The sequence below is a fragment of the Gossypium hirsutum genome, chromosome D02 (genome assembly GCF_007990345.1).
Source record: "Gossypium hirsutum isolate 1008001.06 chromosome D02, Gossypium_hirsutum_v2.1, whole genome shotgun sequence".
Taxonomy (NCBI): domain Eukaryota; kingdom Viridiplantae; phylum Streptophyta; class Magnoliopsida; order Malvales; family Malvaceae; genus Gossypium; species Gossypium hirsutum.
The window spans coordinates 360423-425197 of record NC_053438.1 but is presented as its reverse complement, the minus strand read 5'-3'; the positions used below and the strand labels follow the sequence as shown (position 1 = coordinate 425197).

Sequence of the window (64775 nt, the reverse complement as noted above, 5' to 3'; positions counted from 1 at the left end):
ATACAATGATGGGTTCATTGGTAGAGCTTTTCTAATGGACTATGGTGATGATACTAAGCAAATAGAACCAAGTTTTAGAGTTGCATTAAGCACTGAAGCTAACAAAGGGAAATATTCATGTTCTTTAGAGGTTTTTCTTGGTGATGTTAAGGTATGGAATTCTGGTCATTACTCCAAGTTTTATACCTCTGATGTATGCTTCCTTGAACTTACTGAAGATGGAGATTTACAGTTGAAGGGTCCTAAAAATCGGATCGGTTGGCGAACCGGTACTTCGGGACAAGGTGTAGAGGTAAAAGAACAAGTACTCGACTTTTCATTTTGAGTAAATTAGTAGTAGTCATTCAATTATTAGTATTTTTCTTTATTTTTTTAGTTGCAATAACAGCTTTTAAAATTTGTATAATAGCAATTTTAACCTTCAACGTTTATACATTGTATCAATTTAGGCTTGATTTTTTTTAAAAAGTTAACCCTCAACATTTACACATTATGTAATTTGATATATTTTTTTGTAGTTTTTCTTTCTCTTATGATATTGAGGGTTAATTTTAAAAGAATGAGAAAATATGAAATTTTTTGTCTTGGATTTTTGTGGTGTTTCCATTTCTTGTATACTTACAATTTAGTCGATAAATTTTTTTAAAAACTTTTTAGGTGAAATGGTCACAAGAAAAACTACAAAAAAAAAGAGACTAAATTACATAATGTGTAAATGTTGACGGTTGAATTTTTTATAATCAAGACTAAATTGACATAATGTATAAATGTTGAGGGTTAAAGTTGCTATTATGCCAATTTTAAAAGTTATCAGGTTATCTAGATGGTGACTAAAAAAGACAAAATTTACTAATAGTCGGGTGGTCAAAAAAGAAATTTACTAATAGTTTGGTGACTACTAGTACAATTTACCCTTTTATTTTTGTAAAAGTACATGTGTTGGACACATTAACTCTGTGTGTCTGTGTGTGTGTTGTATTGCAGAGATTACAAATATTGAGGACTGGTAATTTGGTACTTCTTGATGTTTTGAACCAGATAAAATGGCAAAGTTTCAATTTCCCAACTGATGTAATGTTATGGGGACAAAGATTAGATGTATCTACTTGGTTAACTTCTTTCCCAAGGAACACATCATCATTCTACACATTTGAAATCTTATACAACAAGGTAGCTCTTTTTTTAAATTCTGGTAGGTTGAAGTATTCTTATTGGGAATTTAAGCCTTCCAAGAATAGAAACATCACATTTGTTGAATTGGGTTCTAAAGGGTTAGAGTTATTCGATGATAAACATAAAAAAATGGCACAGATTATTGCTTCATGGAAGGTTCAGCCAGTGAGGTTTTTAGCACTGGGGAATAGAACTGGGAATTTAGGGATTTACTTTTATTCACCAACCACCAGAAAATTCGAGGCTTCATTTCAAGCCCTTAACACCACTTGTGACCTACCTTTAGCTTGTAAGCCTTATGGTATATGTACATTCTCCAATTCTTGTTCATGCATAGGCTTTTAACAAAGAAAAACCATGAGGTTTCCGATTGCAACCAAAGGGTTCCGAGCCGTTTCTGCGGCGGAGGAACAACTCAAGTCAAGATGCTTGAATTGAACGATGTTGTTACAGTACTCAAAGATGCTCCTAAAAGGATCAATGTTACCAAGACAACATGTGCGAATCTGTGCTTGAACGACTGCAAATGCGTTGCTGCGTTACATTCCTACGGAGATTACGGTGACCCAAGCTCCGAACAATGCTCGCTTTTCCAGCTTGTTGCAGGTATCAAACAAGTTGAAAAAGGGTTAGGGTTGAGTTACATTGTGAAGGTTCCAAAAGGGACAAGTTACCATCATAACAATCCTAGTGTTAAGAAATGGGTGTTGATTGTTGTGGGAGTGGTTGATGGCTTGATTATCATATTGGTCTTGGGTGGCCTTGTTTATTATTTGGTTCATAAAAGAAGAAACAACTTACAAGGTACTAACAATGATACTTGATGATTACCATGTGATTCATTTTTGTTCTTTATACGGATTCGTATGTGTCTGACACAGATATGAAAGTACTCGTGTTTTGAATCATTAATTTTTATTTTTTTTCGAATGATGTTGATATATAGAAAGTACAAGTTTACCATTATATTAACATGTAATTTCATAAAATTTTAAGGGGTTAAATGACAAATCTACCATTATTAGGGGCTAAGGGCACTGCTTGCCCTCTTGTCTTTGTTCCCAAGGGGTTGAAGATTCGGCATGAAGAGGAGATGGGTTCAAGAATTCATCCGATATACAAGAATATACTTACTAAAGAAATCTCATATTTACACATGTATTTGAATCCATACTTTATAGCATATAAGTTATTATTGGATAAATATACTAACACTTGAGCTCTCGACAAAATTAAGAGAAAAAACTCGAAATGAAGAGAATATGAACACATTGATGAATTTGATCAAATATTCCACATTGGCTTTAACAGTTAAACTTCACTCAACACTATAAACAGTTTACATTTATGTTTTAACCCAAAAAGAAAACAGCTTGAGACAATAGTATTGGGCTTTATGATTTTATCCATAGGAATAAGACACCCCTCCTTAATTCCACCAAAAGAAAAACACAACCCAAAAACATAAACTAAACTGGATCAAGATTGAGTTATATATATATATATATAGAAAAAACACAATATCTGCAACACCATTTTGATTCCTCGAAATATTACGATCTCTTACTTTCTATTTCTTATGCAGCAATTGATGTAGTAATCTTAATTCCAATAAACTACTATTAGCGCCTCCCCTTGCTAAAATCAATTCAGCCAAAATTTTATTATTTTTAAAGGTCTTTATAATTTTACTATTTTTAAAGAATTAAGCCGGTTCAAAACTCTTTTCTGGACCGATACTCTAACTGATACTATTCTATTGAAACAATATTGAGCTAAACCTCAAAAGTTTCCTATTTTGTGGGGGGATTTAAACATCAAAGTTCAAAAGTAATAATGATGATGCCTAGTAGGGGTAGTGTCCCTAGCTAGTGTGTATATATAAATTTCCAATTTCTGAGCCTCGTTCCCTATCATCAATTAGCTTGTTGTACATGTTTGGCTTCAACTTTTGAAGTCTTGATTTAGATGGAGGATCCCACATGTGAGGAGATAGGGACATGGGACAACATATGAGCTTCATAAACTATATATGTTTTTTTGGTTTGTGTTTCAATGCTAAGAACTAAATTGCCCCGTGAACCCTTAAATTTCATAAACAATATTTACCCGACGTCACACCACAGAAACATAGTTTGGCTTTGTCCGGGGACCCTTAATGTGACTTTAAAACATCACTTGTCATGCTTACAAGGAAAGACCCCATCGTCTTCACCATCATCAGACAAATTTGGAATTGAATTCGTTTTGCTCCATTATTAACTCATTTCATCATTTAGTCTAATCTGCTTGTCTATGGTAGGCAAGCTATCTTATTCTTCTTTCATATATATGCCCATTGTTGGTAAAAATACAATGAATGATCTTGTATTAAGAGCATATTGTATTTTGTCCCATATCTATCAAAAAATAAATTGACCCCTTCTATTAAAAACTGATATACATATACCTCATTATGATGTACATGGACCAATTTTTAACAAAAAGACGAGTTTACTCTTTAATATGAACATGATGATGCTTGTTTGGTTGATGATACGTTGACTCGATGGCAAGATTGAAATCTTAAAAATTTTGAGATCCCATGTTTGAGTTCCTTATTCCGAGCAAAATTAATTACTCAAATTCGATTTTAAGAAAAAAATAATGGGTGTTAGAGAGGGTATTTTGGGGTGTTTGAGTGCCGAAATTTGGCATTGTAAAATTCAATGTTGACAAATAGATATAGCTGTCAAGAGATATTGTGGAGCTTATTTTGTTTGCAAGCCATGGCTGCCTTTGTCTGTATTATATATAATACATATATATCTTACTTTACATAAATGTAAGAATTTGGCTTCTTCATTACAATAAAATCCCTTCGGATATGATCATCTTTGCATATACTATATTCATTTTGGGATTCGGGGAGAAAAAGAATTATGTATATATATATATGCATACATATATCAACGTGGTTAATCGGATATCAATACAGTTAAAAAAATATCACTTCAAAATCTTAACTTTACCATCTGAACCACCATTTTAAGAGTTTAATTAGAGTTATTTTAGTAATAAATTTTATGTTAAATACATTCATATCGTCAATTAAATATACCATATTATTAAAATGTTTTAAAATTAAAGATAGATAATTTCGTTTTTTATTAGGCAATCAACACAACTTGACCTAGTCCATCATGAATGACTATTTCGAGTTTGAATATATAGAGACACATTTAAATGTACTGATAAAATTTTAAAGTCATTTTTGAATTATACTCTCATGACACGGTTGGTAAAAGTATTATAGAGATTTTTATATTAGGAGTAGAATTGTATTTCGTCCTCTTTACTTTAGAAAAATAAGAAATTAGTCACTGTATGTTAGATCAAAGAGCAAACTAACTCTTCTGCTAAAAATTTCATCCATTTCGACTGTTAAAAACTAGTTCATGTATATCAGAATGAGGTACACATGGGTTATTCTGTCAGCCACTTCAATTTTTAACAGAAACGATGACTAAATACAATCTTTGATTTAAATATAATGACTAATTTATCCATTTTTTAATTAAATGAGACAAAATACAATCTAACTCGTAATATAAAAACCCCATCATATTTTTACAAACACGTTCTAGTATGTATGCACGAATAAAAGTTAATGAAGCAACATATTTCGATAATTAAATTTATACATTATCAATACACCAAACAATCCATTAATATTAATGGATTAATTTCCATAATATTTGAATTAAATGCATGCCCCTCATGGAATACTATTGTCTTGTTTCTATGTATTGGAATCTAATATGCTAGAAAACATACATATGTCTAGAAAAACAAAGGTTTTGTCACGAGACACTTTTCCAAATTTAGTACTATTTACATAATTATTCGAATTGTCTGATTGGACAATAAACCACACACAAAAATATATATATATATATGTTTTATAGTGTTACATTATTTAATTTATAAATGGTTTACAGATCATAATATTCTTCTTCACTCACATAGGGACATGCATGTTTATTCTCCAAAATACTGAAATTAGCATTCTTTAATAAGTCAAAACTATAATATATATAATTTAGATGTCAATTTTTGAATTTTTCATGTTTTATCTGGATTGATTTGAGCTAATTTAATTATAAAATAAAGCTGATTGAATATTAACTCGATTGATATAGGTATTGCTGTCAATATAAGAGGACAGGAGTTCGAATATGCTGAAACGTATTATCCTCTTATTTATGGGTTGGAGAGGGATTATAGGTAGTTCTAAGCATTGTGTCAAAAAAAGTAAGATATGATCAAAACTTATAATGAGATTGTTCAAAAATATATACATAAAATATAAACTATTTATGCAATATCTTTTAAAAAATAATTAACCTCAAGATATGTGGTTGGTATCTTTTTCCTGTTACATATGTTTACTACTCGTTAATTATAGTGTTTAGTGTAATGATAAAATATATTATACCCTTAAAGGGAAATTCGGGTTCAAACATTAAAGATGACACTCGTGGAAGAGGCAACTTGAAACCCCAAACACGGAAATGAAAGATTAAAAAAATATGGTAATTGATGAAATATTTTAATGGAAAATACTTGATAATAGAGTAATTAATATTTGATGCATTAACTACGTATAACTCTTAGTAAACTAGATGATGGTATATCATCCAAAAATTTTAAAATTAAATCCACTTAATTTCATTTTGGATGTGTCATCATCCGGTTCAGTGATAGTATATCAGTGCATCAAATATTAATTCAGTTAAAAGATGTTATTAGTCCATGTACTTTGACAAATTTTGAGATTTAGTTCTTATACTTTAAAATTAAAAATTTCAATCCTCTTATTTTTTTTCAATTTAAGAATCCCAGTCTAATCATTAATGCAGTTACTAGTTTCAGTTAAAAATTTCCAATTATATGCTACGTCATATGAGGATAGTCAAATCAACATGCCAAATTGATGAATTTTGACAGAAAATACTCGCAATTTTAATGACTGGACTGGAATTTTTAAATTAATAAAGTAAGACTTAATTTTTAACATTTAAAGTACAAGGACTAAATCTCAAATATTGTCAAAGTATAGGGACTAACAACATATTTTAACCTATTAATATTTTAATAAATGGTTAATATTTGGTGTACTGAAAGTGTATAATACTATATCTTGTGGTAAGAAATTTACTTTTTAAGTATATGACTTTAACTCAATGGCAAGATTAAAGTCTTGAGAACTTTGAGGTTTTAGGTTTGAGTACTACCATATATAAATGTGTAGATTCTCGTTTGGGTGACCACCATTTGAAAACCATTTAAATTGAATATTTTTAAATATGATTTAAATTTAATTATAAACATAATAAATATTATTATAATATTATTATTTTTTAAATATTTAATTTTTTTAAAAAATAAAAAGGGATATTTTGGTTGGTCGAGCTGGGCCTAAACTCGAGACTAGAAAATTATTTAGAATCAAATTGGGGCCAATCCCAATCGGATCCATAGAAGAACTTATTTTCTTTCTTTCTTTTAATTACCTTCCTCGCGTATGTATAAGATTAAACCCATTCGATTTTTAAAACAGATTATTGATTCTTAATTTTTCGAGCAATCCTTCATCAGTGGTTGTAAATATAAGCAATGATTTCAAAATTAAAATTTAATCATACTCTAACAACTTTACATAAAGCAAAATTAGGGGTTTTAGGGATGATAATGGAAAATTTGACAGATAACTAATCCTTATTGTCACTCTATAAAATTATACATGAGATTTTCACCTTCTTATTCAGCTCCTTATGTCCCTCCAAAAAAAAATTATAATTTTATACTTTTGTGATGTATTGACTTATAATTTTAAAGGTCAATCATTATTATTATTTTTTGACAATTTTATTATAGATTCTGATCATATTTGCTCTTTTTGATACAAAGTTTAGAACTACCTATAGCTCCTCCCTAACCCATAAATTGGAAGATAATACGCTTTAGCACACTCGAACCCACATTCTGTTACATTGATAACAATATTCATGTCAGTCGAACTAAGATTTAATCGACAAATTCAACCATTATTTATAATCTCGTACTATTTAATAAATGGCATCAATTGTAATGCATATATAGTTTATGATTCATATTGATAAGTACTAAGTCATCCTCATTATCTACCAAAAATTGTTGTCAAAATTTTCAAACATCAAAGCTGTGCAATTATGAACCACTTCATTCACTAGTGTTGTACTAAGTGATTGGAATTTGTTCAAAGCAAGACAAATCAAGTTACATCAACAACTCAGTACACAATCAGTCAAGAAAGAAGAATTCTTGTTTTTATTTATTATTTTAATTAATTTCCACATAATTCCATTGTATGATGCAAATTGATGGGACCCCATTTTTATTTTGTTTTGATTGCTTGTAAAAGTAGTAAAGGAAATATCCAAATTTTGGTTATTATTATGCCTTGGCTTTGTAGTTAATGATTAATTTAGGAAATGGAATGTTCAATAGAATAATGATTTAAGTGTTAATCTCAAGATTGTGATGGTAAAGTAAATAATAATCCACTTCAAGAAAAAAATTAATAATTCCATCCTATTTACCTCCCTAATCTAGAGGTGAAACTCGATTATAGGGATGGTGTGATAAAGTATATATTTTTTTAAAAGTTTTATGAATCTGTAAATGAAATATTTTATTTAAAATTGAACTGCAAATGAAAATAATAATTTTACTCTGTTAGAATATGATCTTATTTGATATAATTTTTATAATAGAGGTATTGACGTTTACTTTCACCAATATTTGAAAGAGAGTATCCAATAGGAACATGTTTTCGATATGGGTATATTCAATTTTTTTTAATTTCTTTTCAGGTTCGAGGATTATTTGTAGAAGTGTCTATGGGATTGAGTTTGAGCTGGTCTAAGTTATTACAGACCTGTCTTTGGAATATGTCAAATCATCTCATTTTTTAGAATACTTTCTCTTCATTTTTTGGGTTTAACCACAAATGCCTTTAACTATATTATAATTTGAGATTAATCTTGTTCAGATCAGGGTGATATTCAAGTAATCCCTTTTCAATATGGGTGACTCTAGAATTCAAACTCTATCTAAATGCTCAGGAAAGAAGTCCACCACTTATTCACGGGGATACGTTTCGTAATCAGCCCTTAATACTCTCAATCCCTAACTGATTATACTTGAATGAGGTGAGCATTGCATGCATAAGTACACTTAGACTTATAACCTCCAACAGTTTGTAAAAGCATCGATGTTGCCATATCAATTAATTTTCAATCAATTGATCATATTTCATATTTGTGCCTGAATATGTCTAGGATATAGATATTGTTTGAGTTGTGTGACTCGAATCTCAGCTTAAAAAGTTCGAGATGCAACTCACTTGTTAAAGAAATAAAATAGAAAGACAAAATTATGGACATTACCACACAAGTTGAATCGGTATAGGACTGTACTTCTTCTATTAGACGTTGATTATAAAATGAGTTTTTTAACCTTTAAAACGTGTGTAGCAGAGAATCTCTTGTATTGTTGTTTTTCAACATTAGTGAATTTTTTTTCCTTTGTCTGTGATTTTTTATAAGAGTTTTCCACGTAAAATCTATATGTTCTTATTTTTCTTTCTTATTGCTTTGTGATCATTTCTACTACCATTATCGACGTATAACAGATATATTCAATAAAAAAAATCAGGGTAAAATAACCTAACCCTAGAGAGAGCTAAATAAATGTAAGAATATGAATAGAAGGGATAGGGCAAGGGACAAAGGGTTGGGTATTAGCAAACATGCATGTGAGTTGGTGGTGGGTACGTTTTCGCTTTGTTTTTACATGTTTATATGTTCAAAAGCTTGCGTATAATGCAGACACGTTTTATCAAATTCTCCATGATTTTTGCTCATGTCCTTCAGTTTTGATTGCTATGGAGAAATTTTAGTGATTTTACTTGTAGTGGCTAATCCTTACTTGGAGTTTTATTATTTCTTTTAGTTGTTGTTGATATGAATGTTGTTGGAACTAAATTGATCAATTGAACAAATATCGACGATTTAACTAAAGACATATAATCACAAATAATTAGAAATCGAGAAATGAAAAAACCAATTAAAAACCGAAAAATAATTTTTTGTTAGAGACTCTTTACAACACTAGCTAGCAAAGTGAATTTCAATGCCTTGAAGGATGAAGTGAGAGATTTTGTAAAAGGAATCATCCAAGACATGAACGGTGAATATGTGAGGTTCATTATGCTTCAGAAATATTCGCTGACTAAAATTTATGACATGTTTCTGGATGAGAGTTTGTCATTGGACAAGAAAAGATGTGCGAATTGGGGCTTTAACTGAAGCCGATAATGGGGTTGGAGGAAAGGTAGTGACAAGTAGGATTGCTGGAAAGGTTGCACCTAAAAGACTTCCTATCATTTCATCCTATGACTCTTCATTTTCATCAATGGGTGATACATCTAAAGTTGAATCAAACTCTATTAACAAAGGATTGCTGGAAAGGTTATGCACAACATCCTTCACAATGGATGGGATTGTGCATTAAGGATGAAGAGAACCTTGAGATTTTATATTTATTTCGATTGAAGGTCATTTATATTTCGGTTATTAGCTCGATAATATTGTAATTGTTACATCCTTATTAGAGCACGGCATGTGGAAAGTTATTGGACAGTCCACGGACAACCCTTTGTACGGAACAATCCACAAACGACCCTTCACATGGGAAGATCTGTGGACTCCTCTCTATATACCTCGTCTGAGTGAATCTAGAGGTAATCCATTAGGCACCTCTTGCTGGGACTACCAAAGCATAACCACCTCGTACGATCTTAAGGATGAAAATGTCAGAATAGGATCATATAGAACATTCCATGGCGATAACTATTTTATAACAATATTACCACTTGAACAACTCACACAACCATACAAAACATTAGATTGTCAACTATAAAATACTACCAAATAAAGGATGACCCTGTATATAAACCTGTGTGCACGAAAAACCAAGGATCAACTCCTTCCCTTTCGCACCTATATACTCACCGAGGCATCTCCTTATCCTGCTCCTTCTTCCTCTATACCCCGGCTCTTCATCTTACGTATATGAACCAATACTTCTCTGTACTTCTCTCCACCATCCTCTCTTTCCAAATAATAACCCGTATCAACAATAATGATTACAAGAGCGTGTAGGCACAAGATCCTAGAGAAAGCAAAGTGCAGCTGAAAATAATAGAGAAAATTATTAGAAACGAGAGGAGAAAGACTGATGCACGTGCAAAAGAGTGTGGGGGCTATTGTGGGGGATGCTACGTACGCGTTTCATATAAAGGAATCCGCTCGTGATCGAAGGAACAAACAATAATTTATATATATACATCGAAAGCAGCGAAGGAAAAGGAAGAAGCGTCAAAGCCTTTGTTTTGTTTAGCTGTGAATCCCTCCAAATCCCTACCCTCACGGGGACCAATTATCATCCTCTCTCTCTTCCGCTCCATCATTTTATTCCTCTCTCATCCATATAGATATATGTCATTCACTCTCGAAACTCATCTGATGAGTCAAGTGATAAGAAGTTCGATAATTGTTATGAAAGAGTTTGGATAAAGAAAACAATAGTTAAAGAGTTTATCTATTATTTTAAGGATCTAATTTGACTCAACTCCAAATTCAGTCAAAAGTCATGTTGAATCAAGTGGTAAGAAATTGGATAACAATTATGAAAGGTTACGAGTAAAGAAAACAATGGAAGATCCTGTGTCCAATATTAAGGACCTGAGTTGACTTAACTTTAAAATTAATTAAGACCCAATGTGATTACTAGATATCAAATGATGTCATATTAAATATATGTCATTGATAAAAGTATCATGGAAGCCCATCTATTAGGATTTAGATTGCGTTCTACCTCCCCTATTGAAAAAATAAATAAATTAGTCATTATATGTTAGATTAAAGAGCAAATAGGTCCTTTACCTTTTCAGTCATGAATTTTTTTTAAACAATCTCATTATATGTTCTGGTTATATCTGCTCTTTTTGACATAATGTCTAGAACTACCCATAGCTCCTTCTCAACCCATATTAAATCCACGTCATCCTGCATTGACAACAATATCCATGTCAATTCAGCTAAGACTTAATCAAATTCACTCAAGATATATATATGTACAATTATTGATTGATTTTTTTTATTACCTAACACCAAAATATTGACGCGGTTTGAGAGATTATATTCATGTGAGTTATTATATTCACAAGAACTTTTGACATGGATTATGAAAAATATTAATCTATGCATGCATATAGTATAATATAATTCAATTTAATTAATTATGAACCTAATCTCTCTTTTATGTATATAATAATATAAGCAAAGAATTAAAGGATCACTAGATAGAATAATGAAGAAAAAAATATTAAGGGCAATCTATGTATTCTGTTTTTTTTAGTAATCTCATTATAGGTTCTGATTATATCAACACTTTTTTGATACAATGCCTAGAACTACCCATAGCTCCTTCCTAACCCATAAATAAGAGGATGATGCGCTTCAACGCACTTGGACCCACATTCTTCTATATTAACAATAATATCCATACCAATCGAGCTAAGACTCAACCGACAACTTATATATATAGTTGAAATAAGCTATATTAAGTTATAATTAACTAACAATTTTAGTAATTATTCAAATTAGTTTTTATTACCATAAAATATATGAAAGACAAATTTTGTTAGGATTTTCAAAAGGGGAGATGGCCTATCTTTTTTTCTTTTAATATTAAAATTTCATTCAATATTAGTATGTATGAATGTGTGTGTGTGAACAATGTGTTGAAGATAATATTGATGAATGGAATATTTTGAATGTGTTTATGTTTAAGCCTATAATTTAAAACAAATTGACTAATAGTTTATTAAAGGAGGTTGTAATTTGAAAAAAGTTAAAAAAAATTAGATTTATTATACTTGGGTTTTAGATAAAATCTTTTTATAATTTGATCCAAATTGACCCAATATAAATTACACTTTAAAGCCTAACAACAATGCAACCAGCATGACTTGAACCCAAGCCACACTTAAAGCAATGACCATCCTAACCATTAAGCCAGCACACAACCATGAAATACAATTTTGGGTTTCGGTCGAGACCATTCATAAATGAATTTAGACAATTTTTTTTTTTGAAAAACATACTAGTAAAAATTATAGATATTGGTAATGAAATTATTATTATTATTTTTATATAGTTAATAGGATTAATTAAATGGACTCAAAGTGGATGACTTAGATTTCCAAAAACCCTAAGTTAAGGAAACTTCTAATTGAAAATCCCCCCTCCCAAATTTAAAGCACCAATATCATACAAATTAAATTGATTGCAACATCTTCTAGAGATTAATTAAAATAATAATGGTACGTCATACAAGCTTGTGTTGTGCATATATATATATATATAGAATTATAATATTTATGGTTTAAAGGTCCTTTTTCTTGGAAATTTCTTTATATTATTTTTGTTAATATATGGATTTGCGATGCAAATTCATCATTCAATATATAGTGATATAAACTTGATTGTTTAATTGGTCGAATATTATCGTGAACCGATAAAAAATTAAAGATTAAAACGAAAAAATCGATAAGTAAATTGATTGAACTGATTTATGAATTTTTTGATTAAACTAATATAAATAATTTGACCAATTCAACTACGTGTCTTATTTTATATAATGACACACATCTTGCTCACTCAATTAGAGTGTTTATATTCATAGTCAATTGAATTGACAATTAACCTTAATTTCTATTTTATAAGCATTAATTCCACATAAATATGATTGCAAGCAAAGAAATTCACTAATTATATGGTAGATTAGGTGTATACTTAGAGAAGACAATACAATTATGGATCATTTGGCTAAATTGGGTTTAACATGGAAGTCAAGCTTACAGATCTTTGATGCTGTTCTTAATGAAGTTTCGGGGATGCTACAACAAAACAAAGTGAGGGACACTTTTGAACAATTAATTTAATATAATTTTGTTGTTTTATTTATCACCAAAAATATTATAATTTTGTTTTTTTTTATCCATTTATGTGTCTTCTAGAATATAAAATTTTTATGTTTTTTATTATAAAAAATTCGAAGGATCAAAATTGTTGTAAATTAGTCACTAATGGAGTAGCAAAATATTTGTATTCAAGTTTCCAGTTGACATCGGTTACGAATTTAATCTCAAAACAACCTTTACTCCTTTCCTTTATTTAAAAAAAATGTAAATTAATTATGCCAATTTCGTAAGTTTAGTATAAATGAGGGATAAAATAACATTTAATCATTAAATTTGATAATTTTTCTCAACTTAGTCCCTGACCTTTTTTGTTCCACATTAATTTAGAAACTTGATAATTTTTTTTCAATTTAGCCCCTGGATTTGGATTCCGTTAAGGTACAATTATGTGACACATACTCTCCCAGAGTATCACATGATCTAAATTTTTTTAAAAACATATAAAATCTAAAAATTAAAGAAAAAAAGTATTTTTTTTAATTTTTAGGTGATGATATCATCAAACTTTTATGTAATTCAAATTTAAGGATCAAATTGAAGAAAGCTGTCAAATTTCGAAACTAATGTAGAGAAGAAAAATTTTAAAAATCGAAAAAATTATTGAGTTTAAGTACTTGATTTATCCCAACCATAAATGAATAATAATTTCAAGTGGGGAAGAAAAGAGGCCCTCTCATGCAGGAAACAAACAACAATAATATATGTAGGTGGTATTATAGAAAAAGATGAAATGAAAAAGAAAGCTGCTTCTTTAAATACTCCCCTTCAAAAATATTAATCCCAGTTCTAAACCACCCCCCAAAAAATCAGACAATATTTTAAGGAATTAGAAGCTCAAAATCCATGTCTTCCAAAGGTGGTCGGAAAAAAGCATCATCATCATCATCAGTTCATGAACAGCTTCAACAGCTTCGATCTCTCACCAACTCCACTGCAGTAAATATATACATATCATATATATATTGCCTTAAAAACACTCTAAATCTTGTTGATTGCATGTTTTGCAGGTGAACAAGACCTCAATTATTGTAGATGCTTCGAGATACATAGAGGAGTTGAAAGATAAAGTTGATAAAATGAGCCAAGAAACTGCAACTTCTTCACATGCTTCAACTTCATCCCAGAATTCTCTTCCTATGGTAAATATATATATATATATACACATATGTGTGTGTGTGTGTATAAACAGTGTTTTAATGGATTTTCTTTTTATTTAATTAGGTTACAGTGGAAACCCTAGAGAAGGGTTTCCTTATAAATGTGTTTTTAGAGAAGAATTGCCCTGGTTTGCTTGTTTCCATATTGGAAACCTTTGAAGAGCTTGGCCTTGACGTGCTTGAAGCTAGGGTTTCCTGTGAAGAAAGTTTCAAACTAGAAGCCATCGGAGGAGAAGTAAGTCTATATATATACATGTATATATGTATATGTGTGAATGTGTATGTGAACCCTACTTTATATTTCTGGTGATTTCTCATAAACCCCAAAGTGAAATACAATTTAAAAAACCCAATATTTCGAATTTCTTTGTTTGGGTGAATACACTTGGGAGGACCCTTTATTATAGGGATTTGATCAAATTAGTCACTCTATTAGAATCAAATAAGGTTGAATTAGAATAGAGTTAACATTTACTGTTTTAAAAATATTATTTTTAACGTTTTTATGGTTCTGTAAATGAAATCTTTTATTTAGAATTGAACTATAATTGAGAAAAATAATTTTCAAGATATTTTTATATGGTAAATGTTAGCTATGGTTGCAATTTGGACTTATTTAACTATTTTTCATACTACATAAATTAGATTGATCCATTTAATAATAGAATAACTAATTTAATCTAGTCCCTATAACACAGGGACCTCATAAGCACTTTAACCGATTATGGATTATTTGCTTGTTTATGAATTTGTTATATTCTGAGTTATGGAGTCTATTGTTGTAATTAGATTTAGTAATATTAACCTATTTTTGAGCAATATATAGGGTAAAGTACTTAGGAGATCTTTGTATTATAGGAATTGTATCAAATCAGTCCCTCTATCACTAAATGAATCAATTTAATTCTTGTACTATAAAAAAATTCAAATAAGCCAAACTGTAACAAGTTAATAGTTGCAATAATATCTTAAAAATTATATATTTTTTCAATTGCAATTCGATTCCAAACAAAAGATTTCATTTACAAAACCATAAAAGAAATTTTTAAAAAAAATATTAACTCGGTTAAACAATAAATGATATCTTTTTAAATAGTCAAAGTTAACTCTATTAAATTTGGTCTATTTAATGATAGAGGGACAAATTTGATACATTCCCTACAATGTAAGGATCTCCTAGGTACTTTCAAAAGAAGATTTAGATGAAGACAGAAGAAATCTCACATGAAAATTGTACAGCATGAGTTTCAACCACACATTAGTTATGTTTTTTCTAGGGTTAATATATTATTTGATACATGAATTTAGCTTTAATATTTAATTTAGTACTTATCTTTTTGGTCCCACTTAAGTACCTGAGTTTAGATTCAATGTTCCATCTGATACTAATACTTTTCTTTTATCCCAATTAAATACCTATACTTTTTTTTACCAGAGCACACATATCCAATACTCATTGGAAATACGAGATCGAAAAAAGAAAAGAACTCGGATATCAAATAGTATATTAACATTTTTTTATTGCTTAACTGTTACATTTGATTGGGGATTTATCTTATATATATATATGTGTATGTATGTATTACAAAATTTCAGAATGAAGGTAATGTTGAATGCATTGATGCTCAAATGGTGAAGCAAGCAGTGATGCAAGCTATAAGGAAATGGGGTGAAAATAGCCACCAGGAGTAGGACTACTTTCTGGGTTTTAGCGGTGGCTCACGACGGCGTTTCTTTTTTTAAACGCCATTTCCATGACGAAGTGCAGTGTTTTCAGATATGAATATGATATCTTCGTCGATTCCTTCGGATTAGTTGCAAAATTTACAATGTAACATCTTTTATCTTTTACCGATAAAAGTTTCGACTTTCTAAAACCTTCATTTTATAGCAATATATATAATTAATAATATTAAAAATATCGAAGAAATTCTAAAAGATTTACGTTTTAACGAGATTCGTTAAGTTGATCCATACAAACACTTTAAAAATCAATGTTCAATAGATTAAGAATTTGAATCTCAACATATACATTGCATTGGATCATAGGAGAACATGAGGTAAAAGGGGTCTTGGCCCCCAAATAATAGATTTTTCATTTAACCCCTTAAATTTTTCTAAAGTTACCCTTTGACCCCTCCAATAATTTATAATTCATCTTTAACCTCCTCCAAACCAATTTTTGGCTTTGTCCTTGAACGTTGGGGTTTTGATATAAGATTTGATGTTATGATAAGCCTAGTCAAAGTTATCACATTTTCGTATATGATATTTAGATCATTTGAAGTGTTGGTATTTGAGCCCTATTTCAAAATGAAATTAAGGGTACAATCTTTTCACATACGAGCATATCAATATCAAAGGTAAAAATATCATGGAGGTCTTGTAATAGAAGTCGGATTGCATTTTACTTGCTGATCTACTAAAAAAATGAGCAAATTAGTCATTGTATGTTAGATCAAAGAGCAAACTAGCCCTTCTGTTAAAATTTTCATCTATTTATATTGTTAAAAACCAGTTCATGTATGTCGACATGAGGTATACGTGACATGTCATGTGTAACTGTATGGTTATTTCATCAATCACATGTTAGTTTTTAACAGTAAAAATGTATGAAAATTTTAATTGAAAAAACTAATTTACTCTTTAATTTAACGTATAAAAACTAATTTCCTTACTGAAAACATTGATGATGTGGGTGAAGATAGGTACAAATTGAACATCTTAATTAAGAAAAAGGGACATATGATATGGTTTGTCTTTATTTGAAACCATGGCCAGTTAAAGCTGTTTCTTTTTTTAGGTCTAAAATATCACATAGAGAAAAAATGGCCCATCCTCGGTTCACAAGCATGGATCTGATGAGGACAACTGAACAGGCCCAGGCTACAAAACTGCCACAAGTTTTAATTATTTTAGGGTAAATTACATTGGTAGTCACTCAACTATTAATTTTTTTTATCACTCAATTATGAAAAATTATAAAACAGTTACTTAACCATTCGATTGTTTTTTTGGCCACTTGTAGTTAAATGGCTAATAAAAAGATGACGTGGTAGCTTTTAAATTTGGCATAATAGTTACTTTAACCCTTTACAGTCATATATTGTGCCAGTTTAGTTTCGATTCTAAAAATTATAACCCTCAACATTTACACATTGTGTAATTTAGTCTCTTTTTTTTTTCAGTTTTACTTTTTCTTTGTGACCCTTTCACCTAAAATACTGAACAAAAAAAATACCAACAATGGAAACACCCTTAGTTCCACAAAGACAAGCTAAACAAAATCAAATTTATCAGCTAAATTTGATTAAAAAAAAAACAATGAAAACACCTAAAAAACCAAGATAATAATTTTCATATCTTCTCATTCTTTTAAAACCACAAAAAAGAAGAAGATCAAATTATACTATGTGTAAATGTTGAGGGTTAAATTTTCTAGAATCAAAACTAAATTGATACAATATATAAATGTTGAGGGTCAAACTTGTTATTATGCCAATTTTAAAACTGCCACATCATCTTTTTATTATCCATTTAACCGCTAGTGACAAAAAAAAAGTCAAATAGTTAGACGGATATTTTGTAATTTATCATAGTTAAGTAACCAAAAAAAAACATACTAATAATTGAGTGACTAACAGTGTAATTTATCCTTATTTTTATTACCAACCTTTTTCACATTCGAATGAAAGTTAAAAGAATGTTCACATGATAGTTGTTTTTAGTACATTATTCATTGTTTTTCATGTTCATGTAAGAGCTTTTTGTCTATAAACTATCATTATCTTTGAAACACTGTTCATAAATTAGGGGTTTTTTTGGCAGGTTATGGTAGTATTTTAGTGAAGGTAAAAGTTAGGGTTTTCTAATCTTGTTGTGATTTTTAAGAAATTACATTGGATCCCAATTAGTTTATAGTCGAGCTGAGTTGAATCCCTTTAAAAGGGGTAAGTTCTTCCAGCATTATCTTTTTATATACATTAAGAATGAACTTTGGACCTTAATAAATGCGAGCTTTTTATCATTTAACTCATACCTATGGTTTGACGACTAGTAAATTTATTTTAAATTAATGCTTTAAGAATTGAGCCGGTGATTGAACAACTCAAACCATAAATTCTTGGTTTGACCAGTTCAATCAATCGGATGTTCAACAGTTGCAAAATAAAAATAAAATCTAAAAGATTTTAAGAATCAATAAAAAACTCTTGGTTTGAATTGATTCAAACTTTTTCCAATTTTTAATATCAATTAAATCACCGATTCTTGATTCAATCAATGAATTTTGTTCGGTTTTAACAACCATGCTTTAAGCATGAAAGAATGGAAACAATGGATAGTGACTCTACACAAAATAAACTTGGCAATATTGATGAAAAGGTTGGAGTAGGTGGGGAAATTTATGTCCTTAATTCTAAACTAAATTATAAACCAATGTGCTCCTTTCCAAGTGAGGACAAGATTTGTATACTTTGGTAAGAAAATGGCAGTGTGGCTGAGAGGACTCCCCAAAAATTAAAACATTGAACTGAAAAACAAAAGAAAAAACCCCAATAAATACCAAGATAGGAACTTCTATCTATCTTCCCATGGAGCATTAAATAAGTCACAAATTATATGAGAGAGAAAAGGAAAGAATATGCCCCAATTAGTTAAGGTTGTTTGACTCGGAATGGACAGGTTGGATCGAGATATCAGTTTGAAGAAGGATAAAGAATTGGTTGAATTGCGAATCGGCTAAATCAGGTTTTTAAATATCTTTTTTCTTTTATGAATTTTTTTTTATTTTTATCAAATCGGTAAGATCGATGAATGACTTGACTAATTTGATTATCGATTCGATTCTAAAAATATTGCAATCAATTATTTACAATTCGAAGCGTTTAAGAATTGGGTTGGGATTATATATTGCAGTATCATAATATTTACTTAAGTTTAGTTTGATTCGAATTTTTTTAATAAGTTCTGTTTAAAATTTTCACAAATTTTGAAGAATCTGATTGAGTTCTAATAATTTTAGAAAATCATGGCTCCCGCTACATTGAACTACTGAAAAATTGAGTAGGTTACGGATAACAACGTACGAAGTAATTAGATTATGCATATAAATTGGCATGATAATAAATTTAACGCTTAACGTTTATATTTTTATTAATTTGATCTTCTTCTTTTTTAACTAAATTTGGTCCTTACCTTTTAAAAAGAGTCAAATTGTTCTTTTTAATGGAAATTCTGATTAAAACTTTAACTTTTTTAGTGATATTGGCGTGGTAACTTGCGTAACAGTCAACATACACTTCAAGTTATTATGGCTCTATTTGTCTTATATATTATGTCAGTAAATAATTTAAAATTTATGAAAAAAAAATAAAAATTGAAATTTTAGTCAATATTTTAGATAAAAAAAATCAATTTGACTCTTTTTTAAAAAATTGGTGATTAAATTTTACTATTTCTAAAAGGTTGAAGACTAAATTTGCTTAAAGAAAAGAAGAAAAGAAGAATTATGACCAAATTGACAAAAGACATAAACATTAAAGGCTAAATTTGACATTATGCCATTGAGAGACATAAGAAGTGGCTTGTGCTCTGTTATCTGTACTGATTGCATCGGCGTTGATTATTGGTATGGTTAGCATGTGAAAGTCCCGTTAGTATGTAATCTAGTTTGCGCGTGCATTGGAGTGGTATTGGAAAGAAATTATAAACGTGGATGTTGTGGAATCTAGTCATTGGTGTTGGTTGTAGTACTGATCAGCTGTGTTGAGTTTATTTCGTAGTTGTTTAATGGCAATGAAATAGTATGGCTGATGCTCTGGCAATAGCAGGTATAAGGAGTCCTTTGTTTTTTGAAAGCCGGGAGGTGATTATTGTGGGCTGCATATTAGTTTTGGTTTGACTTGATGTTGATTGTCTCAAGTTGGGTATATTTCAAAGCGAAATATTACTCTAGGAGTTTTTGTAATGTTTTTGTGTTTGAAAGAGGTCGGTATTTTCTAATGTCTTTCTATCTTTGTCATTTTTATATCGACTAATTAGAAAAAAAATTATTAAAATGATAGGTGTTAAATTTCTAAAAGAAAACACTCTTTTTGAAAAAAAAAATCTAGTTGAAAATGGTGTTTCTTAGCTATTTGTATTACTTAATAACATCATAACAAATAGAAAGATGAAATATTTTATTGAGATTAAATCTCAAACAAGATCATAATAGAGGGATGAAAATCACAATTTGACCTTGGCGTATATTGTAATTAGCAGCAACAGCATCCACGACACTTACCGATAGTACTCCGCCCCCTACCAATGTACGGAGAAACACCGAGTCGAAGTTCCCAATCCAACGGCAGCAATCCCTTCATCATCCATCCTTGAATCGAATGAGGAACTCGGGGTCGATAACCGTCTCCTCTGATACTTCCCGGAACTTGTGGTCGACGACGATGAAGGCACAACATTAGCTTTCTTCAACCTCAATACCATTTTCCAAAACAAAGCGTTCAAAAGACCAGATCTCGAGTTTTTTTTTACGGGTTTTGTATTAGACTTGGTATAGTACGACGGTGGAGGAGTTAGTGGAGGAACTAAAGATGTACCGGCGAATGCATGTTTTGGTGTACCAGGCCGAGATTCCCACGTGAAAGGGACGGAACCGGAGGCTCCGCCATGGTAGACCCTGAAAGAATGGTTTCTTCCCATTGAGTTTTGTTTAGATAAAAGCTTGGCAAAGAACTTGCTATCGTTTTCATGCTTGATTTCGAGGGTGGTCTTGTTTTGGGGAAGGGGAAGATCAGTGCTCGTGTTGATGAACATTATGTTTTAATCGGACTTTTTGGACGGTGGTGGTGTTTTTTTTTTGGGGGGGGGGGGTTCAATGGCGATATGAGGAGCTAGATGACGATTGATGAAAGCTTCAGGCTTTATACAGGTTTCATAATATTAAGGGGTTAATTGCACTGAACGTCCTTAAATTATGATCTAAATTTAATTTGGTTTTTAACCTTTTAAGATCGAATCTATCAAGTCATTCCATCAAGCTAATGTTAGCTTTGAATTGATTACTTATTTGAATTGATTCGAAAAAATTGAACAACTGAATTCGATTCATTTAAGATTCGAAAAAAATTAAATTTATTGGAATTATATAGAGTTTTACTTACCCTAATTTTATGAATGTATTAATACCAAATTTTGACGAAAAAAGTATTTACGTTTTTATGAAAGCTCTTAAGAAGTTTAATCATATGAGAGAATATTTGATGGGCCGTTAGTGTATAAGTTTCATACACATAAATAATAATACGATATCATCGTTGGATAAACAAAACAATAGTTGAAGATTTATAAATAAATATTAATAACTTTATTTAAACATAATTATTAATAGTTATAATTAATTAATATTAATTAAATTTAAATAAGAATACATTAAAACGTAGATATTATAGTTTATGTGAAGTTGTGGGTTTTGGGCATCTTCTTCACCCATTGAAGCTTGTGGACCGACCGATGCTGATATGAGAAAAAGCCATTTTGGTCCAATGATTATGATTTTATATTATGATAGTTACACTACTTGAATTGTTATTTATACTCAATTTTGAGAGGAGGCTGTTTTTTTTTTTTTTGGAGAGTTGGTTAATGTGTTGTCGGTTTGAAGTTGATGGATGTCTCGATGGAATTATATTGTTTTAGATTAGGGTTTGTCTCTTGATTTTACGAAAAATTTGAGTGCTTGAAGAGGTGGAGGGTTTAACAAAGTAGGAGTTTCCCGTTAGATTGAACCGCACGTGGCGCCCAACCACCTACTAAGGAAACGTGAGCATTTGCACTTGATAGGGTTTGAACCTATACCCCTTAAATGGCAACAATAGGAATCTATGACATTATTGGCACTCAAGCTTTCTAAAGAGTCCGAGAGACAAAATTCAAACAAAGGACAATACCGATCTATTGAGAGGTTCGTTGGCTCCGGATGGCCAACATTTTGTAGACTTCTCCAAATGGAGTCGGTCTCCCCTCAACAAAAAGCAAACGCCTTGTCGATAAGGGACATGCAAGGTGCACACTCATCTAGCAAATGAAATGTGAGCATTTCCCTATGAGAGGGTTTGAGTCTCCCAACCCATAACTTATAGGTCATATTGAGCTGAGCATGGTACCACTTAAGGTTGTTGGAATCAGACTGGATTGGCCGGTTGGATCAATAATTGACTAGCATATCAGTCTGAACAAAGCTTTTAACTAGATTTTGAGTGAAACACTTGGTACCGGTTGAATCGGTTGTCTTTATTTTTTAAATATATTTTTAAATTTCTATGAATATTTGATAATTTAGTTGATTAAAACCAAATTGATCGATTGAACTGATAGAATTGAAAACTGGTGGTCTAACTGATTCGACTATTAGTCCAGTTTTAAAAACCTTAGTATCACTTGGTCTAGCTCTTTTTTGTTGAAGAGAGCTCAACTCTTCCAAAGAGTTGGCCTTCTAAAATCAACAAACCCCTTAATGAGTTGATATTGTTCCCGATTGAGGTTTTATCTCTAACTCTATAGAGAGCTCAAATGTTGTTAGCTACCTCAAGAGATGGCGCATTCATAGAACATGAGCACTTTATCAAGAAGAACCATGTGTGGGGCATGAGCACAACTCGCCAAGCCCAAGCTTGTGAATTCGTTTTAATGTTTAGTTTAAGGTACCACATAAGTTGGGTCCAATTTGGATGGACCGATTATTTTCTACTTTTTACCCTATCTTCATACACTCCACTTTAATAATATATATTGTAACGGTCGAGTAATAATTAAATTTACGCTGGTAAAAGAAAAAAAAAACACAACGCATGCAACAGTTAAAAGTAAAAAGCTTCTTTGATTTCAACACAATAAATTTGAATAAAAAGAAGATCAATCATTTTAGCTGAATGAGTTTTACTCGATTGATATCTGTATTATTGTCAGTGCAGAATAACGCGAATTTAAGTGTATTGAAATTTATTATCTTCCTATTTATAGGTTGGGGAGGGACTAAAAAACAAATACGATGAATAATTTTTATTCTTTATTTCATACAATTTTAATTTTTTTTTTACTTTTCCTAAAGCTAAAAGAAAATAAACATAAAGCATTGATTGTGTTTGAAACTTTAAGTTGACCAACTAGTTATTAAATTACCATAATTTCTTCCTTTAATTATACATTAAGGAGCGTTTCTTGTCCTCTTTTAAACTATCATTTTTTTCTAAACTAATTAGTTTAAATTAAAAATAGATCATAACGTTACTCTGGGTTTCGAATTCAGCTTTACTTCGATGAATTAAATAGTTATTACAGAGTAAGAATTATTGGGTAATAAAACACGTGCTTAGAGAAAATAATCAAGTCGCTGATTTTATTATTAAACCGTCTTCTGGCGAGAAGGAGGGTATGTAAATAATTGAAAACGTATTTAGGGAGTTATTTGATACTTTTGGATGAGATAAGGTTTCTGGGACTTTTGTTCATTTTAGTTTAATAATTTTTTTCTTACCAAAAAAAATTGGATTAAGAAATTATAAACCATTTTGTTAATAGTATTAAATGTATGGAATTATGGTTTATAATTTCAACCATTTTAATATTGTTTTATCCCTAAATTTTAAAAAATATTTTTAATTGAATTTAATTGAGTCTTTTACTATATTGGGATAAAGCAATATTCAATCCTTGAACTTGAAAATAATTTTCAATTTGATCCTTAAATTTTTTTTGGTCCATATTAGCCTCGAAACTTGGTAAAAATTCTTAATGTGATCCCTAAACTTACATTTTTGTTAAGGTGTAGTGATGATGCGGCACAATCTTAGATTGCCACGTTATTATACCTTAATATAATTCAAGTTTTGGGACTAAATTGAAAAAACCTGTCGAGTTTCAAGACCAATGCAGACAAAACAATCAAGGACCAAAATGAAAAAATTGTCAAGTTTACTTTATCCCTCAAATTTAAGAAATTAACGACAATTTTTAAAAATAAAATAAAGGCAAAGAAAAAGAAAAAGAAAATCTCAACCGTCCAACACTCAAAAAATAAGGTTCTTGTCCTTTTAAAGTCCGTTAAGATTTATTGCCGTTGAAAGCACTGTGTCCCCCCATATTGCCCCCACACACGCTTTAAATTTCCCATTCCCCATAAAGGGCACCCACCAAAAACCAAAATCCCCGCTTTTTTTACCTCACAACTCCACCTAACTCATCGCAATTTTCTCCAAACATCGAGGACATTTATGTCAATAAAAGAAAAAAACTCAAAATCTTCCCTTTTTCTTCTTCAGTCTCATAGTTCATTACCGTTCCCTCTTTTATAGCACTGTCGCTTTGTATTTTCCATACAGTAGCAAAAAACGAAACCCCCCACAAAAACCAAACATTATTAAGTTCTTCGCAGATTTTAAGGTGTTTTAGTGTTCTTTTTTATTTAGGATTCTGGGTTTTGTTTATTTTTTGTAATGGAAGTGGAAAGCTGTGAAATTGGTGGTGGTGGTGTTTCAGCCACCAAAACCGGTGGTTTGTGCGGTGGTGTAAGAGCTGAGATCGATACTTCGGCACCGTTTGAATCAGTTAAAGAGGCTGCTTCTCGATTTGGTGGAATCGGTTATTGGAAACCCTCTCAACCTAAGCTCATGTCTGAAACTGAGGTAAAAATAAAATCTTGGTTTTTATTTTTGGTTCTTTTTAAGGAAAATGTTACTGGGTTTCATGTTTTTTTTTTGTTTAAATTTTCAATGTGGGTTCATAAAGTTCTTAACTTTGAAAATTTTAATGCACTATCTGGCTGTCAAATTTGTGTTTTTTTTTTCATATTTTTGCTTAAATTCTTGCTTTGAGGTAAAATAAATGGTGGAAAATCAGAATAATAAGTGTTTAGAAACGAATAGTCCACTGTATTTTGCTTAATGCAGCTAAAAAAAATTAAGCTTTTCATTGTTAAATTAAATCTTTTAGGGTTGTTTTGTATGGATTTTGCTGTCTTATACATAAATACATTATGTATGTATGTTTGAATGTATGTATGTATCATTGTTTACTAGGTTTCATTATGGCTTCTTTATACTATAACTTTGAAGTTGTTGTTGTAGCCTTCTTGTTAGTTCAATGATACATATAGATGGATTTTGCTGTCTTATAAACACGTATATATACATGTATACATTCGTACATACATATATATGTATGTATCATGTTTCATCATGACTTCTTATTACTGTAACTTCGAAGTTTGTTGTTGTAGTCTTCTTGTTAGTGCAATGATACATATATATGGATTTTGCTGTCTTATAAAGACATATATATATACATATATACATGCATGCAAACATACATATGTATCATTGTTTACTAGGTTTCCTCATGGCTTCTTTATTACTGTAACTTTGAAGCTTGTTGCTGTAGTCTTCTTGTTAATGCAACAGCTTTTATAATATGAGTTGTCTCGAAGGCCCTCTAGTTTCAATTGATTGATGTTTCGATTTTAAACTTTTTTCATGTTCATTGAATGTTTCGCAGCATGATGGGGAAGAAGTTGACATTGCGAAATTGGAGGAACAAGCGGCGAAACTGGAGAAAGATCTCATTGTTAAAGAAAGAGAAACGTTGGATGTGCTGAAAGAACTCGAAACAACGAAATTAACCGTCGAAGAACTAAAATTAAAGCTGAAGAAAGAAGCATCCGAAGTGGATGTGAAGAACACGGATGCTGAGAAAGAGAATCGTTGTGGTGGCCATCCGAACTTGGTGGGAAGTTTAAGCCCCTGTCCTTCGGCAGCTCCGGGTTTAATCTTGATGGAGTTGAAACAGGCGAAACTGAACCTTTCGAGGACAACTAATGATCTTGCTGATATTCGAGGTTCGGTGGAATCACTAAACAAGAAATTAGAGAAGGAAAGGAATTCTCTCGAAAGGACTCGAGAGAGGCTAAGTCAGAATTCTTCAAAGATATCGTCGCTCGAAGAAGAGTTAACTCAAACAAGACTGAAACTGCAAGTAGCAAAAGAGGCTGAAATCAAAACCGGGGTTGATAATCCTTTGGATATATCAAGGGAACTTCAAAGACTAAGTTCTGAAGCTGAGCAATTCAAGAAAATAGGACAAGCAGCGAAATCGGAGGTTTCAAGAGCAGTATCCGAGGTTGAACAGACTAAAACGAGAATAAAAACGACTGAGATGAGGATACTTGCTGCTAAGAAAATGAAGGAAGCTGCCCGAGCCGCTGAAGCTTTGGCTCTTGCTGAGATAAAAAACCTTTCGCGCAAGGAGAGCTTGTCTGGAAATCCTGTGCAAAAAGCCGAAGGGGTGACTATTTCATATGAGGAGTACTCTGCCTTGATGTCCAAGGCACAAAATGCCGAGGAACTTTCTAATAAGAAAGTAGTCGATGCTATGGTCCAAGTTGATGAAGCAAATGTTTCGAAAATGGAAATCTTGAAGAAAGTAGAAGAGGCCACGGAGGAAATTAAAACGAGTAAGAAAGCCTTGGAAGAAGCATTAAACCGGGTAGAAGCTGCGAACAAAGGCAAGCTGGAAGTCGAGGAAGCTCTTCGGAAATGGAGATCTGAGCATGGTCAGAAACGACGATCCTTACACAACCCTACCAAGTTCAAGAATTCGTACCCATCTCACAATCGAAAAGATTCTCGTTTATTCGACGTGAATGGATTGAATCTGGTTAACGATGGTCCAACCCCGGTTTTGAAACCAACCCTATCCATAGGTCAAATACTTAGCCGAAAGTTGCTTCTTCCTGAAGACTTTGAAACTGAGATGCTAGCAGAGAAAGGCACTGTGAAAAGAAAAGTGTCATTGGGTCAAATGCTCGGCAAACAAAACGGTGATTACATAATCAACTCTCAGAAAACCGAGAGAGAAACCAGTCACAAACAGTTCTCAGGAAAAAGGAAGAAGTTCGGGTTTGCTCGGTTTTCCCTCCTTTTAGCTAAACAAAATAAGAAAAAGAAGAAGCCAACTCTCAACTTGAGGTAGATGCTGTGAGATATATATATATATTATATAAGTGAAGCACTAACTCTATTAATTACTTGTATTGTTTGACCTCATTTCTCTTCAAAGCTTCATGCTTTTTATGTTATGTTTGTTTAGGTTCTTCTGTAGGCCATGTCCGCCATGTTTGAATATCATGTTTGCCCAACTTAAATGAAATATGACTTGAATGTTGTGCCATTTTATGCATCTGTTTACTTTGCCATAGTTTCGTAAATGTTTGAGATTTGAATCTTAGACATGTTTGATGTCATGATAACCGTGTAAATCGATTAAGCATATCAACTAGTGTTGGATCTTGGAAGAGTGAATACAGGTTAGGAATTTTAGAGATGATATTGTTAATAATCACAAACCTCAAAAGGATTAATCTTTATGGACTGCAAAAGGATTAAGCTCATTAACATCAAGTACTTCAAAGGTAAAAATACCATGGAGATCATTGCACTAAGAATTTGATTGCAATTGGCTCTCTTTATGTTAGAACAAAGAGCAAATTTATCATTTCTATTAAAAATTTTATCATTTCCTACTGTTAAAAACTAGCATGATTAATGCACGTGTTCCTTATGGTAACGTACATGGATTAGTTTTTAACCGTAAAAATGGATGAAATTTTTAACAGAAAGACCAGTTTGCTCTTTAATTTAACGTACTGATACTAATTTACTTATTTTTTTAGTATGATCCAACTCTTAGTACAAGGATTTTTTATGGTACTTTTACCGTACCTTATTCTACATGAGGATGATAAGCAATGGGGATTGCAAACAGTTCATGTTTTCTTCTTATTGACAAACCAAGAGCCTCTGTCATGTCCAAATCTTCAGGCTTCATTCCATTTGGAAGTTTCCAATCAAAGTGATACAACAAGTTTGCAATTGGCAACTCAATGTTGCTCAAAGCAAATGAAATACCGGGACATATCCTTCTACCGGCACCGAACGGTATGTATTTGAAATCCGTTCCTTTAAAATCAATTGAATTATCAAGGAACCTTTCAGGACAAAATGTCTCGGCATTATCCCAATGCTTAGGATCTTTTCCGATCGCTCCTGCATTAACGAGGACTTTAAATTTGGCGGGTATATCGTAACCGTCGAGCCGACAATCCTTGCGGCATTCTCTTAGTACTAGAGGCACAGCAGGATGTAGCCTTATGGATTCTTTGATGACTGCTTTCACGTACTTCAGCTCATGAATGCTTCCTTCATCTACATATCCTTTGCCGGTAAATACCCGTCTTACCTCGTTCTTCGCCTTTTCCATAATCCCGGGGTTTTTCAGCAGTTCTGCCATTGTCCATTCCACAGTTATCGACGATGTTTCACTCCCGGCACTGAACATGTCCTGAAAGTGGAGAATGGAGTCTTACTAAGCAATTATGCATACTATGCTACAAATGAAAAACAAAAACTCGAAAACTGACCAAGATGATTGCTTTGATGTTGTCAACCGATAGAGGAAACTCGAGCTCACTGTTTTCTTGAAGATCTAAAAGAATATCAACCAAATCTTTCATTTCTTCACTGTCGCCACCGTATATTTTCCTTCTCTCTTGGTGCTCGGCAATGATGTCCTCGAGTATCCTATCGGCTTCCTTATGCAGCTTCTCGAATTCGAGTCTCCCGCTAAGTAATTCGAGCAGTTTAAGAGATGGGAACATATCGGCAATACTGAACCTTCCCGATAACTTACTAACTCGAGTGATGATCGATATGAAAGCTTCTTGATCTTTGCATTTCTCACTGAAAGCTGCTCTTGATGTTACCCCATATGTCAACGAGAAAATCTTTTTGCTAAGATTGATACCTGAACTACTCCCCCATAAAGCGATCGAGTTGATAAAACTCGACACCTCCTCTTCTCGAACTTTCCGGAATGATTCGACACGTTTCGGGCTTAAAAGCTCAGTAACGCAGATTTTCCGTAGGTGTCTCCAATAACTACCGTAAGGCGAGAAAACGATGTTTGTTGAATCGTAAGACATGATCTTAGAAGCTAATATGGTAGGCCTTGAAGCAAAGCTGATATCGTTGGTTTTCAAAGCCTCTTCGGCTAATTCCGGTGACGATATTACGATATACGAAATGGACCCGGTTTTGAGATGGATCAAAGAACCATATGTTTTAGCCATGTTTGCTAATGTTTGGTGAGGCAATGAACCAACCAGTTGGTGCATGTTACCTATCAAAGGTAGCTTCCATGGCCCTGGAGGTAACTTTTTCACTGGTTTTTTGGGTTTTAGTAGATGAACTATGACCAGAATCATGAACAAGGATATGATTATGTTGATCATGATGAACATAAGTGATAACAAACATGTAATCTACACACATACATATGTATATGAGTGTGTGCGTGTCGGTATGGGGAATCAAATCAATCCAAGGAAGCTGTCGTATAGATAAGTACAAAGCAAAACCAGCACTCCAAAAATTTATGGCGTCTTGAACTAATAACATTTAATAAAGCAACCCCATTTTCGTTTATTTGAATTTAGGATAAAGAAAACAAGTACAAATACCTACAAATAAGGCACGATTTTCTGAATAACTACACAAAAGCTTTGCTCAGCAGCACTGACTAGCAACAGTGGACCTAAATAAAAAAATATGTATGTTGTCGAAAAATGGTTGGTGTAGAGTAGAGGAGTTTATAGGCGGGGTTGGGCTTAGGTATGAGATTAATATGGGTTTAATTATGATATTAACACATTTTAAATTAAGCTCAAGTTAATTAATACTTATAAATGGTTAATTTAAATTTATTTTAAATTCGATTCATTTTATTTTTTTAAAAATAAAAATATATTTATATTGTTTTTAATTTAATATTTTTTATTTATTAAGATTTTGGATGAACTACAACCAAGATCACTAACTTATTAATAAATTTAAGTTTTGATCACTTCAAAAGGTTATAAAATGGTCACTGAACTATTCGAAAGTTTTTATTTAAGTTTTTATTCGAAAGTTCTTCCCCTTTGTTTACCGTTCATTATTTTTCATAAAATAACTTTGAACATCATGAATTTGCAAGCCAAAATCCAAACAGCTTTCTTCTTTAATCTTCGACACTGATCGTCAGATTGACTTAAATTTAAGTTATGTTCTTCTACTCGTTGATGGATACTAATCCCTGGTACTAATCGTCGAATCGTCGCTCGGAGCTCAATAGCCAAGCCTCTTTTTTTTTTTAAATAACAAACTTATGACTTAAATAAAAACTTTCGAATAGTTCAGTGATCATTTTGGAACTTTTGAAGTTAAGTGACCAAAATGTAAACTTACTACTAGAGTTTAGTGACATTAGATGTAGTTTACTATTAAAATTTTGTATGGGCAAACTACCATAATAGTCACTTTTGTTTCCCTCAGGTAACATTTTAGTCATTTTAGTCACTAAGCCATTAATTGCCATTAACGGTGTAACAGTAAGCTGGTATGGCACATTAAATCATAATTTTAAACAAAAATTTTAGGTTAAATTATACAATTGGTCCCCATATTTTTTTTGTTTTAAGCAATTTTTTATGTTCTTTTAACTTTTTTTTTGTTTATTCTCTTCTGCTTCTCCTTCTATTTCCCTTCTTTCTCCATCTTTTTTAACTTCAAAGAAAAAAAATTAAATTGCTCAAAACAAAAAATATATAGGAATCAATTGCATAATTTAACCTAAAATTTTCATTTGAAATAATGATTTAACGTGCCATATCAGCTTACCATTACACCATTAATGACAATTAACACTCAATTACTAAAATGTTACAATATGATAACATAAGTGACTAAAACATAATATTTTAAATATAAGTGACTAAAACATAACTTGAGGGAAACAAAAGTGACTATTTTGATAGTTTACCTATTTTATATATAGTCATCTTAACATTTTTTTTAACTTTAATTTTTGTATTATAAATTACATAAATATAAAACATTACAGACTTATAAAAAAGATCGGGTTGGGCATGGGTCTTGAATATTCAAGCTTGAACCCATACCATATTTTAAATTAACTTAATTTTTTTGTCTAAACTTATTTTTCGAGCTTAATATTTTTACTCAAACTTTCTTAAAATTCTAGCCATCCTTCAGACTCAGACAAATAGCTTGACTCGTGAACAAATCTAATGGAGACAGTTGAATAGTGATGTCGAGTGTTACAAGCAATCGTGACTCTAAAAATGTGTTGTTTGAACTTGAGCAGGCTATGGGTTCACTTAGTAAATGACTTATATGTTATAATTCATGTGCATGAGTGGCTCTCACTCTACAACCTGTTTAGGTAGAAATGACATTTTGAAAATTTTTTACCGAAAAATATTGAGTAATATTTTCTCGTATCATATTTGTGACAGTGGGTTTGTCGCTATAAAGCTGGAATGAAAATGGCCGTTGAAGGATCTTCCATGGCTCTCCATTATTGGACTTCTTGCAACAAACATCATTTGCTTGCATGATATCCAATAACCCCATTGAATTAGTTGATAAGGTTTTTTTTTTTTTTTTACTAAAAGTGGTTGATTGGGTAAACGGTAAAATATCGTGAAGGTTTCTATCTGTAAATTGATTTTCCTGTTAAATATTTTATTTATTTATATAGTTAAAAATTGGTCCTTTCATGTTAGAATGGGGTATACGTACTGTTTAATTATTCTATTAGCTACACCATATTTCTACTGTAGAAATTGATGAATTTTTTAATAAAAATGATCAGTTTACTCTTTTATCTAATGTGCAGAGATTAATTTATTATTTTTTGAGTAAATGGAGTAAAAAACAATCTAACTCCTAGTACAAGGGGATCATTTTTTTTTCATAAAATTTCTTTAAGCATTACAAATCTATGAATCAAAATCTAAACAACTTTATTCTTTGATTTTCGACACTAATCGTTAGATCAATTTAGGTCTACGGTATGTTCTTCTACTTGTAGACAAGTACTAATCCACCATACTGATCGTTCAATTTTCTCTTGTGGCTTGTTAGCTGGACTTCAAAAAAAAAATTAATAGAAATGTAACACCCCAAAAATTGTTGTCATAAAAGTGGTATTAAGTTGAAATTATGTGTAGTAGATTTCTTGATAAAAGGAAGGGTGTTGGACTTCAAAAGAAGTTGAATCAATAAGTATGACATGACATATTAATTTAAGGTAGGGACTAAATCGTAAAAATGTGAAAGGCCTTAGTGTAAATATTCAAAATTCATTGAGTCAATATAAATATGAAAAAATTGAAGGACCAAAAAGGAAAATAGCCAAAAGGAAGGAAGGACTAAAGGGTAAAATAAATTGGAGAATGAGAGACTAAATTGCATAAGTGAAAAAAATAAGAGGGATTAAATTACAATTTTACAAAAAGGGAGAAATGAAACAAAAGTGAATATATTTTACCAAATTGAAATTTTACCAAAATATATAAAATTTTGTCCAATAACGAAAAATATTTTACACGAAGTCAATCAAACACCAAAAAAATATAATATTTTTCAAAAAACTATTCCATTTTCCAAAAATTATTTTTCGAAGCTGTTTTCAGCCAATCAGACAAGCCCTTAATCTTGAGTCATTTCAAATTTACGTTATTTAAAAAAGTTTGAGTTTGTTTGCATAGATGTCGGTATGTTTAAATATTATCAATATTTAGTCCTTGAACTTGACAAATTTTTTCACATTGATCCCTAAACTTTTCTTTCACATTAGTCTCGGAGCTTGACAACTTTTTTTTATTTGATCCACAAACTTAGATTTCGTTAAGGTACAATGACATGACACTTTAACACTATACCGCTAGTGGCGTTTTAAACTCCACAAGCAGGGCTACGGGGTTGACAATATTTTATAGGAATAAAGTAAAATATTAAAAAAAATAAACACATAGTAATTTTTTAAAGCTACTTGTGAAATAAAAAAAATACATTATCAATATACTAAATATTAATCATATATATATATAAATAATTTTTGGAATTTTTTATATTTTATATAATTTTTTAAAATTTCCAGATAACGACGTGACATAATGCTAGAGTATCATTTCATCATACCTTAACGAAATCCAAGCCTAAGGATCAAAGTGAAAAAATTACCAAGTTTTAGGACCAATACAAACAAAAAATATTTAGGGATTAAATTGGAGATATTATCAAATTCAAAGACTAAAGATGATATCGACCGCAGGGTATCAAAACCTCGAGAAAGGATGAGCTTTAAGAATAGGCGAAGGCAATTCGGAGGCTTTGCCCAATTCAACACTCAAAAAAGGGAATAATTTTCGTATCCATTCAATCTTTCTGCCGCTGACCATTCTTTCCTGAGGGTAAAAGATCACTTTTTTCTTCAATTATTTCCTTTATTTCCGTTCAACTTCCATAGATCTTTTATTATCTTAATCTGGGTTTATTTTAATTTGACAATTATTTTCTAATTGCTTGTTTAATTCCATGCTTTCACGGGTTTTTCTTCTTTTTCTTTGTTGATTAGCTTTTGGTTTCTGTTTCATCTCATGTTTAGGGTTCATCATGTGCAATTTGAAGACCCAAATCAGAATATGCTATTGTTATAAGATTAATTATTAAGAATGGTTGTTGGATATTATCTGTTTTTGAATAGTTTGATTAGTTTAATCTTTGTTGATATAAAATTCAAGTTATGGAAGCGGAAGGTGGTTCACACGGTGGTGTAGAGAACCGAAGTAGAGTTGATAGGTTTTGGGTGGTTGAGTCAAGCTATATCTTCCTTGACCGTATAGGTGTTGAACCGATGGGAAGTTATTAGCAGAGTCATGGAGGGTCTTAACCTTGGAAGTGGTTGGGAGGTTTCTGTCCCCACGTGGGTTCAAATGTGATTGGTGAAGTCCCGTGTGCTATGCTTGTAAGGTTCTGTTTTTGGATGGTTTGATTAGTTTCATATTTGTTGATACAAAATTCTAGTTACGGAAGAGGGAGGAGGTTCACATGCTGGTGTCGAGAACCTTATTGACGTTAGGTTTTGGATGGTTGAGTCAAACTATATATATGTATATCATCCTGGATCAATCCATCATAATATAGGTGTTGGACCAATGGGAAGTTAATAGCTGAGTGATGGAGGGTCTTAACATGTGTGCTTGGAAGTGATTGGGAGGTCTGCTGTCCCCATGTGTGTTCATATATGATTAGACTTTCTTTTAGTAGTTTGATCTCCATGTGTTTGGCTAAGAGATTTCTTTCGGGTGTAGTTGTTGGGTGATCCTGATGTGCTAGGACTATCTCTTAGGCAAAGTGATTAGGTGAAGCGTGGTGGTTTTCGAGCTTTCTTGGTGTTAGGCCCAACAATCTTATTTTGGTGTTTGGCCTCGGTTGTACATAGCTTGTTAGAGTTTTGGTTGTTTTGGCCCCAACTATCGAGTGATTTTATGTATTAGTTTTAAGGATATCGAGTGTTGTTATTATATAATCTTTTAGCTTCTTTTATGCTAGTATAGAAGACATCGACTTTTCCTTTCTTTAGCATTATGGGAAACTCATGCTATTTAATGAAAAACTCCAGGCATTATGGATGCGAGATTTGGGCTCTTGTTCCTCTTCATGTTGGGTGCTACTTGGGCATGTAACGCCCGACAACTAGAAGTTGTTGAGATAGAAATCTCGGATCCATCAGGTAAATTCTCTTAATTTCTTTTTCCTAGTAGCTGGGGAGGGTGGATTTTTATGCTGCGGGGGAGGCTTTAATAGTAAATTAGCCCTTAAACTATATCACAATTCCTGAGAAGTGATCCATAAAGTTTAATTTTGCCCCAGTTTACATAAAAGCAATATCAACCAATAAGAATGTGACACATGGTACATTCTTATTGGATGTTGTACATATTTTGGTAAAACAGGACAAAATTGATAGTTTAGGACCACTTTGGGAAAAGAAAGAACTTTAATGACCAATCTAGGAATTGGGGTATAGTTTAGAGGACAAAATTGATAGTTTAATGACCCGGAATTCTCGGTTCAGTTGTCCAGGTAAACTGGAGGCAAGATGAAAAAGTGATAGAAACGGTTGCTCGGAACGACAACGTGTGCACCTTGTGTGAGCAATTTACTACTGAGGCAGTTGATTACCTTTCACAGAATAAAATGCAGACTGAGATAATTGAGATTCTTCACAAAAGTTGCTCCCGTTTACGAGCTTTTGAGCCCCAGGTAAAAGCATAAAACATTATGGAATTCTTGTTCTTCCTTCCTTCCGTTCTCTTCTATTCTCTTCCTAAATTCGAGAAATACTAAATTAATCACTACCTGATTTATACTGCACAGTGCATTACACTTGTGGACTACTATGCACCTCTCTTCTTCTTGGAAATATCTTCGGTACAACCTCAAGATTTCTGTACAAAGTTCAACCTTTGTCAAAAAGTTGCACTTATATCTTCACAATTCCGCGAAGATAGTTGTAGCATGTGCCACCGTGCTATTTCCGAAGTACTAATGAAGTTGCAAGATCCCGATACAAAGGTGTGATCTTAATACGTATTTGATATGAACATACATGCAAGTAGTTTTTCCTTTTGGTTGAATTAGTATAGTGTAGGTAAAAGTACCATGAATGTCTCTATACTAAGAGTCAAATTGTATTGTGGCCTTTTTACTAAAAAATGGGCAAATTAGTCTCTGTATATTAAATCAAAGAGCAAATTGATCTTTTCTGTGAAAATTTCATCTATTTTTACTGTTAAAAACTGGTTCTTGAGGTACACGAGCCATGCTAGTTTTTTATTAGTAAAAATAAATGAAATTTTCAGCAGAAAAGATCAATTTGCTGTTTGATTTAACGTTCAGGGATTAATTTGTCCATTTTTTAGTAAAGAGGCGAAAATGCAATCTGACAATTAGCTCGAGACTAATTCATAATACTTTAACCGTATAATGTATGATTAGCTCGAGACAAATTCATACACACTTTTTATTGAAAAAGTTCTTGTTTTAATGTGAGTTGTCTCCTTTTGTTCATCGGTGCCAGTTGGAGATACTCGAGCTTCTTTTGAAAGGATGTAATTCAGTGCAGAACTATGTGCAAAAGGTGAGTGTAATCAGTTTCAGACTTCGACTCATCGAGCTTTTGCTTTTTTCTTTTTTATTGGTTTTGTTCTGCTAAACACTTAAACCTGCCGTTGTGGTGTTCTTTTTTTCAGTGTAAGCGGTTGGTTTTCGAGTATGGGCCATTGATCCTCACAAATGCCGAGCACTTCTTGGAAACTACCGATGTTTGCACCATACTTCATGCCTGTGATGGTGGAAAGCAAGAATCAGTGGCAGATTCTTGATTTTATTTTATGAAAACCACAAAGGATATTTTGTTGTAATATAGTGTATATATATAAAAGTAAAACATTTTAATCCCAGGTTTGCAAATTGTGTGTTGAACGAATTATAAATATTGAAAATGTTATGTATTTCCTCGAATTTGAGCAACTTAATGATCAACCTGATCCCAGATATATGCCATGACTTTAAATGTGCTTTGCTCATTTAATCTCCCAACTAGGTTGATGGATAATATTCTGAATGTTTAGGGTGTCTAGCTGATTTAATTGTAAATGAGAAAATGTAATATATTACATATTTTTTATAATATGATTATGACTAAACCAAATTAAACTGAAGAAATTAATTGAAAGTAATGGAACTAATTAAAATGGATCAAAATTGCCAATTAAATCTTGATCAATTAGACGTGAGTTTGAATTCATTAAAACGTATTATTTATGGATTTATGGATTGAGAGCCATAAGTAGTTCTAGATATTGTATAAAAAAATTGATATAATGAAATTGTTAAAAAAATAAAGTTCAAGCAACTTTTAGAAATGAATTAACATTAAATTAAAGGGACATGAAAATCATAATGTCAAAAACCAGCTTAGTTCATTTAAACATAATGATTATGCTTTAAAAACAACTCATCCATTTAAATCAGTCTCCCAAAATCCAAGTCTAGATTTGAAAATTTGGATACCTTTCAGAAATAATAAACAGCTAGCTACTTGCGCAACATAAACATTAATAAAGTAACAAAACGGAGATAAGAGGAAGTGATCAACGAAGCCTCCTAGCTTCCCTCTCAGACTCGAGCAAGGTGAGAATATCTCCCTCCCTGACCGGTCCCTTCACGTTCCTCATAATAAAACGGTTCTGATCATCCAAAAACTTGACTCTCACTTGAGTCACTTGACCTCTCGATCCCGTCCTTCCCATAATTTTCACCACCACGGCAAACTTAATTTGTGAATCCATCCTGCAAACAACCATGCAGCATTGTTAAATAATAATAAAATAATCTAAACTAATCAGTGTTTGATTGAAACAAATAAACAGAGTTTAACTAGAAAATTATTTCTCAAATTTGACTGAAAATAGGAGTTATACCTAACAACAACATTATTTGTTGTAAAATTGAAAACCCATTACACCAAATTGGATAGATAATGCACCAGCAAAGCAGCATAAGTTCATGAAGATCCTTACACTTACAGTTTTGCAAATTAACAGCAGACTTCAACAGATAACCAAGTAATCTACTCTTCAAAACAGATTTAACACGACCATTGCAGATTCAATTTAACCCCGTTATGCCAAATTTGATAAAAAAAAGCTTCGGCAAAGCAGCATGGTTCATTGAGATCAATACACTTTCTACTTTGCAAATTAACAGCATGCTTCATGAGATAATCAAGTGATCTACTCTTAAAAACAAATTAAACAGTACTACTGCTGAATTTATTTAATGAAACACTTGAAAAGGGACCTCAAAAAAAGATTATTGATCATGAATTAGAAAACTCATTTCACCGAATTTGACAGAAAAACGCTTCAGCAGAATCGGCAACGGTTCATTAAGATTCATACACTTTCATCACATATTGGCAGCATGGCTCAACAGATAATCTATTGCTGATTAATCTTAATAAAAAAACAACTTATTTCTTCCATAAACAAAGAAAAAAAAAAGAGATGCCAAAGAAATTTATAAACAGCGAAACAACAATAGATCTGACCTTAAATGCAACTAAAGGAAACTACAAAAAAGCTGATCCGGAATAGATAAAACGGACCTTAAATTTGGCTAAGTACGAGGCCAACGACACGGTAGCGGCTGCTGCTTGTGAATTTCAGAGTAAGGGGATGCTAAAAGCCCTAGAATTAGGGTTTATATAGGCAAGTTTTTGAAATGACTATATTCAAGGGGATTTGGGCTTGTTGCCAGAGGCTGCTAAAATGGAAATTTTCAATTTAGGCCCATGAACCTTTTTTTTAAATTTTAAATTATTAAAGATAAAATTGCACTTTGGCCTCCCTAAAATTATAAAAATTTAATTTAATCTTTTAAAAATTATAAAGATATAAACTATAAAAAATTAAAATTTTATTCAGCCCCACTAAAAATTTATTCTGGCTTCACCCCTGCTTGTAACTTGGGATATTACGGTCCACTTAGGGCTTTAGAGACATATAGACAGGTGTAGGTGACAGTCCTTTAAAATAGTCAACTCCTTATCCCATAGCACGATCCTTCCTTGTGTAACTAGAAACTCTTTTCATTTCTTTGCTCTTTACCTCTTCCTTTGAAAAGCAACGAGATAAAGCTTCTGCTGCAGTCTCAGATCTGATGGTGCGTTTTATAGTGAATCTTGTTAACTTCTTATGAGCTCTTCCAAAGTGTGCGTTTAAAGTAGTAATACTTGGGTACTCTAATGTTACCCTATTCCCAAACTTCTTCGATCACTTTGATAACTCAGACCAACTTTAGTTTTTTAGTGTTTCGGGTGAAAGATTTGAATTATCAATTTTATATATATATTTAAGAGATAAATATAGTTTTTATCTAAAAGTTGTATTTGCTTTCAACAAAATTAATAAAAAGAAAAGAAGAAATAATTTGAATATGAAAAGATGCATCCAGAGGGGTGAATATATTAGTTTTACATGCATGTTGAGCACTAAAGTAGTGGTATATAGACTTTTTCCACATTAAAACCTTGTGAAATAAATAGGTACTTGTTGGTTCACAATATAAATTCACCAATAAAATGGGGAATGGAGAAGTGAGTGGATTTGATTGGATGATTGGTGGACGATCCTAGTGATAGTTCTAGTACAGTCATTGCAAGAGCAACTAAGAAAATGAGAAGGCGACCGGAGTCATCACAAGAAGTTGAGACGATTTGTAAATTGAGGGTTAAGTTTTAAAATTATGACTAAATCAATATAATATGTAGAAGTTGAAAGTTAAATTTATCATTATATCGCTTTTTCAACTACCACGCCACCCTCCCGTTAATGTAATTAACGAAAATGGATAAAATAATCCATAACTGGATGATCAAAAAAGAAAATAATCCATAGTTCGGTGACATGTGGTGTAGTTTACCTCTTTTTGAAATACATCATTGCATATTTATAATTTTAAATATCTGCGTTGTCAATAAAGCTGTGATAAAAAATTAAACTTTGGGGGCCATGGCCCCCTTGGGCCTTAACGTGGCTCTGCCACTCCCTAAATAATTATTAAAATTTTAATTTTTATAACAAATTTTTAATACATAATAAAAAAACATCTTTCATTGTGTATTGAAGAAAAAAACAACAAACACGTGTGTAGAGAGATATTGTAAGAGGAAATCTAATTTAGTTTATAAAAGCTCTTTAAGAAGTAAAGAAACTAAGGAGTTGAGATGTATAACAATCACTTCTTTATAACAATCAAAATCTTGGATAAAACTGAGGTAATAATGTGTCTACTACTCTAGCACGTCTCTAGTCTGCTGCTATAGCATGTTTTTTTTTTAAAGAGTTTTTTAGTTTGGTTATCTTGGTTTTGGCAACAATGGTAATTAGATAGGAGTGTTTTCCTTTCCAATCAGGTTGGTTTTGATATGTGTTTATGGAGAATGAATTGGCTGGCTTATCGTTGGAGGATAAGGAAGAAGAGATTTTGCAGGCTCAAAAGGAATCTGATTCTGCGACGGTGGTATTTGAGTTTTGCCTAGTAGGATGCTTTCTTACGGCTAGTGTAATTCACTTCTCAGCGATGAGGAGCACGATGACGAATCTATGGCATCCTGTTAGCGGGGTCCAAATCTCGGATCTGGAGTTGAAGAGGTTTTTGTTTTGATTTTTTCACAAAATGGATATGGATCAGGTACTACATTGGGCTCTATGGGCTTTTAATAATCATCTTTTGATGATTCATCGTCTGGAAGATGGTGATGATTCGATGAATGTACCACTAATTTATGCGATTTTTTGGGTACAAGGGCACGATATTCCACCAGGGTTTTTTTACTAAATATTTAGCAAAGCAAATAGGTAATTTTATGTTTAACAAAAAAACATAAAAACTTCGGTTAATTCGGTTAACCGATCGAATTAACCGAAATATTTTGGTTAGGTCAATTGTTTTAAAAAAAATTTCGATTCAATCAACAGTTAAAGATTTAAAAAAATCGATTAATTCAATTAAAAATAGTTAAATTTGATTAAGCACTCCTAAAAGAAAACCTCCATGTCCAACTTTGTCCTGCTACAAAGATTTTCATCCTACACTCTTTGTCTGTGTATGCAATAAAAGATCTCCAATTTAGCAACCACAATACATTGCAACACGTGTCTCAGTTTTCCTTTCTGTAATAAATTTCATGTAGATATACACATATTAGCTTCATCATCATGGATCACACGACACTACAAATAAAATGTACGACATTCCCCATGTTTTTGTGTGGTTTTTAGACATTCAATATTTCAACTTTAGTTTTCAAACAGGACGTCCCCTGTTTGTGTGTTTCTTTCATGTTTTGCATGGTTAGAATATGAATTTAACGCTTACTCTTTGTTTGAGTTACATCTACTTCGGTAAACGTATCATTAAAGCTTTTATATTAGAAATTAAATTGTAATTTTTCCTCTTTATTCAAAAAATAAATAAACTAGACCTTATATAGTAGATCAAAGAATAAGCTAGTCTTTTCTGTTAAAAAGTTCATCCATTTTTACTGTTAAAAACTAATATGGCTGACGGAATAATGTTGCTTACACATGGAATGTCATGTGTGCCCATTCTGACTTACAATTACCAGTTTTTAACAATAGATATGGATGGAATTTTTAGCATAATGACCATTTTGTTCTTTGATCCAATGTATGGGGACTAATTTATCTATTTTCCGAGTAAAGGGAGCAAAATGTAATATGACTCCTAATACAATGGCCTCCATAGGATTTTTACTTACATATATATTAGTAGAACTCCTTCAACCTCACTTTAAAAATAATTTCTTCTGCCAATTTATGTTGTTGGATATGTAAATTTGGATCTAAAATAATTGAAAACTAATATTCTCAGTGATTTGATATAGCATGACTCGAATGCCACTTGTTAGAATTGTAAAAATCTGATATAAAACTTAATAAAACATGATCTTTCCTGTCAAGATCATCATAAACAAAAACTAGATGCGATAGTGTACTTGGATCCATCGATATATTAAAATATTATGGTTTTGATTTTACAAATTAATACATAGGTATTTTAGAGAACACGACTATCTTTTTTTCTAAAGATAGGATGTAAAAAGAAAAGAAAAAAAAGACCATAACCCTAATATTTTGTAGATTAACATTAATTTCTATTAGCCCATAATCGATTAGTTTCTAAAATATCTATATATATATATGACCCATACTTTATTTGGTAATTGAAATTCAATAAACTTTATTCAGATTAGAGTACGTTTAATTTAGCCGAACCTTTTATAATAGTTAATAATAATATGTAATTATTCTTATTATATATATGACATTCATATTATCCAATATTAATCTCTCTGGTTGACAGTTAATAGAATAATTTGATTTACACGATGTGATGCGTATGTTTTTAGCCTTATTTAGACAAAGGAAAATAAACAACAAAATGGATGCATGTACTTGAAAGGTTCCTCTATTACAGGGACGATTAAAATAATCCCTCTACTATTAAATGGATAAATTTAGTTATTGTATTATTAAAAAGAATCAACTAAGGCTAAATTGAAATAGAGTTACCATTTAACAAAGCTAATATTTTTAAAATTTTTATGGTTCTATAAATAAAATATTTTGTTTGGAATTGAACTGCAATTAAAAACGATGATTTCAAGACATTTTTTATACAATAAAAATTAACTTTGTTACAACTTAGACTTATTTAATTCTTTTTTATCATGCTGTTGAAGGAGGATCGACTCCTCCCGGAGAAGTCTTCGAAATGTTGTCCTAGGTAATACCGACCCGATCTCTCAACAACAGAAGATATTGTCCCTCGGGGGATCATATACCCCAACAATTAACATATATGGTATGGGTTAAGGGTTCGAATCCCACCAAGGGTAAGACGCTCACATCGGCTCTCCGTAGGTGATCGAACGTTCACGTACAGTTGAGGCGCTTCCCTCCATGAACTGTACATGGCTCTTTGTAGAGGGACAAAACCCTCATTTGGGGGATAATACCTTTCATTGTTGAAGAACTAGGTTGGCGTCTCGGGGACGACACTTCGAAGACTACTCTAGGAGGAGTCGATCCCCCCTCAACAACACGATTGAAAAGAATTAAATAGTTCTAAATTGTAACAAAGTTAACATTTGTTGTATAAAAAATGTCTTGAAAATTATTTGTTTCAATCGCGGCAGTTCAATTCCAAACAAAATATTTCATTTATAAAACCATAAAACTTCAAAAATATTAATTTCGTTAAACAATAAATAATATTTTTAAAATAATAAATGTTAACTTTATTTTCAATTTAGCCTTTTATTGTTAAAGGGATCGACTCCTCTAAAAAAAATTTTCGAAGTGTCATCCTTAAAGACGCTAATCTAGTCCCTCAACAAATATAAGGACTAAATTTATTCATTTAATAATAAAGAAATTAATTTAATCCGATCCTTATAATACAAAAACCTGTCAGATATTTTTTTTGGAATGTTTTGAGAATTTGGTCTTCAGTTTTCAGTTATAACATCCACGCAAAAGTTTACAGATGGAAGGTGTAGAAGACCCAACCTAGCATAATCAATCACAAAAACAACAGCAAACTGAAACCGACAAATTATCGAACACTGGATAGGCAAAGACCCTATACCTAAAGTTGTCTTTCTACAAACATTTTCATCGTACACTCTTTGTCTGGTTATGCCACACGTCGTTTATAAAAGGTATCCAAATTTGCAAACACAATACAATGCTAATAATTTCATGTATATATTTACATATTACAATCATAATCAAAGAATGGATCACACAACACTACAAACAAAATATACTATTTGGGTTTTTTCAATTTTTTTTTGTGGTTCACATATTCATATTTCAACTTTCAAGCTTACCGTTTTAAAAATAATTTACTACATTTTATTCATTCCGATCACTGAACTCGAATGTGTGATAATACATTGTCAAAATAATTTAAACTAATTCTAATCGTTTATTGAATAAATAAATTTATAAAAAAAAATAAAAAGGTTCAACATCGAATCTTATACACGTATACTCCTCAATTAAAATTTTCCCAAAAGGTCCAATTTAAGAAATTCGACCCTGAATCAAGTTTTTTGACACCGACGAAAATCAGATCGTTGCAAAACGATTGTGTATGTGTGTTCTTTGGATGTCTAGTCTTTGGTGTTTTCAGTTTTGCACTATTAAAACATGAATTTGTTGATACAAGGAAGGGATTGTAACAATTTATTCAATAGAGAGGGCACGAAAGTAGGAGGGATGTCTTGGTCCCTTTTCCTTGTGTCAATAAGCTTTTAAAGTAACTGTTTCTAACGGTTCTCAAGAAGTCCTGTGTCATTTATATATTGGTTTTGGACTCCTTAAAATGTAGTCAGTTAATTGATGTCTTATTATTGTAGGTGTGGACTATCATGTGTGGGGAATGAATATGTGTGACGTGTGGACGACAGACATCCTGTCCATGTTAGGTGTGTGTGTGGTCCCAATGATTTGCATATGTGGGTTCTCGAGCTCACAAGTGTTTCAACTCGTAATATGACCATTCTTAATCAAAGGCATTGACCTATAAGGTCACATAGGCACAAGGCAGGCTCACGAGATTGCATCTCAACCAAATATTTATTGTTGTGTAAAATATCTATGTCAGCACTTTAACGGAATAGTCAACAGTGTAAACAATTTAGATTATGTAATAACATTATAAACATAAAAAAGGGTCAAAGGTTGGAGAAGAGAGCTAATGAAAGCTTAGTGAATATATTCATAATTTCTCTAATCGAATTGATGTCTGATTGACTTGTGACACCAACTCAATAAAAAACTTAAATAATAGTATAAGTATATAGGTTATACAAACATTAAAGAATTATAAAAGTTAATAATCTGAACTTAAAACCTGGATCCGAAACCCTAGTGGTCCAACTAAAAAAACTCAGGACTCAAACTCTAATGATCCGTATTTAAAACATCTGAAACCAAAAGATGTCGTGAACACAAAACATTAGCAAAACCAAATATATTTATATTGGGATCGAAATTTAATTGTAAATTTTAGTGATACATTTTTTATACAAAGGCCTAAAGTTACTTATAATCTCTTCTCAACCTTTAAATAGGAGGATAAATGCATTTCAAAGAACTTGACCTCACATCCTCCTATACTGACAACAATGTCCATGGCAATCGAACCTTATATATATTTTACAATTATGTATTTTTATAGCTAAATCTTTACAAAATTGAATAGCCTAGATGAAATTTTACCAATTTAGGAGAGCTGAGACCCTGACTTAAAAATCTCAAACTTGAACTTCAACTCAAATTTGGTCCAAACCAAAAATTACTCTGAACCAAAAAAAAATTAAAATTCAAACCGACCTAACCTAAATTAACTTGACTCAAAACTAGTTAAATGTAAAAGTACCATGGAGGCCATTGTACTAAGAGTCAAATTAATCTCTATATGTTAGATCAAAGAGTACATTAATTATTTTATTAAAAATTCCATCAATTTTTATTGTTGAAATCTGGTCTCTATACATCAACATGAGGTATATGTGACATATCATAATTAGTTAGTTAGTTATTTTGTCAGTAACGCCATTCTCTAACCGTAGAAATAAATAAAATTTTAACAGAAAAGACCAATACATTTTTTTATCTAACACAATATATAAAGATTAATTTATTCGTTTTTAAATAAAAAAGACAAAATACAATTCGATTCTATTCCAATTAAAATATGTACAGTTGAAGGACAAAAGGGACTTGACATGTAAAAGGAAAGATATAATAATTTGTAATGAAATAAGAAAATCATACACCAAACATTCCTTGGACGACAATATTTGAACATTGAACGACGGGCAGATTGCCAGATACCAAAAAACCAACAACACTCAATGTGGGACCCACCAGTACTCAAATCCCCGTTGCGTGTCATGATCCTAATGAATTAGTGACACGTGCACGATAACCACTGGCCGTTGATGCATCTCTCCGAAACATGATTAATGACAGCTCCTCTAGTTGTAACTCGCAAACGAGTTTTTCCCGAGGAAGGTAACACCTGAGTTCTGTGTACCCAGGGAAATGCAACGCGTCGTTCAATGGTTGGTGCTTGTTGATTCCTACAGTTGTCACACCGAATCTTCACATGGCTGCTAAAAAAAGAATTAAATTAACAAATTTAAAATTTAATAACTTTTCCAATATTAAAGAAAAATATAATAGGGTAAATTGCAACCAAGACCACAAAATCATTAGTAAGATTACTTTTTGGTTACTCAACTTTAAAAATAATAAAATCGTCACTAAATTATTTGAAAGTTTTTAGTGGGTTGCTAAAATCGTTATATGCCATTCTCTGTTCGTGCTAAAATCGAATGCTCTCCTTCATCTTCTCTTCTGTAGTTTAATTTTTTTTTGAAACAACTTTAAATGTCACGATTTGCGAACTAAAATCCAAATAACTTTCTTCTCCTATATTCGACACTAGTCATCAAATCGACTAGGATCTAAGGTATATTCTTATACTCGTCGATGGGTACTAATTCACCATACTAATAATTGAATTGTGGCTTGGAGCTTATTAGCCAAACTTTTATAAAAAAACTTAACAACTCAGTGATTTTAAAAAAAACTTTCAAATAGTTTAGTGACTTAAACGAAAATTTTTAAATAATTTAATGACCATTTTGTAATTTTTTAAAGTTGAGTGACCAAAATATAAAGTTAATAATAGTTTAGTGATCTTGGGTGTAATTTACCAAAAAAACTTAATTTCGATTAGTTCAGTTATCAAAATATACCATATTAATAATTTACTGATTTTCAAGTAATTACACTAAAAACATACCCAACATATATTAAAATAAATCCCAACAAAATTCACATATAATCAAATTTAATTGAGTAGATATTGATTAGGGTTAGAGAAAGGGTTAAGGGTAGATTGAAGTTGACGAATAAAAAAATCTTCCATAATAAAATATTCATGTTTGGTAGACTTCCCTTTTTTTTAATTATAAAAACCCATCACATTACCTCATAGACCTTTCAAAAAAAAGTTCATTTGTTCACATTTTCATTTTCTCACGCCTCTGTTTGTTTCCTAGGAAAATAAAGTGAAGAAAGAAAACATTCTAAACCCATTTAAAGGTACAATTTTCAGCCTTGAGTTTATAGTTTTTTCATTACTTTGGGGTATCATAATTTTGTGTCAGATCTTTAAATTTTGTTCCTTTTTTTTATTTTTTTTGGAAAATTGAGACTTTGTGAAGATTAGAAACTAGAGGTTGTAGTTTCATGGTTGCTAACTAGTTATGCCACTTTGGGATTAAATAAACTTTGATCCACTCAATTAATAATATTGAAAACAAAGGGTTCAATTTTATGTTAAATAAAAATTTCCCCTTTGCTACAATTCAATGAGAAAGATAAAGATTCATTTTTTTCCCTTTAGATTTTTCAAAGATTATACCTTTAATTGTGTGTTTCATATGCAATTTGATCTTTAATTAAGCACCAATCTTTTAGATTTTGTTTGAAACCCTTTCTTCTTCTTTTTTCAGGTGAAAAATCCCATCTTTTTTAGGCCAAATCCGAAACCCGGGTCTGGTCCGGTCTGGTCTAAACCGGTTAGTGGTTCACAAGGGAAACCAGGGAATGCTGAAAGATGAGGTTCAAAGTTGAGCACCATTTGTTTGAGATTAATGAAGATATTGCTTCATTTGAACTGCCCTTATTATCTATATCTAATGAAAGTCAACATTTAACTTTGTATAGTCAACTGTGTTTCAATGGTATTTTGACTAGAAATTTAAGGGAACATGTTATGTCAAAGCATGATGTTTGTGAAGATGGTTGAACTTTTCCTGGTTTTCAGGTTGGTTTTTGGTTAGTCGGTAACCTAGGTGAGATATATAGTACTAGTTAAGGTATAGACTGGTGTTGTTTTGGACTATATTCGGCATGGAACCGAAAGGGGTTGTGTTGATGGGAAGGTATGAAATAGGGAGGTTATTAGGGCAAGGAACCTTTGCTAAGGTTCACCGTGCTAGGAATCTCGAAACTGGTATGAACGTGGCTATTAAGATTGTTGACAAAGAGAAGGTATTGAAAGTTGGGATGATTGATCAGATTAAACGAGAAATCTCGGTTATGAGATTGGTTAGACACCCGAATGTCATCGAGCTTTACGAGGTGATGGCTACTAAGACGAAGATTTATTTCGTTATGGAATATGCGAAAGGTGGTGAATTGTTCAATAAGGTAGTGAAAGGGAAATTGAAAGAGGATGCTGCAAGAAAGTACTTTCAACAGTTAATCAGTGCTGTTGATTTTTGTCATAGCCGAGGCGTGTGTCATCGAGATCTTAAACCGGAAAACTTGTTGTTGGACGAGAATTGTAACCTCAAGGTTACAGATTTCGGGTTGAGTGCTCTTGCTGAATCGAAACAGCAAGATGGGTTGCTCCACACGACGTGCGGGACACCTGCTTATGTTGCACCCGAAGTGATCAACAGACGAGGCTACGATGGGTGCAAAGCTGATATCTGGTCTTGTGGGGTAATCTTATATGTCTTACTGGCTGGTTATCTACCGTTCCAGGATTCAAATCTAATGGAGATGTATCGTAAGATCGGGAAAGGTGAGTTCAAGTTCCCGAACTGGTTTGCTCCCGATGTACGCAGGTTGGTATCGAAAATCTTGGATCCGAATCCAAAAACAAGGATCTCCATGGAAAAAATAATGGAGAATCCATGGTTCCGTAAGGGGCTAGACCCGAAACCTGAACTTGTCGATCCTGAAGTCAAAGAACCGGCTATTGGACTCCAAACTGGAACTCCTTGCAACTTGAATGCTTTTGATATAATCTCTTTGTCTGCAGGCTTCGATTTATCCGGTTTATTCAGGGAACAAGAACAAAAGAAAGAGGTCCGATTCACGTCCAACAAAACAGCTTCGACCATCATTTCGAAACTGGAAGATGTTGCTAAGCGTTTACAGCTGAAAATAAAGAAGAAAGGAGGAGGGTTGATGAAAATGGAAGGGTGTCAAGAAGGACGGAAAGGTGTATTGGGGATCGATGCCGAAATATTCGAAATCACACCGTTTTTCCATCTGGTTGAGGTAAAGAAGAGCAATGGGGATACATTGGAGTATCAAAAGGTAATGCAACAAGATATAAGACCGGCTTTGAGTGACATCGTTTGGGCTTGGCAAGGCGAGCCGCTGCCGCAACAACTGCCGCCACCACCACCTACGGAGGAGCAACATCACGAGTCGCAACCATTTCATGTAGTTTCAACTCAGAGTTCATAATGATCATCACCATGTTAAGTCACTTTAAACTATCTTCTTCCTTAATAAGCTATATATACATATGCATGTATGCATTGTTCGTGTAATAAAACTAGACTTGTGAGTTGTGTTTGGATTGGTTCTTGTTAGGTTTGTACAAGTACTAAAATTAAATCACATCTTTGGTTTGAGTTTGAATTGAGTTAATTTTAAATCTGTTTCCAATTTAGTTCATTTTGAGATCGAATCGTTATGAGTTTAGATTATTTGGATTTGATATTCGATTTCTTGTGTTGAGACTTTATAAGGTCAATATCATTTCGGGTTTAAGTAGTTTCAAAAGATTAAGATAATTTTAAATTCAGAATATTTCGAGTTTGAATCATTTGGAGCTTGAAATAGATGAGCTTGAACTAATTGTTGCACACTACACATTTGAGTTCAGTCTTTACGATGAGTACCACAACACATTCAATATATATATATATGATACTAGTTCGAGTTTGAACCGAGTTTCAAGCGAATTAAACCTAAACATGGAATAATATGCCAAGGCATAAAAATAAGGATTTCAAAATTGGACTATTGGTTAAATCGGTTAGGTCTCTGGTTTGTCAATCCAATCAATGCATCCAGTTCGATTAAATAAATCATTAAAAATATTTGAAAAAAAAAGTTCAACTAATTTTTTTACTTGGTTCAACCAATTCATAATGATTCTTAAGTCAATCAGTCTAATAACTTTCTTCAAATTAATACCCCGATCCAACCGGTTCGACACGGTTCAAATATCATTACATGAAAATACACAAATTTGTCAGCCAAGGGATGACAAAATATTAAATTTGTGAATAATATATAACAAATCATTCAAAGCATATTTCATATCAAAACGTATAATAAAGACGAATTAATAATTTTTTTTTTTAAAAATTCAAAAATAAGTAAAATACCATTAAATAAAAATTAACTCTTTTTATGGTTATGGTCACCTTTAACCTTAACGAAGGTAAAAAAAATCACAATTGATTGTAGTGTGGTAGTGGGTTGGAACAAAAATTACAATTCACCGCGATACCAATGAATAAAAAGCCATTATTCTAAATCGGTGACACAATTGAAACTGATTTCTAAGCACAAAATACATGTCGATATAACCAATATTTAACCCCCATTACAAGGTTGGAACATAGCATACAAGGAAATAACTCAATAACATATTTCTCAAAAAATAATCAAATAATCCAATTTAAGTATAAAAAAGAATAGCACTTAGATATTTCAAAATTATACAATGTTAGCATTCTCAACTCATTTTTCATAAAACATGCACAAAAATATTGTATATCACATATATAACAAAACATTGAAGGTTGATTTTGGGGAATTAAACGTTAAAGGAATGTCGAGTTATTTACCTGATCTATTCAATCGACACTTGAATAACAATTTTCGCAAATCTTCAAGTTGTCAAAAATTTTAGAAACCGAACTTGAAAATCAAAATTCGATCAATAAATTAGAAGCTTACAAAGTTACGTATTTTCATGATAATCTTAAAACATTTCAGTTATGTGATAAGCCCCTAGCAAATTAAGACATAATTATACATTTTAATAAAACTATATTTTACCTCAAAAATAAGTAAATCAAATTTAATAAAATACATACATTTTATAAGAAAACTTAATAAATCAATAAAAATCAGTTTAGTATGGTTTTCAACCAAATAATATGTATTTGGATTGAAAATATTTATAAAAAAAATTAAAAATCGAAATTCTGAAATTCTAAACTTCATGATCATTTGGCTTACTTGAAGCCATTCAAACTCAAAATTTACTTGGCATTTCAATAAAAAAAATACGAATTTAAAGAACAAATATAATACTAAAACTTAAAAACTTGTTTCGTCAAAATCAGTAACCAAAAAATTAAGTTTCGAAAACCAAAACATAAAAAATCATCACAATCTGCTTAGATTTTTTCAGTTAACAGTTTTGACTAGCTTACTTTGGGGTCTCATATCTTTTAACACGTAACTCATATTACCGAGATAGAAATACCAAATGAAAGTAAAAACTTCATACTAAGAAAAACATCTAAATTTCAAAACAAATGAAAACCAAAATATAAATTTTTAGTATGTCAAAATTGACTACTCGAAACTGTCAAAACCCCATACGACTAAAACTTCAAAATTACTATTTTTGGTCCACCGTCTTATCAACGACAAAAACCCTGACATTATGTAAGGCTTGTCAACTTGTCATCATCTAGATTATAAGGGCTTGACGACTTGGTGTATGGCTTAAAAGATGTATATTAGTATAAACGTCATCAAGACCACATGATTCATCTCACGAGTACAAAAAAGACACTTATCTAGAAATATGTATATATAGAGTAAAAGAGAACTCACTTTTGATCCCTTAAAACTTGACATTTCTCGATGCAAACCTTCCATCACTCACCAAATCCCATATCCCTTTTTATCCTTCTTTTGTCCGACTCAAACAACATCAACAAGGGACATATTTAGACAAAATATACAAGTGAAGATCTTAACCTCAAAAAATGGGGGTTTAACATAACCCCCCCCCACCCCCAAGAGCAGCTGAATGATTGTGTGCTAGTGCATATAGGGTCCTAAGCCATAGTTTTTTGAACAATGGTGATGGCAGTCCTAAATGGATGGGATTGTCAAATGTTTCAAAAGGTTAAAATTTAACATTAAACATTACTTTATCCCAAAATATATTAATCTATAATATATTATCTTAAATTCTTTTAGGGTATACAAATATAAATACAGCACGATCATAATTAGAACCAAATCAATATAAAATATAGGTTAAAACCCGAAATGATTCAAATTAAAATCTATGCATGACAATAGCACATGACAAGGCTAGAGATTCAAATATAATAATTATACATGGTGAGACTTAAACTTGAGTATTAAAAGACTCAGAACCTCGATTGTTGCCAACAACATTAAAGACTCATTGACAACTTAAGATCTTTTAACTTTTAATTTCATGCACTAAGTTTGATGCTTTGATAATCTTAAATATATGGAATATTGTAAAATTAAATATATGGAATATCGTAAATTTTTGGGTAAACTCTAAAAATGGTTAATTAATTTAATATCTAAAAATTATTATTCCATAAATCTATAATTTGGGTTTTAATATTTATATTTGTAATTTCTTTTAATTTTAAATTATGATTTTTTTAATAAAAAAATTAAGAGGAATCTCTGAAGAAACATGAAAATGAGCAGTGCAAAGCCATTGTTCTTTTTCTTTTCATTTCAATACTAAACTCCAAACAACTTTTATTAATGGAGTTTTCACTTCAAATATGCAATCAATGATTATAAAATTTGGACAGTTTACTAAAAAAAAATCTTACTCCAGTTGTCTAATAAATTTCGAATTGATTTATATATGGTTCTTATCATATCTGCTCTTTTTGATACAATACTTAGAACTACTTATAGCTCATTCTCAAACCTTAAATAGGAAGATGATGCACTTCAACGCACTCAAACTCACACTCTCCTGCACTGGTAACAATACCTATATTAATCAAGTTAAAACTCAATTGCCTAAAATTTAAAGATTGAGAGTCAAAATCATCTAAATAAAAAAGAACTAAAACTAAGTAAACATTAGGACTAATTTTAGTATTATTCCTAACAATAATAATAAGGGTAAAAGAACCTAACAAAAATGTTGCAATTTCATGTGACCCATGCCATAGTAAAAATGGTCTATCAAATATCATAATCTTTAAAAAGTATCTTTTAGAACTCCAATCATTGCACGCTTTGGTTTGACATACAATGCATTGTATTTATCTTCAATCCTATTACATTTTATTAGTTTTAAGTAACGATTTGATGATCAATATAATAGATTAGTACCCATTGCTGAGTAGAAAATATATCAAAGATTTAAGTCAATCTAATAATCAGTGTTGGGAATTGAAGAAAAAAGTTATTTGGACTTTAGTTCATAAATTTGTGACATTTAAAACTGTTCCATGATTTTAATTGACGCAGGTAATGCAAATAGAAAAAGCCATACAACAATAATTTTAACTGTCCAGTGACTTAAATGAAAACTTTCAAATAGTTCAATGATCATTTTGTATCTTTTTAAAGTTGAGTAACCAAAACTTAAGTTTACTAATAATTTAATGACCTTGGGTATAGCTCACCTCATGATTTATACTCTTTTTGGTATCATACTTAGAACTACTCATAACCCTACCCGCAACCCTTAAACAAAAGGATAAACACACTTAAACTCACGTCTCGTTGCATTGATAATAATATTGATGTAAATCTATTACACCATTTTTAACATTTAAACATCATGCAAGTATTTCAATTAAGTTGTTAAATGTACTACTTAAAGAAAAGAAGAGGGAAAAAGAATACATAAAACATGGTTATATATAGCCTATTGAGCCTTGTCCTTGAACTAGGACATTTTATTAAAATGGTCAAAATATGTTATCCATCCCTATATTTTGATAAAATTTTAATTTTAATCTTTACTTAAAAACTTAAAATTGAGATTCTCTTTTTTCACTTTAAAAAGATATCCTACTTAAGCTTGAGGCATCTCATCATCGTCCCCTTGAGAAGTAGTAGAATTATTGAAATTTACATTAGTTCTTCGATTCACCAAATTGTTTTGGGCCAATCCCAAATATTCAAAACAATATAAGTCCCAATGCCTCCAATTAGACCATATGCAATGGAATATGTCAATGGCATCAAAATCATTGTCACAAATGCAGGGATGGCCTGCCTCATGTCCTCCCACTCCACCTCCACCGCCGATCTCATCATCAACACCCCAACCAGTATCAACGGCGGCCCAACGGCCCATGCCGGGATCGATGCCAACAACGGTGTAAAGAAGAATGCCAAAAGGAAATACCCCGCAACCGTAAGGCAGTTAGGCCAGTTCGTCCCCCTTCTCGAATCCCTGTTGAAGATTCGATGAATGTGGTCACCGGTGATGTCCCGAGGAGCGATCCCACCATGATGGACGCCGCGTCTGACATGAAAGCAAAGTACTGGCCCTCGAAATCGCCGGTTTCGTCAACGAAACCGGCGAATCGAGCCATGGAGTATAATGTAGCCGTGGTATCTAATATGTCCACATATAGAAACGTTATCAATGCTTCCCAAAAATATCCTTTATTCATACCCTTGAAATTCAATGCCCCCGCCGTAGTTTTTATACCGTGAACGTCGACGATGTTTCTGAAATACCGATATGCCGAGTTTCCGGCATCGGTGTTGGGGAAAGCCGTGACGGAAGTGTTCCGAAACCACGAAACAACCGTGACGAAAACGATACCATATATCATTGCACCTTTGATGTTTTTCACTAAACAAATGGCAATGATACAAAAACCAACAACGCCAAGCCAAAACGTTGGGCTTTCCATACGGTGGTTCATACAAAATACGTCACTCGACACGGTTCCGCCATCGACAAAGCTTAAACTACCGTTCGCCGCAGTAACAACCGGAGCTAAACCTTTCCTTGAAGATCTAGGACAAGCTGCTAGTGTAACCAACGTTGAAGGACTAAAACCAACGAGACCAATGCCTTGGTTACTTTGTAAACCGATGAAAGCGAGGAACAGCCCGATACCGGTCGACGAAGAGATTCGTACCGGTTTCGGAACAAGTTTAGCAAGCTTTGCTCGTAAACCAATGGCGGAAACGAGGAAAAAAAGTAACCCTTCAATGAATATAGCTGTTAAAGCACTTTGGTAAGGTAAATTACCAGTACCATGATACCCCACAACTGTATAAGCAAAATAAGCATTAGTGCCCATCCCTGGAGCTAATGCTAAAGGAAGGTTAGCGAATATACCCATGATTAAACACCCAATAAAAGACGATATTACTGTGGCTACAATCAAGTCCTTACGGGTCCTTTCGAGGCAAGCTGCATAGCCTGGGTCAAGTGGTGGAAACTTGCAGGTTTCGCTCGGGTTGTGACAGTCGGTGACGCCGCATGAACCGCCTGAATCCGTTAATATGCTGGCGTTTACGGCTAAGATATATGCCATGGTAAGGAAAGTGGCGGTGCCGGCTCTTAACTCGGTGGTGAAACTGGTGTTTCTTTCGGTTAGTTTGAATCTTTTGCCTACTTTGGTGTTGGCTATGAAAGAATTTAAACGGGTTGGGATTGAATGGATTGTGGATCCTGGTGGAATATCCATTGAAACCCAGGATCCGAAATCTTTTGCTAAGATTTAGCTTGAAGTAAGTGTGATTTGGTGAAGATGAAATGAATGGGAAAATGTAAGAAAACCGTGAGCTATGGATTTGGTTTCGGACATGGAAGAGATTTATGGGGGGTTTTGGGTTCGTTTAGGAATCGATTGAAAGGTGTCAATTAATCAACAGGTTGAATAACAAGATCAGTAAATTCGATTATCTCAATTGAATTGATTTAATCAATTTCTTTTTTAAATTTAATTGATTCCTACTAATTTCCGAATCAATCGGTTCAATCTCATCATCTCATTTGATTTAAATAATTTTATCTGAGGTGATAGCAGATTAGGTTGGATCAAATTAGAATTTTAAATTATCTTAAATATGCTCGATAGATAAAAATTAATCGAAATTTTATATTTATTTCTTTCTAAAATTTTTAGTTAAGTTTTCATACAGCTTTGAAAATTTTTAATAAACTCTTTAAATTTTAAAAGTTTTTAATTAAACCCATTAGAATTTTTTTTAAATCTCATTAAGCCTCTAAAATATTTGAAAATTTTAAAATTTTTAATTGGCCTCTAAAATTTAATGGCACATTCTACAAAAAAAATTGAGAAATCGAAAATCAATCTGAACCAAAGTGACAAGTCATGGTTACTTGAATCAAATCATGTTTTATTTTGTTGTTTAATTTAAAATTAGTTTAATTTTTACAATGACTTAAATATTTATATAAAAAAAATTTAAAGAAATAAGAATTATTAATTATTTTCTATTTATTCGAGAAATTAATTTCTTATAAAGATTTATAAAAAATTAAAATTTTATCAAATAATATTTAAAAGTTATAAAAACTTATTAAAATGGCTAAAAAAAATTTTTTAACAATTTCGTTATAGGTTCTGATAATGTCTATTCTTTTTGACACAATATCTTAGAACTACTCATACCCCTTCCCGATTCATAAATAGGAGAATAATGCACTTCAGCATACTCGAACCCACATCCTCTTACATTAATAACAATACCATGTCAATCGAGTTACGGTTCAATCTACCAAATTATTTTAGAATTTAATTTTAAAAAAGAAAAACGTAATGATAAGGAAACAGGGGCAGTATGAGAAAAAGGTGAAAGCATTGGCAAGGATATGGAGGCAGAAGCTTTGAATCATAGCATAAAAAGTGGGCCAAAGGCTGTCTTATATGTTTAAATATTTTTATATTATTATAATTTAAGAATTAGATGCACAAATTGTTGTGTATATTAATATTATAATATTTTTATAATTTTATATTTGTTTGAATTAATTATTTGAAAAGAATATATTTTTATTAATTTGACCTTTATTTTTTTTAGTTAAATTTGACGCTCAACTTTTTTCTTAAAAAAAAGTCATCTTTTTAAAAATAATCGAATTATTTTTTAATAGAAATACCCGTAAGACAGTCCAAGTATACTTCATATTTTTTTTAAATTGTTGGCCTTCTCCGTTCGTACAGCGTGCACCAATCAAAAGCTCTTCTTCCCCTTCCCTTTTATAATTCAATTTTTTTTATGAAACAACTTTAAACGTCATGGATCTGCGAACCAAAATCTAAATAGTTTTCTTCTCTGATCTCTAACTCTAACTGATAGATCACTTGGATCTATGTCCCTTTACTTATCTATAGGTATTGACTGATCTTTTGTACCAATCGTCGAATCGTTGCTTGGAGCTTACTAGTTGGACTTAAAAAAAACAATTAATAGCCCAATGACTTAAATAAAAACTTTTGCATAATTCAGTGATATAAATGAAAACTTCCGAATAGTTGAATAACTATTTTGTAACTTTTTAGATCAGTTGAATGACCAAAACATCTAATAGTTTAGTGACCTCGGGTATAATTTATCTTTTTATATATTTATGTTGTGCTAATTTGTCTATATTGAATCGTAAGTTTTTTTAAAGTGATGATGAAAAAAATAGTATTATGTTAACATATAAATTTATTATTAATTTAATATGGTTGACTAGATTTTATCTATGTGACTAGATAGCAATGAGGGAAAAGTTAAAATATTCTTCAAGTCTCTGTACTCTTTGTGCATTTTAAATTTAATCCCTCTGCTACTTATATTTCTAGGAATTTGGTCCTTCTATTTTTCATATTCAAGAATGTAGATTCAATTGTTAAAATTGTTAAAATTATTCTATTAAATTTGATGATGTAATGAACTAAAATTAATAGAAGAATTTTGACAAGATTAACAATTGGACTTTTATTTTTAAATCTGAAAAATAGAATGACTAAATTCCAAAAAAATATAAATAGAACGAATAAATTTCAAATGTACGAATAGTACAAAAACTTCTAACAATTTTAACCTGAATATTCTTTTTCTATTAAAAATATTATGACATCTTTGATTGTTAACATTGTAAAGGATGATTTTGTGTATCAGAACCTCATGGCATCAAGGCATTTTGCACAGTTTATTGCACAGATTATTTCAAGGTGGATTAGATAAAGATAATATTTAGTGGGGTCACTAATAGAATTTTAGATTCTTGATTTAGTAATTATTTTAAAAATATTTATAACAGATTGAGTCTTAGCTCGATTAATATTGACATTGTTGTTAGTGCAAGAGGATGTGGGTTTGAATGATCTGAAGCGCATTATCCTCCTATTCAAGGGTTGGAGGAACTATGGGTATTTCTAAGCATTATATCAAAAAGAGCAGATAAGATAAGAACTTATAACGAGATTAATGTTAAAAAAATATTTACAATAAAGAAAAATAAAAATTCTCACAAAGAGTAAAGGGACTAACTTTTCGGGTAATTTACTAATAAAAGCTGTTTTTTTTTCAAAATTTACCGAAATGGACCGATTTTTTTATTATTTACTGGAATGGGTCATTTTCCGCGAAATCGCATCCACGTCAGCGCGATGTCAGGGTACGTGTCAGGACATCGCGTCCACGTAACACGTCAGCGCGATTTGCTTACGTGGAAACAAATCGCGCCTACGAGGACGCGATTTGCTGACGTGGATGAACAGTTTATGTTTTTAAGCTTGGAAAACTTTGAAAGGCCATAACTTTTCGCTCGCTTGTCCGATTGAGACAATTTTTTTTTATTTCGATTAACTTTTCGAGATCTACGCACTGAGAAACCGCCGAAGGTTGTTTGCCGCAGTTTTCATCGAAAAATATCCCTTTTGCCCCTAAATTTTAAATTTTTCGGTTTAAAATTGAATTTTGAAACATTCAAATCATTATTTTCCTTATTTATTTGAAGTAAACACCGGATCTTTTTTTACAAAATTGTCTTATATCCTGTTATAGGTATAAGTCAGCTCATTCCACTTTTGAAAATTTCCCTAAAATTTTCTATTTTATTCAATTTAGTCCCTAAAACCTAAATAGTCATATTTTCAAATCTAAGCTTCGTTTTTCAATTCAATTTCATCCTTCCATAACATTCAAATATTCTTAAATACAAAAATTTCATGCTAATTTTGAAATAATTACACTTTAGTCCCTATACTCGTAACTAACAAATTATACTTTACAAATTAGTCTCTATTCATCTCTAAGAAGTTTTTCAGCGCGTAGATCTCGAAAATTTATTCAAAATAAAAAAAAATCGTCTCAATCGAACAACCGAGCCGAAAGTTATGGCCTTTCAAAGTTTTTCAAGCTAAAAAACATAAACTGTTCATGCCACGTCAGCAAGTCGCGCTGACGTGGACGTGATTTCCTGGCGCGTACCCTGACATCGCGCTGACGTGGACGCGATTTCGCGGAAAATGAACCATTTCGATAAATAATTAAATAGTTGGCCCATTTCGATAAATTTTGAAAAAAAAAGAGCTTTTATTGGTAAATTACCCTAACTTTTCAATGTTGATAAAATAAATCTCCTTTCATTTTTTTTACTTAAACAAAAATTATGCAAATAAATAAAAGGTTCTCCCTTTTTCTCAAATTTCACTTTCATTTTCCTCCCCTTATTCCAATCCAAAAATAATGTTAATTTTTTAAAAAAAATCACTTTATTTATTTCATTTAAACCCAAAATTCCTCTTGCGAAAATGTTCATATAATTCTCAAATAAAATTTTAAAATAATTAAAGAAATAAAAGTATTTCATTTCTTCATCTGATAAAAAGAATCTCCTAAGCCAGTTATGAACCCTACATAGTACATATTGGCCAAAAATGAAGTAATAATATAAAAACCCGGTTTTTAAAAAAAATTAGCTTTGCTCCCATTTCCCGCGGCGACTAGTACGGCGGCGCTGACAGCCCTTCATTTCCTGTTGGGTTCTTTCAGAATTACCCCATCAAATCCGTCCATCAAAGTTCACTTTCAGAATTATATACCAAATCGGAAAGTCTGGGTTTCAATTTTTCATTCCAGATTTCATCACTTGACCCGGCGGTGAGTTCCCGGCGACCGGCTTCAACCACCACGAGCTCCTCCGTCAACTGGTTAATATCAATAGCAATAACCAAATTATTCCCCAGGTGTTCTAGCCGTATCCCACTTTCTCTCATACTTATAACCTCCACATTCTCCATTTTCGCCACCTCTTCTTTAATTCTCTCTATAATCCTCCACGGCTTCTCCGCCGATACAAACCGTTCCCGTTGAACGGAAAATTCATTATCATTAAATAAACCGGAAAGATCAAAACCGGTCGAAAAAGAAATTAAATCAAAAGCATTGAATCGAACATTGCTTTGAGTTTCTTCTTTTAAATCAAAATCAACCGGCTGAACTTTAACTTCTTTATACCCGTTTTTAAACCATGGGTCATTGATGATTTCATCAATGGTGATTCTTGTTTCCGGGTTTGTATCTAAAAGGCGGGAAATCAATCGCCGGAGCTCCGGTGATGTCCATTTCGGGAATTTATATTCACCTCTGTAAATGTTACGATACATTACCGTCATATTTGCATCATTAAAAGGAAGATAACCAGCATGAAGAACGTACAAAACGATGCCGCATGACCAAATATCAGCTTTAGCACCGTCGTATCCTTTTTTAGATAAAATCTCCGGCGCTACGTAAGCTGGGGTACCGCAAAACGTATGGAGGAGACCGTCTTGTCGGACTTGTTCCGTCATGGTGCTGAGTCCGAAATCGGTCACTTTTAAATTCCAATTCTCGTCGAATAAGAGGTTCTCCGGTTTCAAATCACGGTGGAAAACGCCTCTAGAGTGGCAAAATCCGACGGCGGAGATTAATTGTTGGAAATACCAACGGCAGAGTTCTTCACTGAACCGGCCTTTATTTATCCTTGTTAAAAACTCGCCGCCTTTAGCGTATTCCATTACGAAGTAAACCTTGCTCTTCGTTGCTAAAACTTCGATGAGTTTCACGATGTTGGGATGGTTCAGCCGGCGCATGATAGCAATCTCTCTTTTAACTTGCGCCATCATCTTACCACGGAGGACTTTCTTTTTACTCACCGCCTTGATCGCCACCGTCTCCCCCGTCTGCATGTTACGCGCTTGGTAAACCTTAGCGAACGCGCCGTACCCCAACAATTTCCCGACCTCGTACTTCCCTAACAACGCCATCTCCGATGAAATCTCCGACAAGTCGTTGCTAGTGCTAGAACGGTCTCCGGTCTCCGCCATTGTTGTCTGAACCCTGAAAAACTGTTGAGTATTGAGTTCACAAAACCGAGTTTAAAACTTTTAAACTCAGTACTCAACGTTTTTTTTTTCTGGAGGGGAAGAGATTTACGTGGTGTTTTTAAGGGGACCGGTTAAGGGCATCTTTGTCCTATTCTATCAGGTGAACACGTGGAATTTTCCAGAATTTTAATTTATTTTTATATTGAATAAACTGTTGGTATTCGCGTAAGTGAGCTATAGACAAATGGTAGCCATCCACGTGGCATAGTTGATTTCGTCGCAAAACATCGTTAGTAGTTTTGTTTTGTTATGTTTAACGGTTAACTATGTTTAACGGACAACTCAAATTTCTAAAAAATTATAAAATTTAAATAAATTTAGATTAAAAAAAAGAATAATGACCAATTTAATAAAAAATATAGACGTTAATGGTCAAATTTATCATTATATCTAATTTTATATTAATATTTATACTAATTTATATTTTAATATTTACATGGGAACGAAAAATAAATAATTATAAATTATGTTAAAAAATAATAATGAACAAGTGGACCTAACTTTGATAAATTCCAAACTCTGTTTTACGTAAACATAAAAATCTATGTACGAATCTGCAAATGTGATTGGTTAAATTTGATAATTTTAAAGGGTTAATATACAATTTTGTACTTAAATTTGTTTTCAATATTCAATTTGGTACTTGAGCTCTTTTTTTTCTCATTTTGATAGCTAAGTGTGGTTTCAATTTTCAATTTGGTATCTTGACCAAAAGGCGTCATGTGGTTTAATGAATATTTTTCACATGCTCTAGTAAAAAAAAACATAGAAACTTTACTTGGGACAAAAAAAATTAAGTATCAAATCAAACATTGAAACTAAACTTGGGGGATTAATTGGAACAAAAGAACTAGTGCATCAAATTGGAAAGAAAAAAAAAACAGGTACCAATTTGAATATTTATGTGGAAATAAGGTACCGAATTGGGATAAACAAAAATTAAGCACCAAATTGAATATTGAAGCCAAACTCAAGTGATTAATTGGGGAAAACAATTAAGTATCAAATTGAAAAAAATCATGTACCAATTTGAATTTCGAAGCCAAATTGAGGTATCAAATTGATCAACATTAAAGCCAAACTCGGGTGCTTAATTGAGTGGAATATTGAAACTAAACTCAGGTGCTGAATTGTAGGGGTGATATCAATTCAGTTGGGTCAGGTTTTTTATATTTTTTTGAACCATCCATCTTAATTTGGTTCGACTAGATTCAATTCTCGATTTTTTCATATTAATGTTCTGTTTTTTTTAGACTTATTTTGATAAAATGAGCTCTGTTGTATGGCTTTTTAATATTAATTGACAAAATTTCAAAATCTTTTCTTAAATATTTCCAAAAAAACAATAAGTTTTCAAGAACTTTTAAATTATTTTCACTGTTTTAAATATAAAATATTTATTTTTATATCATAGAAAAGTAAAATTAATTATATATTAAATAAAAAATAAAATTTAGTTCGGTTTCGGATAACCGCGATTTTTGAACTTGCATTCCATAAACCGTCTAAATACCTCAATTTGGGTTGGTTTTTTGCATTAAAATTATAATATTAATCTTTTTTAAATTGGCACAAAACAAACATTATGTGCCAAATAGTATATTAATCCTTTTAAATTATAATATAATTATATCATACATTCATATATATATATAACATTGTTTATTGATGGGTGTATCAAATATTTTCTATACGCATGTTCAGGGAGAAGTTTTGGAAGCCATTCGTTAAGAACTGACGAACCCCTTAACATATCCGGTACTAAGCTCAGGGTGTTTGTGCTTGGTTTTACTCTTGGGTTTTGTCTATTCAACTTCATCTAGAACTTCGAGGAAGGGGGAGGGGGTTCACCAAATGGTAGCGTCTTCATCTACCAAGGAATTTCACAATTTAATGGTAAGATTTAAACCCATGCCCTAGCATTTATTGGTAAGATAAGTAAAACCTGAAGACAAAACGGAGCACATACACATTGAGTTGAATAATTCTTGCACAATTTTCAACAACTTCCACGTCCTTCTCCATCGTTGAATGCAAGAAAAATGTGAAGTTAAACCTACACTTAGAAGACTGGTAATTGTTGAGATGCTGACATGAAACTATATATAACACTAGAATATTTGTGAATGGGTTTCAATATCTTTGGCTGAATGTAGAAGCAAATTAATTAATAAGAGAAGGAAGTTGAAGTGATGATTGTTTGAAGAGTAAGCAACTTAAAATGCTGCTATTACTAATTTAATCCCATATTATTAATCAAAAAAATTATTTCGATTAACTCGTAATTCAATTGGCATCATTATTAGCGCAAAAATTAAAAGAATGGAACTCGTGGAGAAACCAATCTACTTGAAGTCTTGATGACCTAATAAAATACTCTAGTAAAACTAGAGTTACGTACCAAGGTAAATAGTGTAAATTCTAAATGGATAATATTGCATAAAATTTAAATCTCTTAGGACTCTCAATTGTAGATAGGCTCTAACTTTGACCAGTGCAGGTGATTCTAGGAGAGCTGCTTTCAATTGTAGATAGATAAAACTTGAGAATAAAACCAAGCACATATACCTCGAGTTGAATACCAGATCAGTACAACTTGAGCTAATTTTCTTTAACGATATGGAATGTAGATTTATTTTCAAAACGAAAATTTATGAAGCAACATTAAATAAATAAATACCCCTAAATTTTTTTTTTCACTCACATCCTATTTTTTCAAATCTCTCAACGCAGGGAATGAGGAATGAATCAAGAGATGCTTTTGCTTGTATTAGAGAAAATTCTTGTAACAACCTGTTTTTCAGTGGTTTTCGGACCACAATTCAGATATATCAATCCGTAAATATTAATTATTTAATATTTACAATGTCATAAGTGTCGTATTAAAATTTGGTTAAGAAATTTCATTGTTTAGATAGTTAATTAATTAAAAGGACTAAAATGTAAAAGATGGAAAAATGCAAGTGAATGCGAAGAAGTTACCCAATTTCAATAAACGGTACACCATGGGATTGGATGATAATTTTAAAAAGTTCATAATCGAATGAACTATAGTGTAATTTACCCTTAAAAACATGCAATGGTGTATTTATTACCATCTTAAACCATTCAAAAGCCCAATGGATCAACTATCTTTATGCCATGCCCAAATCTTCCTATGGCTTACTTCTAGTCTTCCACACATGGATTTGTAATTCCCTCTTCTTCTTTTTAAATTTATGACTAATTCCATATAATATGTTAAAATTGAAGGCTAAATTTATTATTAAACCGATTTTTCATTTGTCACGTCATAATGAAAATAGACAAAAAAATCTTAACTAATTAGATGATCAATTTTAAAAAATTCATAATTGAATGATAAAAAATAATCCATAATTAAATGACTTATAATGTAATTTACCCTTAAAAAATTCAAGGGTGTTTTTAAAAAAAAATGAAAATCAATAATTGTGCAACAAAACCAA

General features: G+C 31.8%; 8 protein-coding genes and 2 pseudogenes across 8 annotated transcripts; 5 read left to right on the top strand and 5 right to left on the bottom strand.

Moving 5' to 3' along the window:
• Positions 1-2139, top strand: part of LOC107903549 (G-type lectin S-receptor-like serine/threonine-protein kinase SD2-5) — a 2487-nt pseudogene extending 348 nt beyond the window's left edge.
• An 11838-nt stretch (positions 2140-13977) lies between these two features.
• Positions 13978-16391, top strand: LOC107906144 (transcription factor SCREAM2). The gene is made up of 4 exons (XM_016833033.2): positions 13978-14242; positions 14314-14445; positions 14528-14698; positions 16060-16391. The coding sequence occupies exons 1-4, from the start codon at positions 14150-14152 to the stop codon at positions 16153-16155; spliced, it is 492 nt and encodes a 163-aa protein (XP_016688522.1). The 5' UTR covers positions 13978-14149; the 3' UTR covers positions 16156-16391.
• A 4375-nt stretch (positions 16392-20766) lies between these two features.
• Positions 20767-21279, bottom strand: LOC107960773 (uncharacterized). The gene has a single exon (XM_016897056.1). The coding sequence runs from the start codon at positions 21277-21279 to the stop codon at positions 20767-20769; it is 513 nt and encodes a 170-aa protein (XP_016752545.1).
• Positions 21280-24582: 3303 nt separating this feature from the next.
• LOC107903558 (WEB family protein At2g38370) lies at positions 24583-27684 on the top strand. Its single transcript, XM_016829642.2, has 2 exons — positions 24583-25145; positions 26014-27684. Exons 1-2 carry the CDS (start codon positions 24957-24959, stop codon positions 27484-27486), a joined length of 1662 nt encoding a protein of 553 aa, XP_016685131.1. The 5' UTR covers positions 24583-24956; the 3' UTR covers positions 27487-27684.
• A 461-nt stretch (positions 27685-28145) lies between these two features.
• On the bottom strand, positions 28146-30019 carry LOC107903568 (cytochrome P450 71D10). The gene is made up of 2 exons (XM_016829653.2): positions 28934-30019; positions 28146-28854 (listed from the first exon to the last, which is right to left on the bottom strand). Exons 1-2 carry the CDS (start codon positions 29810-29812, stop codon positions 28237-28239), a joined length of 1497 nt encoding a protein of 498 aa, XP_016685142.2. The 5' UTR covers positions 29813-30019; the 3' UTR covers positions 28146-28236.
• Positions 30020-33679: 3660 nt separating this feature from the next.
• LOC107903579 (prosaposin) lies at positions 33680-36944 on the top strand. Its single transcript, XM_016829676.2, has 6 exons — positions 33680-33829; positions 35041-35151; positions 35497-35684; positions 35799-35996; positions 36502-36561; positions 36674-36944. Exons 2-6 carry the CDS (start codon positions 35046-35048, stop codon positions 36803-36805), a joined length of 684 nt encoding a protein of 227 aa, XP_016685165.1. The 5' UTR covers positions 33680-33829; positions 35041-35045; the 3' UTR covers positions 36806-36944.
• Positions 36945-37383: 439 nt separating this feature from the next.
• On the bottom strand, positions 37384-37775 carry LOC107903587 (40S ribosomal protein S28). The gene has a single exon (XM_016829685.1). The coding sequence runs from the start codon at positions 37772-37774 to the stop codon at positions 37577-37579; it is 198 nt and encodes a 65-aa protein (XP_016685174.1). The 5' UTR covers position 37775; the 3' UTR covers positions 37384-37576.
• Positions 37776-46989: 9214 nt separating this feature from the next.
• On the top strand, positions 46990-49540 carry LOC107903572 (CBL-interacting protein kinase 2). The gene is made up of 2 exons (XM_016829665.2): positions 46990-47197; positions 47611-49540. Exon 2 carries the CDS (start codon positions 48011-48013, stop codon positions 49361-49363), a length of 1353 nt encoding a protein of 450 aa, XP_016685154.1. The 5' UTR covers positions 46990-47197; positions 47611-48010; the 3' UTR covers positions 49364-49540.
• A 4214-nt stretch (positions 49541-53754) lies between these two features.
• On the bottom strand, positions 53755-55804 carry LOC107906153 (adenine/guanine permease AZG1-like; annotated as a pseudogene).
• A 3873-nt stretch (positions 55805-59677) lies between these two features.
• Positions 59678-61347, bottom strand: LOC107903597 (CBL-interacting serine/threonine-protein kinase 14). Its single transcript, XM_016829696.2, has one exon. It carries the CDS (start codon positions 61246-61248, stop codon positions 59956-59958), a length of 1293 nt encoding a protein of 430 aa, XP_016685185.2. The 5' UTR covers positions 61249-61347; the 3' UTR covers positions 59678-59955.
• Positions 61348-64775: the final 3428 nt, after the last annotated feature.

Bases quoted from the DNA above. Each gene is read 5' to 3' on its own strand.
- LOC107903587 (XM_016829685.1), bottom strand. From the start codon at position 37,774: ATGGATTCACAAATTAAGTTTGCCGTGGTGGTGAAAATTATGGGAAGG.
- LOC107903572 (XM_016829665.2), top strand. From the start codon at position 48,011: ATGGAACCGAAAGGGGTTGTGTTGATGGGAAGGTATGAAATAGGGAGG.
- LOC107903597 (XM_016829696.2), bottom strand. From the start codon at position 61,248: ATGGCGGAGACCGGAGACCGTTCTAGCACTAGCAACGACTTGTCGGAG.
- LOC107903579 (XM_016829676.2), top strand. From the start codon at position 35,046: ATGGATGCGAGATTTGGGCTCTTGTTCCTCTTCATGTTGGGTGCTACT. The intron at 35,997-36,501 runs GTGTGATCTTAA...CATCGGTGCCAG, and splicing joins TGCAAGATCCCGATACAAAG to TTGGAGATACTCGAGCTTCT. The intron at 36,562-36,673 runs GTGAGTGTAATC...TCTTTTTTTCAG, and splicing joins TGCAGAACTATGTGCAAAAG to TGTAAGCGGTTGGTTTTCGA.
- LOC107903568 (XM_016829653.2), bottom strand. From the start codon at position 29,812: ATGTTCATCATGATCAACATAATCATATCCTTGTTCATGATTCTGGTC. The intron at 28,855-28,933 runs GTCAGTTTTCGA...CTCCACTTTCAG, and splicing joins ACATCAAAGCAATCATCTTG to GACATGTTCAGTGCCGGGAG.
- LOC107903558 (XM_016829642.2), top strand. From the start codon at position 24,957: ATGGAAGTGGAAAGCTGTGAAATTGGTGGTGGTGGTGTTTCAGCCACC. The intron at 25,146-26,013 runs GTAAAAATAAAA...AATGTTTCGCAG, and splicing joins AGCTCATGTCTGAAACTGAG to CATGATGGGGAAGAAGTTGA.
- LOC107960773 (XM_016897056.1), bottom strand. From the start codon at position 21,279: ATGTTCATCAACACGAGCACTGATCTTCCCCTTCCCCAAAACAAGACC.
- LOC107906144 (XM_016833033.2), top strand. From the start codon at position 14,150: ATGTCTTCCAAAGGTGGTCGGAAAAAAGCATCATCATCATCATCAGTT. The intron at 14,446-14,527 runs GTAAATATATAT...TTATTTAATTAG, and splicing joins CCCAGAATTCTCTTCCTATG to GTTACAGTGGAAACCCTAGA. The intron at 14,699-16,059 runs GTAAGTCTATAT...ACAAAATTTCAG, and splicing joins TAGAAGCCATCGGAGGAGAA to AATGAAGGTAATGTTGAATG.